Raw genomic sequence first — 70,698 nt, 5'->3', positions numbered from 1 at the left:
ATAAACATGTCTTTTTAGGTAAGAATTTTATGAACATGTAAATGGATGATGTATGCCTTTGACAATAAAATCTTACTATTATAGGGATTTTCTTATTGACACTCCTTGACGTGTTAAATAAATTTTAGGGAAAAATATTGGTATACTATTCTTGTACAGATTCCTTTATATCTTTTTCACATAATAAATAGTGGGATCCACACTGATATTTCTATCTCTTATTTTGACCATGTGAGCCCCATAGGGATGATACAATTTTCTAACCCCTCATTGCTTGTAGTGTGCAAATTCATTCTTATACTGTCGGTGTAGAAAACCGGCCCTCCGCCAATAATTTATAACTTGCTTGCCAGAAAATAAAATCTATATCTTTTTTGAATGGAATTATAACCATACCTTTTTACTCAGTTAATGTAACATAACTTTTTCTTTCACCAAGGGTAAAATCTTGTTATTTCATGTGTACTTAAAAATGCACAAGACAATGACATAATGGCAAATACACTTTCAATTTATTTTGAAAACCTTTTTTTACTCTTGACTCAAAGCACTTTTGGGAATAATCAACGGTAACCAAAAGAAGTTACATGTGTTAAATATACCTGTAATGGATGTCATCGTGTAAACAATGGATCATGCAAAGTTTAGAACTCCAAAGGTTACTCGCTTTCATTTGTCATCCAAAATTGTTGAGTAGGCTCTCAACTTATAACTGATTGCAGACTTTGATTCTTTAAGGCACATGGCTCCATTTGGTTGCAAGTAAAAAGATGTAAAACTCCTACAGATCCTACTCCTCTTGGTGATGGTATTTATTCTCCTTTGTCAAAATCGGACTCTTTAACTACTACGTTTATTGTTCAACACTTTACAGGTTCTACCAATTCTTTCCTCTTTACACACAAAGGGTGCAAGTATACCGCTAGCATATCCATTCCTCTCCCAAATTTTATGATCATGATTATGTAACTTACCTAAAACAATGACTTTGATCTTCATGTCTTCAAGCTCTACTAGTCATTGTTGTTACAGCTTTCAAGATTCCAACTTTCTAAAATTAGTTCACCGATGTTATAATGTTTAGATTCAAGTCTGAAATTTGACACATGATCAATCCAAAGCATTTTCTTTAAACTTTTGCACAACAAATTTCTTTTAAACATAGGAAAGAATGAAATTCCACCATACCAACAATCATATTATTGAGCCAATCCTTCTCCTCCACCTAAATCTAAATCGAACCGAGGGGAAGAACAGTATGTGCACCTGTTCTTCGTTTAGGAACTTGTAGCTTTGGTCTACGTAGAGGATTAACCAAGTATCAACCGATCGGCCCAATTGGTTTCAATCGGGCCAAATCGGTCCCACCAATTTAAGGCTCTGCATCATTAATGTATCATTTAGTTTATTGGGTTTCATGGCTAGGCATGGACACGATTATATTTGGTTGAACGGTTATCAAACCATAACAAGCTCATGTTGATCGAGTTAATCGGGCTATAAATTAACTAATTGGGTTAGTTGGACTATAAACTGGCTAATCGGACCATACACGGGCTGAACAAGCTATAAACGGGTTATAAACCGTCGATTACCGGTAGGGCTGTAAACGGATCGGATTCGGCTCGAATAGTGCTATATCCGCATCCGCATCCAATTAGCTATCGGACGGATTCGGATAGTGCTAAATAGATAAGGACACGGATACGGATCGGATATTTTATCCATTTACATGTAAATATAGCTTTTCGGATAGCTATAGCCTATCCGTATCCGCATCCGTTTAACTTTCAGACTGATTCGGATAGTGCTAAACGGATACGGAAACGGATTTCGGCTATTCATTTACAACCCTAAATTTTCCGGTCCCTACTATCGGGCATCAGCTAGGATACTAGCAAATGATAATTTTGACCAAATATTAATCAATCTAGGCCCAACACCGGGTCATTTATCAACCAATTGGTCCGATTCCAGCCTTTAACCGGTCAGTTCTGATCAACCTCTATTTTTTCTTTGGAAAGCAGTGTTCTGTACAGGAGTGTGGCCTACGCCAGCACTCCCACGTGTCTATCTCTCTCCTCCTTAAAACAAGGGGGCAGAGATGTCTTTTGACATGGGGAGAAGAGAGCTAGACTCATGGGAGTGCTGGCATAGGCCACACTCCCGGACAGAGAACTTTTACCCTTTTTCTTTTTATCTTTTCTTTTTTTGGTAAAAAAATGATCAGCACGATCAGAATCTAGATATCTGATCTGGATTCTGGATCATCTAGGGCTTTAAACTTGGACCGTTACAAGTAACAACTTCCAACTCAGGGTCTGGGACGGGCTATTTTGTCGGACTGTACGGCCCATCAAAGCGACTTGCCTGTATGCGCCAAATCAACAGCACAGGGACGTGTGCTGTACCGTGAAGGAATGCTCCTGGATGCATAGGATATCTTTCCCCACAATCGGAACGTTGGAGCATTACTGCAGAAGGTATCCCCTTGTAACGGATAGTTTCTCTTTGAAAACTCTAACAGGAGTAATCTTTCGTCTCTTTACAAATCTTTCCATCTATTCTCGTAACGCCCAGAAGTCATTCATTCCAGTTTCCGAATTCATATAGAACGACGACGTTTACGCACAATTGTTTAGCAGCATAGTCGATCGTCACTGTCACAGAGCTGTTTGCCTTTGGATCTCAGTTTTTCTGAGTCTTTAATCTTCTTTTTGTACCAGAATCTGACAAGTTCCGCCATGGATTTAGGTTGTATTTCTCTGTTGGGAAAGCAAAGCAACGGGGTCTTTGTTGATCCAGAGAGGACGGTCGAAAATGTGGAAGAGTCTGCACCGATAACCACGAAGCTTGGAAAGGTACGAGTTGCATTCCGAACCAGATTAGGGTTTCTGTCAATGCATATTTCTATTACCTTGTTAAAGAGAAAACGTATTCTGATGATGATTAAATGTATGTGTTGAGAACAAATTCCAAGTGTTTCTATCAGTTCCTATCAATTCAACCGTTTACCTTACCTTGGTTAATGAAATGAGTTTCAGTGGTGTTATCAAAGACTTAGAAGTTAGAATTAACAAATTTGTTTCGTTTTCAGTCTTTCTTTCTGTTTGTGTCTCCAAATACCGCTGCTTATTGTTTGATTATTATCTCATAAATGTCTACTCTATCACAAGAATTTTCCCCAACTAAGATCAAATCTTCTTTAACCATTTAATTTGGGGTATCGACGTTACTACATTATGTGCTTTTCAAATCAAATATCTTTCCTAAGTTCTTGAAGATTGAGTCAAAAAAATTGCAGGTCCAGCCATATTCTGGATATTGTTTCAACAGCTAAGAAAATTTTATTTTCTTAGGATATTGCAAAATATTTTTCATTACAGGCCAAAGGGGAGAACTGAATTTTGTAGATTGTAGTATCAGTCAACTAGCCCATTTGGAGTTATTGAAAAGCTTAAACATTTAAGATATGAGTTTCAACTTTTTTTATTCTAAATTAAAGAAATAACATGGAAATGTGATACTTGAACGAAACGAGATATTGCAGTTGAGAACTCCCAGAGTCCAAACTTACAAGTGAAATCAGCAGGAGCTCCATCCCCATAGACGTTTGCTGTCCTCAAATTTTGTTCATTTTCTCTCCCAAAATTTTTTTTTTTTTTCCATTTGGCTTTGTTTCAACCACTTTAAAATGTATATGTGTGTATGTGCATGCTTGTGTGCTAAGTACTTTATAGGTCTGTGTTCATCCCTGGGGCAGATTTTTCAAATTTTGAGTCAGGACTCTGACTGCACCTGTTATTTGGCCAAATTAGAACAATCTGATAAGACTGAGACAGAAAGCAAGACTACATTAGATTGGGGTGAGGTTATCTGACCAGATGGGCTAGTAATAGTTTAGGCAACTTTTGATCCCCCGCTGGAACATTGAACTCTTGAGAGAACTGCCTCTTATAGTTTGTGAAACATGTACAAGAACAACTTTTTCTTGGGACAGGGTTTGAAAGGTTTAGTAGGTTGTCAAGATCTATTCACTATACTGTCCCATTTTTTTAGGATATGGATGGATGATGTTGCTGATCTAGACCTCACCAAATTGATGATCACTGGAGTAGCCACATGTTTAGTGCCTCAGTCAATGCTAGGTTTATAAGTTATGTAAAAGAAATACCATGGGATGGAGCGCAAGCCAATCCCAAGGGTCAACATATGCCAGTTCAAGTCAGGTTGGCTCAGTTGGATTTATGTTATCCCTGGTCCAGTTGCATCATCATATTCAAAACCATGCTAAACAGTTTTAGTTCTCGTTTGCTTATCAAGTGAGAATTCATACAGTGATGTATTGCAACTTCAAATTCTTGAAGTTGATGTCCATGGAAAATGTGCTTGTACTCAACATAAATAACTAATGGGAGAGGGTTTCCTACAAGGGCAGCGTAAGAAGGAATTTGCACACTACAACCAATGAGTGGTTGGAAAATGGTATCATCCATATGGGGCCCACATGGTCAGAATAGGAGAGAGAAATGTCAGTGTGGGTCCCACTGGTTAGATGAGGGTATGAAGGAATCTGCACAAGGTCAATGTAGCAATCTTTTTCCCATGGCTATATTAGGAGTATATGGATAGACTATTTGTACCGGTGATAATCTCTTTCAAGTAGATGTTAACTTCTGATTATAGTTCTATGCAATGCATTTGTTCAAGAGAAGTTCAAAGGTGATGATATCTATGTTCAACAACTAAGTAGGTTGTAGGTGCTCATGCATTGAGATGGTTTCATTTATAGGTGTAGGAATTTTCAGGTTTGAGCTCGTATTTAGAAATGTTAGACATGCTTTGTGGAATTCCATGTAGAATGACATGTGATTTGCAGAATTGCATCTAAGTGGACTTCGAAATGTCTAAGGTGCAGACTTTGGAAAGGACAGCAAGATACAAATGCAACCTGCTGCAGTGTACCACTTCTACTCAATACTGCTGAAAGTTCCAAGAATTTTCAAATTAAGAATCATGGATGTGATTATATTGTCCATTAGTGAGTGGGAGTGATATTCCATGTTACATTAGCTGGAGTTCATCATTATTCCTCCCTGGCAATGTTTTCAAGTCAGATTACAGACTTATCTCCTTCTGGTGGGTCACGATATCGCCTGATTTTAGTAGTAGAACTATATTTAGGATCATTCTGCCATGTCTAATCCATCAAATAACTGGAAAAGGTAGAAACTCATACTCAAGTAGAAACCCATACTCTTTCTAGGCTGAAGATCTTATTGGTGGCAACTGATCAAAGCTAATCTTTTTGTACCACAAAATCGTGAATTGAATGAAGTAAGAAAAAGTTGCATAATACAAGTTCTGCAGATCTAATATTTCTTCAATACCATAGCTTCCAATATGCTGCATTTGATTATACAAGTTGTTGTCTCTGGAGGTAACTGATCGAAGCTAATTTCTTTGTACCATAAAATCGTAAATTGAATGTATGAACCATTACTTTATCTTCAGATCACCTGGAAGGGACAAAAGAAACATCTTGTTCTTTCTTCAACAATTTTTGATAGCTAGTGGACCTCTCAATAGGATTCGAACCGAGATGAAGTTATGAGTTATGACCATCTGTCACGCTACAAGTGCTAAAAATTGTGGCTTTGGATGGGCAAAATGTAATACGTGTTTACGCAGCTATTGGTCAAACCGTCAAAGAGCATCTTCTGTGGCTTCCACTGGTGGAGGAAACAGACCCAACAGCCTGGCATTGCAGTGATAATATTTGCATTTGTTATGCAATAGAAACTGGAACCAAGCTCTTGATTGAATGTTCTGGATTCCAATTTATGTTCTGAGCTTCTCTCTTGGATGCATAATTTACTTTGTGCACTTTGAAATGTCTAATGATGTGCAGAAATGAAATACAAACTGCTACTGTAAATGGAACTTCTGTTTGGGTAAAACAAACTTTTATCTTCTGTTTCTTATTGAGGTCCTGCCTTAAACTTTATTTCTCATGCAGAGTAGAGTGTCAAAAGAGATCGGTCATTCAACTCTAAATTTTGTCAACAAATCTACAACGCAGATTAAGAAGCCTTCACACCGTAAAAGTTCTCCTCTCAACTGGTTCCCTCGGAAAAAAACAGACTCTTACTTGGAGAGGAAAATAAAGCTTCTGCAGGTATTTGATTGTCCCTTCTCCAAAAATAATATCCTCACCAGAAGTAACTGTCTGTCTGTATTCCTTTTTTTAGCACCAGGTATCAATGATTGTCAACAAATATTAACTAGATGTTCTTTTTGCAGGAAGTAGATGGCATGAATTCTTCCACTCTTGATGAAACTCTGGGTGATTCAAATCCTCACTATTCAAGAGTTCTGAGAGAAAAAATAGCAGCCAGAGAAGCTGCACAGAAGGCTGTGGAAGCTCGTAAAGCTGCATTGGTGGAAGCTTCTTGGTGTAGAATACTTCGAGCTGCCAGGTTCCTCCATCACTCAATCAGATCAGAATTTTGGTTATTCCCTCTCTTTTAACCCCCCCCCCCCCAACCAAAATCCACTTCATCTTTTGTAAGTATCTTGTTGTCCTTCCTCAGGATCGAAAGCAAAGAAGCAGAAGTCCTCTTGCTGAAAGCAGAGAAGAATGTAGCTGAAGCTTTTGAGGTAGCAACAGCAATGGGAGTGATCATGTATGACAGACAAGATTGCCCTCAAAAGCCATGTGAAATGGATACATCCTCGGTTAACAGAGGAGGATCTACTACCCATACAGTTACAGCATCTCTTGAAACTGCATTTGAGGTAGATAAAGAAGTTGCAGCTGCAGTCAAGACTGCATTCATCCGGCTAGCCCATTTCCGTTCTTCCTTGAATAAGGATGAATTCAAGGATCTTCTCCGAAAGATCAGTCAGAATCCAGATACAAATGAAATCAATCAAGAGTTACCAGACTTATCCTTAGAATGTGAATCAGATACTGGATCTGAACCAGAATCTGAATCTAATAAAGATGCTCTTAGTTCTCAAGGCTTAAATGGTAAGATACCAAATGCTTTGAGAGAAAGAAAGTGCAAGAACCAGCAGCTACCTCAAAATATCAATATGGTGAAACTTGTTGATATGATGTTTGACAGGCTCAAGTGCTTACAGGAAGATGAGCTTGCTTCTCTTGCAACTATAGTTGCGACTTGTGGATTGAATGCTGTTCTGATGGAAGTGGAAAATAGCAAACAGCATGAATATGGTGCTGATTACACCTCGGGGCCTATTACTTCCACCAGAAATTTGCTTTCCTATGGAGCAGGGAAACAAAATATGGAATACTTCGTGGATGGGCAGATGAGAAGGAAACAACTTGGGACAGAACTTCCAAGTCTAGACAAGTTTTTGGTGAAACACATGTCAAGACTTGAAAAAGAGGTACAAGAAGCTAAAAACACAAAATCTGCTGAGCCCAAGGAAGCATTAGAAAATAACCCAGTGGGATCAGAGGACAGACTGGATAATCTGATCAGTAATGTAACTTCATCTGAAGCTGTCCCAGACTTGGGAAGTATTCTAGTTAAGCATTCTTCAAAGCTAAAGAAGGAGATTGAAGAGGCAAAAAATAAATCAAGAAAAGCATCTGAAGAGGAGTACAACGGATTAGTAAGTATGCAAGATGGGCTGACCCATCAAAGGAAAAAAGATGTGCCAGATGTCCCGAGCTTAGATAAGTTTCTAGTGAAGCATGTCTCAAGACTCGAAAGAGAGGTTCAAGAAGCCAGGAAGACAAGAACTAACCACCTGATGATGGAAGGAAGAAAACTGGGTAAAGAAAATATGGATTCCAACAATGAAGTTGATGGGAAGTTGGCCATAGCCAATTCCACAGCTGAAGCATCTTTGCTAGAAGATGAGAATGGGTCAAAAGAGACAAGAGGTGGTCTTGACAGCATTTTGGTGAAGCGAGTCCACAGGTTGGAAAGGGAAAAGATGCAATCAGGAATCGATTATGGGACCCAAAAGAAACAAGGAAGAACCAATGTTGCAGATTGTGAGAGCTTGGATAAGATCCTTGTAAAACATGTCCCTAGACTTGAGAGAGAAAAAATAGGACTAGGTAAAAAGGAAGAAGTTGTGAAAGGAGGCAGGTGGAGACATCCAAATATTGAGAAAAGTGAGGGTGGACTGGAACAAATCTTAGTGAAACACCAGTCAAGACTTGAAAAGGAGAAGTTGGCTGCTGCCCACCAATCAGGAGAAGATCAGGGACGACGTTTTGAATCTCTTCGAGAAGCAAGGGAGAGGGATTTGCGAGAAGCATGGGGAGGCTTGAGCTTAGGAAATTCCATGCGTCCTCACTTATCGAGACTTGAACGTGACAAGGCAAGTTAATAATCTCTATGCTTACTTTGTTTGTTATATGCTTCACCAACTTAGTTGTTTACTTTCTGTGCTTGTTAAGCTTTCACTAAATTCATTCCATGCCATTAAGCTATAGCTATAGTGTCCGTTATTTACCATGTGGCTTCTGACTTTTTTCCTCATGCTCAGGCTGCTTGGAGAGCTGAAGAGGAGGAGCAGACACAAGCTTGTGGGGAAAAATGAAAATATTTCTATTTGTTCTGATTCTGCCATAACCAAACATCCAACCTGTAAAGCATTTTTTGCTGAAATCGTTGTTCAAAATACCATATGTAAGCTGAATGAATACATGAGCTTGAACATTGTTGAATTTCTTGTAATCCAACCTGTAAAGCTTTTTTTTTCTGAAATCGTTGATCAAAATACCACATGTAAGCTTGAACATTATTGAAATTTTCTTGTAAGAGGGACAAATCTTGAGTAGCATTGTAACAGTGGTATCTAGTTATTTTTTCACTCCCCTGGCAACATGGTTCCAGAATTGGGATCGAAATTCATGGAATTGGACCAACCCTCTTTTAAATCGGTTATGAGTGCACTTGGATCTTCATTTTTGACAAGAAAGTATTTACTTGTCACAGATCCCAACCCTGCCAAAACAGGGATTTTTTCTCACAGCACTCTCACATCCTGACCATTTAGGATCCACATTGATACTCTCTCTCTACTGACCATGTGGGTCCTTTTGTTGTCGAAACCATTTTTCACCTTGTGATTGATGTGGCATCAGAGATTCCTCTAACATTGGCAGCATGGGAAACCCTCTCCCTAAAATGTAATTCCAATTTTATTTTCATTTAATGTCATCTGAAAAACCTTTGAGCCAATCAAAATCGCCAGCTGTTTTTCTTTTATATTAAAATTTAGGGAAAAAGAACATTGCCCAGCAGTGTACTGCCGTGCTCTCTCACATGAGGAGCTTAAATGATCACCCCGCCCCTTCGTTGGAATCCCGTGCGTGCGATTCCATTGGCTAACGTAGGGGTCATACAACCTGACAGCAAACCCATTCCCTAAAATTAAAATTGAGACACGAGGTTTTCTACCTACATGCCAAGTTTCGATCTAACCAAAATTTGTCAACTAACGAAATAAAGCATTGAAAATGTAGAGACTACTAGTAAATGGTCGTATGTATATATAGAAAGTTGAAAAAAAAATACAAAGATGCATGAGCGTACATAGATGGGTATTTGATTGGATTGTAGTATGAAATTTGACATCTTACTAATCTAGCTAAAACCAATTATCCATGTGACGGCAGAAAATTGATTATCTTATTTTGGATAATGGTGATAAACTTTCTAGCCCTAAGGATATTGCTTTAGCGTTTGCTGATCACTTTCAATCTGTGTTCACTGCCTCTTCTCCGTTGGATACTTTTATTGAGTGTCTTTTTCCCCCCTGTGTTGGGAGTCCTGCTGATGGCTCTTTATGTGCCCCCCCCCCTTCTGTGGATGAACTTAAGAATGTGGTTTTCTCTCTTGGTCCCCTCAAGGCCCCTGAGGTGGATGGTTTTCAGGCATGCTTCTTTCAAAAGTTTTGGGATTTTGTTCATGAGCCTCTTTTCTCTTTTATTTGTAACTGCTTTTCATCTCTTTCTATCCCTGTCTCCATTAATCATACCCTGTTATGTCTTATACCCAAGTCCTCATCTGCCTCTTCTGTTAAGGATTTCAGACCAATTAGTCTGTGCACTGTTCTGTATAAATTTATTGCTAAAATAATTGCCAATCGACTGAAACCTTACCTCCCTTCCATCATTTCACCTTTCCAAGGTGCTTTTGTTGTTGGCCGCCAAATCTTGGATAACATCATTATCTCTCATGAAATTTTTCATTACTTAAATCATAAGAAAGGTAAATTGGGATGGGTGGCTATTAAGATTGACATGTCTAAGGCTTACGACTGCATGGAGTGGTCTTTTATCACTTCTCTGTTTAACTTTTTGGGTTTTGATCAGTAGTGGTGTACTTTTATTGGCCACCTTCTTTCTTCCACAACCTTCTCCATCAAACTTGATGGCACACTTTTTGGTTTTTTTAAGGGTTCTAGGGGGATGAGGCAAGGCTGCCAGTTAAGTCCTTACTTGTTTATTCTTGGTATGGAGGTCTTGTCCCGCCTCATTGCTGCATATAGGGAGCTTAACCTTTTTAAGGGCATCAAGGTTGCTAGAGGAGCCCCTGAAATTGCTCATTTGCTGTTTGCTGACGACATCTTTCTATTTTGCAGAGCTACCTCTGAAGATTTGCTTACTATTAAGGCTATTCTTGACCTTTTTTCCGATCTGTCAGGGCAAGAAATTAATCTGGTTAAGAGTGGAATGCATTTTAGTGCTAATGTTTCCATGCCTGACAGAACTCGCTTAAGCAGGATTCTTGGAATCTCTGAAATGAAGCATGATTCTTCTTACTTGGGGACCAAACTCTTCTCTCAGAGGTCTAAGGTTAAACACCTTGGTCCTCTGGTGCAACGAATTAAATCTAGATTGAGTTCTTGGAAGTCTAACCATTTGTCTTTTGCAAGTCGTTCTGTATTAATTAAATCTATTTTAGGCTCTCTTCCTGCTTATTTTATGAGCTGCTTTTATTTTCCTACTTCTATTTGTAAACAAATTGACTTTGTTAGTTATAATTTTTGGTGTGGTGGTAATGGGTCTTGTAGAAAGAATAGTTTGATTTCCTGGAAATCTATGTGTTCTCCCTATCATCTGGGGGGTTTGGGTTTCAGGTCGGCTAGAATCCAAAACCAATCCTTGTTGCTTAAACTGGGTTGGAGACTTCTCTGTGACCCTCAGTCGATCTGGGGTAAACTTTTAAAGGCTAAGTATTACCCCCAAACTTCTCTCTTTGATCCTTCTACTTTGCGAAGGAGGGGATCTTGGTGTTGGAACAGTATTACTAAGATCACCAAGCCCATTCAATCCTTTAGTTTTAGAAGGATCGGTAATGGTAAGGATACCTATTTTTGGACTGACCCTTGGATTCCTTCAATCCCTTCCTTTACCATTAAGCCTAAATACTCTTAGAGAATGTACCCTGAGAAGTGTGACCTGTTTCTCTCTGACCTCAGATGGAAGGAGCACCTCCTGTTTAATACTGTTCCCTCCCTCTTGCATCACATCTTATTTGTCAACTGTTCCGACACAGTGGACTCTTGGTGGTGTACTTTAACTAAGGATGGCCGCTTTAAGACTAAAGTTGCTGCTTCTTCTCTTTTGTGGAATTCTGTAACTGATTTTGCTTCTATAGCATGGTGGAAATTTTTTTGGAAACTCAAACTTCATCCTAAGTTTAAAATTTTCTTCTGGCATGTATTACATGCAGGGATTCCGGTTAGGGATTATATTTCGAATTGGATTCAGATCGATCCCACTTGTGCTCTATGTGGCACTTGTCATGAGACCCTCTGGCATATTTTCCTCTCTTGTGACTGGGTTAAGCACATCTGGGTAGCTGGTCCTTTGGGTTTGAGGACTGAACTCATTTCGGCCCCCTCTATTAAACATTTCTGTATTTCTATGTTGCTTGGCCGGCAGCTTAATAAGGCCTCCCTGATTTGGTTCTTTTCTGTTTTTATTGTTACTTGTTATTTTCTTTGGCAGGCTCAGAACATTTTTGTATTTCATGCTGGTGGTCCCAATCCTGGTTTGATTCTGTGGAAGATCAACCAATGGCTCTGGGACATGAACATTTACCCTCCCTCTCTATATAAAATGGATGTTGTTTCTCCTGAATCGGATGATACTAACTGCTTTTCTTCTATTCCTAGTTTTGATTTACCTACTTTAGATTTCCTTGTTTTGTTATGCGCAGGGTTCGATTCCAAAGATCTAGGTAAACCTGGATGGGCTTTTGGTTTTTTGATACATGGGAGAATTTGTTTTCTGACTGCTGGGCGATGTAAAAACAATCATTTTTTGGAACCTGAGTTGACTGCCATTCTTAATGGTCTAGAGTCTGCTGCCGTGAGAGGTTTGAAGTTGAAAGAAGTTTGGTGCTGTAATAGGGTGCTACCTAGACTTCTTCCAACTCCATCCCTTTCCCCTTGGCCTTATGAAGTCCTGCCCTATTTTTTGAAGATTTTGGATCGAACAAGTGGCGTCTTTTTTAAAGAACTGGCTAACCCCTCTATTGTCTCTTGGTTTAAATCTTGTGTTAAATATGCCTCCCCTAACCCCTTGTGCATGGATTGTACAAATTTTACTCTTTAAGTTTAATGAAATTTTCTATTTCATCAAAAAAAATAAAAAAAATTATCCATGTGACTCAAAAAAGGTAGACCATCCTAACAAGAATTGTTAATAGTTGAGAATAAAGTTTTTCTAAGTGGTAATTCCTTCATCTTTAGAGAAGGAAGGTGATATTAGATCAACCAAAATGTGATGTGATTATGTGATTGGACTATTGTGTCATCAAGAACTCTCACTCATATTGAGGGTCTAGTAGGAGGTTTGGTTTCAATTGGATTGAATCACTTCTCGATTCTGATATTAGATCAACCAAAATCAAAACATTAAGACGAAGTTAGGTTTTGATTGATTTCGATTTGGTTCGATTTAATCTTTTTTATCATGTTGACTTAATGGGCTATTTAATGGTAAATTACTGGTTTATTATCGATTTAATTTTGGGTTTATATTTTATGGGAGTAAAGGTCGCGCCAGACATGCCGTTCCTGTGCCTTAACACATGGCATGTGAAATGACCATCGCACCCCCTGGAATGTCAGAAATGACCAGGGATGTGGAGGTCATTTTGCACCCACTATGTCAAGGTGTAGAGTGGCGTTCTTTATCCCATATTTTATGTACATAAGAAATGCTTTCTTTATAAAAAATTTCCCGATTTGTAATCATTTTTTTTTTTTAACACTCGATTTTCTACAATTTCACAGAAGGACAAACCAAAACCATTCATAGAGCACGTCTCCAGGGAGTGCCCACGGGGCATCCAACGGCTGGGATGTGTCGCACACATTCGATGGCTGACTAGCGCATGCCGGAATGTGTACGACACAACCCAGCTGTTGGATGCCCCCTGGGCACTCCCTCGCTCTAAGCTCTCTGGAGAGGAGTAAGATCCCAAAACAATACCGTTAACTTCTTCCTCTTTCTTTCTTTTTTTTTGGGGGGGGGGGTGGTAAACCATACATTTAACTATCCAATGGGACTTAGCTACAACTACAACAAGGTGAGACCGGATCATGTCTTTGTACAAGTATTGTACAAGGCCTTCCAGGCCATTCACATGGAATCCATGTGAGTGGCCCTGGAGAGTCTTGGATGGTACTTGTACAAGGACATGATCTGCATTCTAAGAAGATTCCTCTGTCACGGTCACAGGCACTTCGTCCAAGCAAGACCATACCTTTCTACCAAAAAAAAAGGGGCAAGGGGAGAATGAGATGTAAAAGTATAAAAGCATGGGAGTATAAAAAAAGAAGTTTAAGGTGGGGAAATAAATATAGGATTTTTGGGGTCCTCTATAACGTGACACAGCGTATAGCGTATCATCCGACGATCTGCAGCGCACGGGTATGCATCCCAACACATAAGTGGGTTGTTGGGCTGCGTGCTCATGCATTGTAGACCGTTGAATATGTGAATATGTACTACACGCTGTGTCGTGCTACAAAAGAACGCCACGCGTAAATACAGTTATGCTTAGGAGAGTGATAATAATTACCCAAAAAAAAACATACCTTTTTTAGACATCACTTAACCAAAGTAATGAGTAATGACCGACCTGGCCGAATGTAGAAAGCAGAGATGGGCCCCACCATTTGCCTTTAGTGCAACACCCAACGACCGCCACATGTTTCACAACTATATTATCAAAAAATATAAAAATAAAACTACCACCACAACCAGAGCCCCAGGTAGTGAGGCCCAGCACCGCTGGTGCATTAATTTTTTGTTTACTTACAAAAGCTTTCCCGCAAAGAAAACACAAACCACATTCACATATTGGAAATGAATGTCGTTTACCCAAAAAATAAATTAAAAAAAAAGAAAAATTGGAGATGAATGTTAATAGCAAATGGTTAAAAGGTTTCATACATAGCCATGTATACTAACGGTCATCATTTTAGCCGTCTCATATGAATACTAGATTCTTGTATAAATCAGATATTCTTCTCAAAGGACTGAAGTGATGATCATTTATGATACACAACCATGTATAAAAATTGGATTGGTTGTATTAATCGATCATGATCAATATCAATATCCACCTGATACAGCTTGATCGATACCAATTTCAGATCTGACGAAAAGGGTATGTTAGGTCCACATCTTCAATAAAGGATGTACATAATCCATTGTAGGTTTTCAGGTAAATTTAACCTGCATTATGCTGGTTTGACGATGTTGTCTTAAGGAAAAATACTCAAAAGATTTGGAACCTTAGTTAGAGTGGAAGGAGGAAGACAGACGGGGAAGGAGAAGGGGAAAAAGAGTTGAAACAGAGAGGGAGAACGAGAAAGAAAAAATGATGGGAATAATGAAATTATCAAAATGACCTTACCAACAAAAAAGTTTAAATGACGTGGCCAAGGATATAAAAAGAGTAGAGGTTACAAAAATGTATTGTAATTGGGTTGGTTATAAACAAATTAATCCTTATATAAAAGGATTTTCTTATTAATATCTTCGAGGGTCAAATATATTGCAACCATATTGTTTTTTATTCTCTTTTATTTTTTTTCGTTGATGTAATAATTTTAAATTATTTTATTATAAAAAAATTTTAAATTATTTTTAAAATTTCTTTTATATCCTTATCTTAAAGAACTGTTGAGAATAAAACAATAGACCATTAAAAAAATAGTGTAAAATTCTATAGGGTAAATTACAGATCACCTCCTGATTTTCAATCGAAACTCAGATCACCCCCTGATTTTTGAAAAAACTCAAATAATCCCTGGTTTAGACCCCAAAATGTCAAATTCGTCCCTGACATTAGTTTTATACTATTAAGTGATGATGTCACCCAATTAAATAAATTTAAATCTCTAAACTACCCTTGACTAGTGTTGATTTATGATTTTACCCTTATAACTGAAAACCACAAATTCATCCTCTTTCTCACACCTGCAACTCAATCTCAAGTAGAAGTTCAATCTCAAGTAACAGTTCACCGAAGAGAAGAAAAAGGAGAAGAGCTTTAACTTCTAAGATCTGGAAAGGGTTTATGTTTGAGTTGTTTTGTTCATTCAAGTCTGCTCTTTAGCTTGATTTCATTAGTTTTCCTTTCCTGGTGTTGTCAATCTGATATATCCATCTTCTCTGTTCTACATCTCCGCGGCTCTTCTTTGTTCTTCCAGAGCTTTTGATTTTTCAAGTTTTTCTTTCTCTTCTGGTTGATTTTTTTTAGTTCTCTCGTTTTTGAGATCTTTGATCATTTGTTTTTCTTCCTTCTGATTAACTCCTCAGTATCTGTGTTTTTCCTCTCTGTATTTGTGTTCAAATTTGTATTTTTTAGTATATCTGTGCGGTGATGAAGCTATTGTGGACTAGAGTTTCTGATCTGGGCATTGCCCTGAATCTGAAGACAAACCCTTGGCTGTCTGACCAATCTCTTTTCCATCTCCTTCCACCAAAAAAAATCTGATTTAGCCTATTTGAGATCTAGGGTTTGGGTAGGCGATAATGGCGGACCAGAAGATTGCTTAATTGGGGTGGATTACCTCTGCGGATCTGAAATGGAGGCATTTCAGGTAATTATTGGAAAGTAGGGCAATAAAATAAGAGAAAGCAGATTCATGGGATGAAGGTGAAGGTTGTCTTCAACCTTTGGCAAAACAAAACATGGCAGAAAAACCTGAACTTCTTCAAATTGAAAGATTTTCTTCAATATTGATCCAAACCACACGAGACTTCAGGTGAAGGATTCTACTCCCAAACTTTACTGAATGCAAGCATTAATAGTATTAAAGATGCGCAACTGAGAGAGAAACAAATCTCTGAAAGTAGCTATGGCAGTACTTGTAGTTTCAGGTCTGAAAGTTGATTACAAACTCAAGATAGCAGCTGGCTTTCGGATCTAGGCTAGGAAGATTGAATCGCCCTAAGGTGGGGGAGTCTTAACCCTAAAGCCTGAAGAACAAGGGCTTTTGAGAGAAGAGATCGAACCAGAAGTTGGGGCTGCTACTACCGCCCAGAACAGGGCAACAGAAAAATCGCTGGGAAGAAGAAGATGCAAAAACAAGAGAGCAGCTTTGGGTTGCGAGGAAGAAGACGATGGAGAGAGATCTAGAGAGCATGGGCATGATACGAATGGACCATATGGCTATGGCGAAGCAGAGGCGACAGCGGCGATGGCGATGGCGATGGCGATGCTGCCACCGGAGTTGCAGGGAAGAGGTGGGGTAATTTAGGTTGAAGATGAAGGAAGGGTAGTACTGTAAATTTAATTTTAATGTTTTAGTAAATGGTAAAATAGTCCTTTCACACCAATAACTACCAACAGACGTTTCTGTAGAGGTGGTAATTTGAGTTTTTTAAAAAATCAGGAGATCTAAGTTTCGATTGAAAATCAGGGTTGATCTGTAATTTACCCAATTCTATATACACGTAAAGAGATGTAATTTAAATACTCCCCTACCGTGAGAGAATAGAATTCTAAGATCATTATTACACTTTAGGACAAATTCCAATAATGCCTTTAACTTTTTACTCTATTCCCATAGCCATCGTGATCCACGGTGAAGGGAACCAATGTTTGCAACCTCATTCTAAACCGTCTGATCAAGTTTAGGGAAAAGATTTCATGTTTGGTGATGGTGATCGTGAGTGACCGTGGCACTAAAGTGTTTCACTATGATACGAAGTTACAAGAAGGGGAGATTCATGGAATAATGGAATATAATCTTTGATGCGCCATCTGAACCACTGAGCTTCGTGGATCAGGAAATGATGTGGCAGAAGACTATAACTTCAGTTGACTAGACCTTCTTCATCGTCTGATCAGAATCAGTTAGCGATTTTATACTTCTAGGTGAAACCATTATATGTGGGGTTGAACCACCGTATCGTGATTACGAAGGTGCACCGAATTTGGTACTCCCAAGAAGGACATGGGAAAAAGAACCTTCCGCGCAGCTCTTATGTGGTGTGATGAGTCTCCCCGTTTCTCTTCCCAACTATAAACTGGTCTCATGCGTTCGCATTCTTCCCCCCGTCCAGTCGGGTTCGAAGCTCTCCTCCCTTCCACAACCTCTCTTACGCTCTATCCATCCTCCTTCTCCTCCTCCTCCTCCTCCTCCTCCATAGTCCTCCCTCGAAAGGAGAAACTAGGGTTTTTGTTCCTTATCTCTTTTGGTCAGTATGGGGGGAGGCAACGGTCAGAAAGCCAAGATGGCTAGAGAGAAGAACATGGAGAAGATGAAAGCCTCCAAGGGTTACTTCCTTTTCTGTTTTTTGGGCTCATCCCCTGTTTTCTTTTCTCAATTATGCTTTTCTTGCTCGTAGATCTCTCATTATTCTGTTGATTTTGCCCTCCTCTTGGTATGCAGGTAGCCAACTGGAATCCAACAAAAAAGCGATGTCGATCCAGGTGATTTTCCCAAACTTGTTGCTGTTGATCTTTTTTTTCTTCTTTGGGTTCGGATTTCTGGCTGTTTCTCTTTAAGCCCCTTTGTCTAAAAATTTATAACCAAAAAAAAAAAAAAAAAAAACAAAAGAAAAAAAAAGAAAGAAAAAGAAGAAGAAGAAGATAAAGTTAGGGATTGCAAGGATAATTATGCGTTTGATTTCTGTAATAAATTTCAGTGTTTTTACAGAATAATTTTCTTCTACACGTTTAGGTGCTCAGCTGACTTAAATAATATCTGTTCTTAAGACTGTTTGGACAGAATGCGTTACTGTTATGCTCATTCAATCTGAAGTTTTAGTGGTCTGTGTTTTCTGTTCAATACATCAAATGTTATTTCATTCAGTCTGCAGTTTGACCTCTTATTATTCTTTCTCTTTCGTGACTATTGTGTTCTGGAATTTTCCCAACTTCTAGGCCTTTAGATTTTCATTCCTTTTTTTCATTATTCATCTTCCTTACAGTTTTGGATAATCTGTTGTTATTGTATTTCAAGAAAGGATATGGTAAAATTAACTAGGATGTCGGGTTAATTTTGCAAGGTTTGAAGTAGGGGTTATCAGCAATGATAATTGGGTTTGAATATTAAGCATAAGGGGATGGTAACCTAAACTCACACAAGTTCTCAGTTCATAGTTTCTGGGCATGTTTAGAAGGTAGAATTAATTTGAGATCCAACTCTTGCTTGCTTCCCCTCCCCTAAAAAAAAGTTCTCCAGAAATTTCTGGTGAACTGTTTGTTTCACATTATTGTAAAGCGAGCCAGTTTGAATTCAACTAAACAATAAATTTGTTTGATCTAAAAATGAGGTTAAACTTAATTTGTTTATGCAATTTGTTCTTTTCTCAGTCTCTGTAGAAACTTAGGCAGTTGCTCCTTTATGATTGGGTGTATAAAGAAATCTAGTACATATTTATGCGCTAATATGATTGGATGTATGATGAAGCTTTGGTTTGTTTGTTTGGAAAATGGATGTGTTTCCAAATAACAATAGGGTTACACTAAGGATTTGCATCAAGAATAACAAAATGGAGGAAAATGTATGATGAAGCTTTGGTTTGTTTGTTTGGAAAATGGGATTTGTGTGTGTTATGGATGAGTTGACTTGACATATACATGATTATAAGAGGGTATATACTATATACCAAGGGTATTGTCTTGAGTGACAAAGTGTTGAGGGAAGATAAATGCTAGGATGATAGAATTATGGAAGGATGCGAGTTAGAAGTTCTAAAATTAGCTGGACGAAGACAGAATATATGGGATGGATTAGTAAAAATTGTAGTAGAAATGAACTGTTAGCATTAATGATCAAGTGATCCTCAGAGCAAAGAGTTGCTTTTGGGGTGCTGTGTGATTGGATATGTTTTATTAAAGCTTGGAGGTGAATTTAGAAGATGATATGAAGAATAGCCAAACTTTATAGATCTGAATGTTGGGTTATGATGACACACCATTTAAAAGTAGTGTTCTGAGATGATATGTTAGTGATGGATGCAAGGGGAGACTTGAGAGATATAATCAGAAATTAATATATTTTGGTTGGGGGTATGAATTGGATTAATGTCTCTATTACATCTAGAAGAGTAAACAGAGATGTTCCCTGTTACAGTCTACTCAAGGTAAATCCAATCAGTAGTTTGATCAAGTTCGAATGACTACTGATCCAACATGGGAAAGTTCCAAATTCGATTGAGTTTTTTGTATTTTTTGTTTATGTAGTTTGTTTTACAAAGTTCTGGGGGTTTATATTTGTTTAGGGTTCAAATCTTCATTTCCATTTTTTAAAAGATTTTTAACTGACATTTTACGTTGGCTAATCGGGTACTGGCAAGTGATCTGAAAATCTGAAATCCAAGCATTTTCCATTCAAATCTATGAATTTTAATCGTGTATATTAATTGGATTGAGATACCAGATAAGTTAATGCGATCAAACTCGGACATGGTCAGATCAAATCTCTATACAGCACATTTACAGCCTAGCCTTGGAGGAACTTAGGTATAGTGCAAATGATGGCAAGATGAGGAAGATTTGACAGAGATAGTTTAACCATCTCCTGTGGCCGCACTTTGAATCTTGCTTCTCAGAGCAATTAGACCTTCTCTTAACTTAGTTTCTTTGGGTTCAAAATTTTCATGTGTCTCTAAAGAATATGTACTAGATGGTCTTCTATTCAAGTAGTGCTATCCAGCAACTTGTCTTTAGAATCCCTATTGGAAATTCTTTCCTAGTTTCCTCATTAAAACATCCTGTAGTTGGTCGTAAGTAAGCATTTAGATTATTGCATTTTGGAACTATTGACTTTGTGAATCTTTACCTAACTATTACAAAATCTTCTTTGGAAATAAGCATCTTGCACTGAATTTGTGGGTGACGGATGGTGCGTGCTTGTGTGTTGAAACAGGGATTAGTGAACTCACATTCTTTGTATTGTAATTCTGTTATTTTCTGACTGCAGAATTAAATCATATAGATTTCGCTATTTGCATAAGGCTTAGTCCAGTGTGTTTCTTCACTCGCCATTTGCCTGGCACAAGACAAAATTCAAACTATTGATGTGTAACCTAAAACATGTTGCCACTTTAGAGTTATATTTTTCTTGGAGGTGGGCTATGAAAATCAATGACACTGAAAATCTGGTAATTGCCTCCAAGCAGAAGACTTGCATGCTTCCATTATATGATGGAGGTCTGTATTTCTATTCAATTTTCTGCCACGGTTGTAAACTTTCACAAGTGGATTTTGATATTCTGGGGTACAGTTGCAGGTGGGAGCTGAAACTTTTAACCCCCTGTAAAGCTTTTTTATAGACAGTGTGAATGCATAATACTCACTTTATGTGTTTTTTGTTGACCTCTGGATGTATTATAATGTCATATTTGCATAATCAAATTTCTCTAGTTGTAAGACTGAAAATCTATCATTACTACCATTACACAGTCACTGCTCCAATCTCTGTGTGGTTCCTGCTTACCTTCTGTTACAGGTCTGTAATATATGATTTTTGACACTTGTTCTGGAATAATTTCTCATGTGAAGAGAAATTCATCATAATGTGGATTATGAAAAAGATTGAGTTAATAACTGAGAAATTATACTAAAATTAGGAGCATTTTTGTTTGCTGGGGTTTTTATTTCTTGGAAATTTCTGTGCTATGGGGAAATGCCCCTTCCAAAATCCTCATGTTCCTGGCTGTGGGATCCTCCATTACATGGAGCATGGGGATAGCTGTAAACTTTTCCAAGGAATATTTAAATTTCCTACTGGAATCCCTTCTTCAGTGTGACTGTTACATTTTTATAGATAATAGGGACCATTTTGCTTACTAAGAACCAGAGGAAGCATTGCCAGAGGTTGTTACTGGCCTCAAGTTTTTTAAGCTTGTCACATTTAGAAATGTACACTGGTTTATACCTGGTTCATTCATAGAGAAGAAATCTTTCCTAGTGTGCTAAAAAATGCAAAAGTTTAAGTTAACAGAAAGAAAATTTTAAGAGGTAGTTATGCATTTATAGACAGTCTAATGATGCCAAACACCTTCGGTTTTTATTGTTTACATTTTTTATTTTTTGTCTTAAAAACATTTGATTGGTAATTTACTGTCTGGATTAAACATTCTGTTAGCTTAGTAGCTATTCTTACAACAAGAAACTAATGTTTTTTTAACCCTTATTGGTGGTAATTTTTAAAATTGCTAATGGTGTTGGTGATGAATGCAGTGCAAGGTATGCATGCAGACTTTCATCTGCACCACGTCCGAGGTGAAGTGCAGGGAACATGCAGAAGCGAAGCATCCCAAGTCTGATGTATACGCATGCTTCGCACATCTCAAGAAATGAGACAGTTTGTGGAGGTTGGGAAGAGAAAATGTAGAGTTATGTTAGATTGTCCTAGTTTGATTCCTTAGGGATCCTCCCTTAAAACTTGTGTGTTGCCTACTGAAGACATGATTGTGAAATATGTTATTCACCATGGATTGCCACTCTTATCTTTATGATCTCTCTGAAAACAGTATAGTGCTCTCTCTATAAATTTAATGAAATGAAAGTTGCTTTAGTGTTTAGATGGAATATTGTTCTCTCATATGACTGAAACCCTGATTTTGTTGTGCACCCTTCTCCCGCTATATCGAACCCAGAATGGAGCCCCAAAATTGCATTGCATGATGTCGGGAAAATCCTCTGTATACTCTTGAATGATGTTGATTGCTTTTCTATTGTTCATGGTTTGCTGGATGAGTTAAGTGGCGTGTTCCAATATCTGTGCTCCAATTTTTCATTTCAGGTGAATGCTAGCTTTTCTATTTCCACCTTTTCTGCAAAGATATGTATATTGTGGCAGTTATAGATCAAATTAGATGGAGATTCTTGCTTCATAATCATATAGTCATGGATTCATTCAAGCCCAATCTAACTTTTGCCGTGTCTTTGTAGTGATTTTTCTTTTGTGGTGTTTTTACTGTGATTACAACATTCGTAACAGTCTAAGATTCCAAAGATTTGCCCGGGTCTGACATTAACAAAATCAATCAAATCAATCTCTTTATACAAGAATAGATCCGCCTTTGAAATCTTCAATTCTGTTGCAGAAAAAGACAACAGTGATTGAAGAATAATATTTCACTTTGAAGATCTTGCACAGGAGGAGCACCCGAAAAGAATGACAGATCTTAATTATTGATAGAATCATTTAATAGATCCAGCTCATTTGATTGTATGATTGTATGATTGTATCCATCAAATAGAGAGAGAGAGAGACGCTTCTCTCCATTTTTTGTTTTGGTAACGACTCTTCTCTCCATTTGCCACCAAATCAAAGAGGATACGGGTCTGAGCTACGAACGGCCTTCCATTCTGTTTAGAATTTATCGGATGCTCCCAGCCGTTGGATGTGTGCTGTAGAGGTTGGCCTGTTGAAGAGGATACAGGTTTGAGCTACGACGCTCCACTAGGGTTTGATTTTCTCCCGAAAATGGGATATGACGTTGGTATGGGGTTTGGTCAGACATTTTAAATTTTTAATCCAATAAGGCAAGTTGCAGAAGAAAACGAATTAGGTTCCTCTCCGTTGCAGGTCACCACCCCCAAAGGTGGTCCCCACACTCATGGACGGACGGTGTGAGAGATGGGACGAGGTGGTTATCAGGGGATACGGACTTGAAGAAAACATCTGACACCGGAGTTCTTCACTCCTCTGGCAGTGCTGTGCAGGGCTGCCTTCACAGCGCTACATGTGGCATAAATTATTATTTTTTATAATAAAAATTTATTAAGAGAAGAACAAAGTTTCAATAGAGTCAGCATACAACGGGAGTGAAATAAAATCGGGTGGAAGGCCATACCAAACACGGATCTTTATCACCTCCAGTTGACTACCCAAACCATTCTATCCATGCCCAAACACTCTATCCGGGAGGAGTCCACCATCCTCCTATTAGAGAAACTGAGGATCTGAGCCGATCAGCAAACTGGAGGTGATAATTTTCCTACCAAACACTGAAGTTCTAAGAATCAGTACTCAAGGAAGCTAAACAATCCGCTACAACATTGCCCTCTCTAAATTGCCCTCTCTAAGTGAATGCTGAAAGATGACAGCTATTAAATCGGCAAGATAAATCACAACAATCCAAAATGATAGAAGAGATTTTCCAAGGGATGGACTTTGTCGTATTGTTTAGGATATTGATAGCACAAACTAATCATGTGGATGAAAATACTTTGCACCATTTCATGAACTCCCATCCCGTTTTACTTACCAAATCCTCTAAACCCGCTTAGAATGTGAATCCAAATCAGAGAAAAAAACGTAGAGATTAGGAGAGGCTTTCAAACATAAGAAAGAAAGAACAAAATAATTTATTATGTACACTAAAGTGAACTATTTTAATAGTCTATATTGTACTATAAATAATATGAAAGAAATAGATAAATATATGTCAAGAAACAAAAGAAATAAAGGAAAATATACCAAATATGAATTATATGATGTCCCACGACTTAGGAGGAGACAGATGATCGACTTGCCCCTCTCTTGTCGGATAGAGTAATGACTATGTAAAAAGAGCTTTCGTCACTCAGACTTCAGGCAAAGCAATGGTTGTATATGGGATTTCGCTACTTGTATTTGGACAAAGCAACGACTGTATATGGGCTAACTGTAAGTCAATGATTGAGGGAAAGCAAGACTTCGAACAAGAACAACCTTTAGGTAGGGTAATTGAAGGGTCTACCCATGGGGAAGGATGATCAAAGCTAGCAAAAGGGAGGACTAAATGGGATGTGGGAAGGTTTAGAAGGAGCAAAAAATGGGGTTTTCTAGCTTGAAAAATGAGGGTGGGTCACCCCTATTTATAAGAGTAACCTGGTCATTCGCGGCGCCATAGATGACATCATCTGGCCATCTTTGGCGCTACGGTTCTGGCATCCCCTCAGCCCTTGGATTTTATGTTTTTTTGGGTTTTCAGGGGTTTTTAATGGTTTTTCTGGGTTTTTTCCTCCATTTTGACTTTTCATAATATTTCTGTAGCGAGAACGCCATGGTCGGGGAAGGTGAGCAGTACTTACTTCAATAAAAGGGTCTTTTAAATCATTTTTAGGAATGTGAGGATGATATGGCTTGGGTACAGGGGCAAGAGTCCTTCTTAGGAGAGATATCAATGTCTATTCGTAACTTATTGTTATCATCGTGGGGGGGGGGTGACAATTCAGTGTCTACAGTGCACAAACTAACTATCCTACCCCCATGAAAGACTTAAAACCTAAACCTATTGATGTTTCTGTGCACGCTGTCATTGGCCCTACATTGGCGTAGGGGCCAGATTGCATTCCTAGGAATCCTCTTTCCCTTACATTAAGTAACTCTCAACTTTTTGAAAACCCCTTTTTATCGCTGCATTAGCTAACTTTTAGGAACAAGAAAAAGGGCAATTAAAAGAAAGTTAACTTTAACCACTTTGGTGACAATAAGTTGCACCTAAACCAATTGCATTCTTTATTTTTTTTCTTATATGAAAACCATTAATATGTAAACCAAAGGGCCGGCCAAGGTTGAGTGTTCATATTATTGTGAAGAGAAAAAAAATTGCTACGCTACACTTGTATAGATTCTTTTGGAAGAAAATAGGTTGCCATGACCCCTAAACCTGTGCAAGCATTCAACATGGGTGGGCTCATGGCGTAGGGTGGTCATTTCACCGAACTTGATGCATTTATATTGGTCTCAATATAAACAGTGGAGCCCACACTCTCTCATTCTGAATCTTTGACCATGTGAGACCCATGTAGACCTTATATAAAATATGAGCGCATGCCTGGGAGCACAGGCTGCGCCAAGACACATGGGCATTCATTTAGGCCATTTGGAGGGGGGCATGGTGGTCATTTCGATCACCCCTATGTGTCTGGGTGCATCCTGCACCCCCAGTACAAAGAACATTTGGCCATAAAAGATATAATTTTCCAACTTAGTGTAGTGTAGATTCCTTCCTACACTTCCCTCTTAAGAAACCCACTATTGTGAAAAACCTAGAGAACGTAACTTTCTAATTTCTCTCAGGGAAAAGGAATGCAATTCAGTCGTGCAACGCGGCCTGTACTTGTGTCTAGGTACAGCCACTCACAAAATGGTTGACACACCCCCTTAAAAGGCAAAAGGGACCATAGCTGCACCGGATTTGGCTCCTCTCTAGGGAGCCCAACCTAGGGGGCATCTAAGGGTTAGGTTGCACCACACACATCTTGAATATCTAGTCAACCATCGGGATGTGTGTGACACACTGGCCACTCCCTGGGCGTTGGGATTCCCGGAGAGGAGTTCAATTCAATTGCACTGTATCTGGCGCAGGTACACGCGGCGCTGTGCCACCGGTGGCGTTCTTTATTTTTTTGTTTTGCCTTACTTTGCGTACAAGTAGACAAAATTAATGAGCATCACACGTCAAACGCTCTTCGAGTCTACCAGGGGCCAGGGCTTCTCCATTCAACGCCCCAAAACTCACGACCTCAACTGTCAGAAGTCAGCAGTCAGCAGTCAGCAGTCAGCAGAGCGATCGATTCCAAGAGTCTTCTTCTCCTCTTTCTTTCTTTCTTTCTTCAAACTTAGAAACTCTAAGCCATACAGATCTTCCTTCTCTACTCTGCATTCCCTTCTTTTTCTTACCCTTCGTCTTCCTCTCTCAACTCAAATGGCTCTTCGTTTCCTTCTCTGCTTACTTTCCTTCCTCCTCGCAGTAGTAGTTTCTCCAACTCTCTCCACTAACTCTGAAGGTTTGTTTCGTTTCCTCTCTTTCTTTTTTTTTTTCTAGGGTTTCTCTGCTTTTTTATGGTACCTGTGCTTATTTTCTGATCTCTCTTTCTTTTTGATTACTTCTTGTGGGAATTAATTTTCTTTCTGTATATCTTATTTTTAATTTCAGGAAATGCTCTCCATGCCTTGAGAGCCAGACTTTCCGATCCCACTAATGTTCTGCAGAGCTGGGACCCTACTCTCGTCAATCCATGTACCTGGTTTCATGTCACCTGTGACTCTAACAACCATGTCATCCGACTGTAAGTTTACTTTCCATCTGCCTGACACGTAATCCTCTTCCCTGATGGAGAAGGGGGGAAAAAAATCTCTCTTTTGGCCATTTTTGCCGATATGATTGTACTCTTACCCTTTTTGATGTCCAGGGATCTTGGCAATTCTAATATTTCTGGTACTTTGGGGCCGGAGCTCGGCGATCTCCAGCATCTGCAATACTTGTAATTCCCTTTTTTCTTTTTTCTTTTTTCTGGATTCGGGAATAGTTTTATTTTTTTTCCCTTTTAAAATTTTTGTTTGCCTCATGGTGATTAGAATTTCTCGCCTTCTGCAGGGAGCTCTATATGAATAATATCGAAGGGAAAATTCCTAAGGAGTTGGGTAATTTGAAGAATCTAATTAGCATGGATTTGTACAACAACAAGTTCGAAGGAGAGATTCCGAAGTCTTTTGCTAAGTTGAAGTCTCTCAGATTCCTGTAAGTTTCCTTTGTGTAATTGTCCGAAGGTGGTGAATTGCCCCCTTTTTTTTTCTTCTTAAAATAAGGTCATTGTTTTAATGTTTCCCCTCTTTTGAACTTGATGTTACAGTCGATTTAACAACAACAGGCTGACAGGATCAATTCCAAGAGAGCTTACTACCCTTTCCAACCTAAAAGTCTTGTAAGCGAAGGCAGGGGAAAAATGAACTTAAATTACTTTACTTTCAATTCCAACCAAATCTTATTTGCTTGCAATTGTTGTAACCCTCTTGCAGTGACGTTTCTAACAATGATCTCTGCGGAACTATTCCAATTGATGGCCCTTTTGGGAGTTTCCCTATAGAAAGGTACTTGTATTTTCTTTATCTATTCTCTCTTCTGAAATGTTGTGGAGTATTTGTCATATTATCTAGGCAGTTCTTTCATGATGATGGCCCTTTGGGTTGGGCGTGGCAGATATGCTCTTAAAGTATATCTGGAGTATAAGATCCATCGAATTAGTATTGGGATGTTGTAGTGCTCTTGTCCATAGGTCAGATTCTTATCCAATTTCACCAACCCATGTTTAGTCTAATGCTAGAAAGCAAGTAAAATGAAGGTAATATGTCTGCGGCCCCAACAAACAACAGGCTTCAGTCATGGACAGGTTGCATGACTTACTAGTATGCCATGCAAGTACCTATGTGGATGCTAGGTATGGATATGGAATTCTATTGGATTCTTGAGACTGTTCCCATTCTTTAGATTTTGGAAATTTGGTTATGTGCATTTATTCTGAATTAACTCAACATTAATTATAATTGATGTTCCAAAATGCTACTACTTGGAGTTAGATGTATAACAATGCTCTGGCATTATTTTCCTCTTCATCCATTGCAAGTATTTAGTATAGCAAGTACAGAGTTTGTAATTGTCAGGTTGGTTTGTTCATAACTGAACTATTTTGCTATATGTTTATTGTTTTGCATATTAATTAGGAAATACACCTAGATCAAATATAGCTTTGTATTCTGTCTGTAAGATTTAATGTCTTAACTTTTTATGTGTCTATGTTCCTGTACCTAGTTTGTGGGCCATATTTCAGAGAACTAACTATAAGATTTTAAGGTCATACAGATCTGATCCCTAGATACATATTGGCACCGACACCTGCGCCCATATCTGTTGGTAGCAATCATCTTCTATTTGTATACTGTATGATCCTGGAAAAATTTTGCCCTCTATTGAGATGAAACCAAAATTATGGTTTATCGAAGTGATTCTTTTCATTAGGCTGAAAATTTGCCTTTATACAACTGTTGCCCTGATCTATTTTGAATGATGTTCTAGACTTTGCTTTTCCAGTTCTGCACATTCTCTGAAGAGGCAATATTCCTAATTTGATAAAAGTATCTAGTGTTCAAACTTCAAACCAGAGACCTCAGTTCAAAGCCTGCCAAGGCATATTCCTCATTTGATTGAAGTATCTAGTGTTCAAACTTCAAACCAGAGACCTCAGTTCAAAGCCTGCCAATCCATCTTTAGTTGGTAACAAAATTACTAGCTTCATATGGTTAATCACTCCTCTCTCACATTTTTTTAGGCCTGGGAATTGTTGTCTTTTCCTCCCTTCTCTTCCTTTAATAGTTCTACACCTAGGCTAGAGGTGTACCATTGGCTTCACCAATTGCGTTTATTACTGTCTCCTGGTTCTAATATAGGTGATGAATGCACATTTATGTCCATTTGGGTGGAAGAGCATATGTCCTTAGGTGCTGTACTCATAAAATGAAATGGCTTAGCTACTGGAGGGTAACTGTGCACTCTTGAATAAAAAATAAACCTTATGACCATTCCTCTCTAGCTGTTCCTACAACAGACATAATTGATTGTAAAGGTTATGTGCTCCAGTTCCTCTCAAATGCAAGGAGTTGAAAATTTGATTGACCCTTTATATTTTTCAAAATCTGTCTTTGTTCTGTGGGAACTCGATATGCAACTCACCATGTGTAGTTTCACCACAATTTTGCAGAAACCTTTGTTCGTCAACCTAAACATAGTTTGACAAATGGTGCTTTTTGGGTAATAATTCATGCTAATTTGCAAACATTCACATCCATGTATTTGTAGGAATCCCTACATGGAACAGGGTGCAAGAAACAAAGGGGAAGAGGAACTACTATTGTTTTCTGTTGACTTGCACTTTTACTCGTGGAAATTAGTTCTTAAGAATTTTTCGGGGGATAAAAAAAAAATGACAAACTGATGAGATTCTTCAATAATCAATATGCCTGTTTGAGGACACTAACCAATCTGTGTGTTTTTCTTTCTCTCCAGTTTTGAAAACAACCACAGGCTCAATGGACCGGAGCTGCAGGGACTGGTTTCTTACGATTTTGGGTGCTGATGATTTCTGTTATTCCACGATCCTTTATGACAGGGTTATAATAGACACAGCTCTAAGGTTTGATTAGATTATATCTCAAGCAAATATAAGATGATTTGAGCTCAAGGAAAGAAAAATAAGAATAGGTCTGCTGTGTTCAGTAACGTTCTGGCAGCGAAATGTTGTACCAACAATTAAATTTACAGGTTTATCACTATTTTTCAGGTTCATCTGGTGACTAGATTCTTCAGATTCCACAATTGGCATTTTGTTCTTTTTATTTGGGCAAAGCCAGGGGGGGGGGGGGGGTTGGGATTTCGTATACAAACATAATGTTAAGCCAGAAGGATTTTTTGCCGTATGAAAGTGTTTTGTGATATCCCAAAATGTTGATTTTTGGACCGGATAAATATTATAGTTGGCTTACCACCAAATTGAACATGTTAGACTATCGAAGGAGTTCTTCTCATCTGTCCGAACCATTCTGCAAAATATATAACAGTAAAATTTTCCCGCCGGACTTTTGTTTCCATTTAGACTCTGTTTCGTTGTGAAGAAAGTGCGCATATTTTCCTGAGATTGACTTATATTTTACAGGGAAAGTCAATTTTGGTGTTTGGTAACAAGGGAAATGCATTTTTAAGAAGTGAAATATACTTCACGGGAGATGAAAATGTTTTTCTTGTTTCTTTTCCCCATTTCCCTTGCAATCAAGCGGAGCCTAAGCAATTATCACCCGTCCATATTTTGGCATTGCATGACTAATTTTGGGAAAATTACCTGATTAGCTACTAGTAGGTTTGTCTTTACAAAACTATGTATTTCTTTTTTGAGTTTACAAACTTGACCAAAACAGTGTTACACCTTCAATCATGCAGGTTATTGACCGTTTTACCCCTCCACCTCGCCTTCTCGATCACCATGTCCATTGTAATTCTCTTGCCCCACCATCCCAGATAGTCTCTGCCGCCCATCGCCGACCTGAACCTCCGCAACAACCTCTCCATTGCATTGTTCCTCCATCGACAAACCCATTGGCCTCTAGCACTCCTGTAGGAATAGAGGATGGTGGCGCTCGGGGCAGTGAGGTTGCAGAGGGGTTAGGTATGTGGGACGAGAGGGGTTGTAGGGGGTGGTGCGGAAGGATTGTGGGGCATGGACGGGAGGATTGCAGGGGTGGGGTGTGAGGAAGAACAGGGTGGGAGGGATTGCAGCAGAGGGACATCATGATCTGAGAGGAATTTACTCTCCTCGGCGACTCTTACTTCAGGGACGGTGTTGTGAGCCTTACCAGGAAGACGAAGGATGTCTGACCAGTACCTAACATAGCTCGCAGAAATACTGGTTGAAAATTCGCTATCTTTCCGGTATCTCCGCATCGTGTTCGCTTTCTTTGCTTTGATGTTGCCCACATCGAATAAATCCATCGGCAGTGAAAACGAAAGATCAGAATGGTTTCTGGTTTTGTAATTTAAAGAGAATTAACGTGAGAAGCTGAAAAAACTGGGATTTTGTAATTTAACTGATGTTGCCCACATCGAATCCATCTCTTAGATTTGATGGTTATTTTTCTCCACCAGATGTCTTCAACCTTCAAAAGCGTTTCTTGCAACTGATATTCGATTTAGCTATGTGAGCTTCTACACGACAAACACAGATGTTTTGAGCTTCTTTTAGTTTGTTTCCGCATTGATTACAGGGAACTCTTTAGTTAAACTTGCATGAACAATAGGTGTTTCTATTTTCCATCTCACCAATTATTTGTTGTCTTATAGCACTTCAATGTGGCAGCACATGCATTAAAAAATAAGAGAGAGAGAGAGTTCCAACGGGTTGGGCGGGCTTGCAAAAGAAGATGAGGAGTGGGTTGAGTTGCAGCAGGGGGTGGGTAGGGATGGACTGGGTGGTAGGCAGGAGGGAGGTAGGGACAAGTTGGGGCGTGTGGGCTCATGGGCATGGTGGGAGAAGGGGTAATAGGAAGAAGGCGGTTCAAAGCGGGTGGTCCGTGGTTACTAAATAGTTGATCCATGTCATGTACTATGATATTAAGAAATTGGAAGAAGATTCTTTGACCAAGGGTGTTGGGGATTGCACCTATGAGGAATGACAAAACAGTTTTGTACACGGATGCAGAGTGGTCATATGGAGAGAGAGAGAGAGAGAGCCACGGTCGGCTTGAAAAATTAACAAAACTCTTGCTAACATCATGAACTGAGGATAATATTCAAGCCATTATGAGAAGAGAGATTACCGAGTAAGGACATCCTACGATTTTATTCCACCAGGCACTGATCAAGAGATGATATCCGGTCAAAAAGAGGAAGAACAAATTTGTCAAAAAAGGTACTATTTTTATGGATTAAAATCCTATGCAGTGCACCAATCTTGCGGTACATTGCAGTTCAGGCTAGAGAGTTTGACACGTGGAAGATGCTTCATCCAACAGTGCAAGCTCGATTGATCCAGTTTTTTTTTTTTCCCGAGCTTGGCACCATTGGATGTTGCATCTTCCAATGTCAAGCTTTCAAGCCCGAACTGCAGTGCACCGCCACCGCAGATGATTTTTTTTCTTCATTTTTTATGATTCTTTCATTGAAAGACTATGTGGACATCATAAAAACAAACCACCCATTCCTTGTAGAAACTCACGGCCACGACATGAGAATCCTAGGGCAAGATATTATCTTTGCCAGGCAAGCTTGAGACCTCAGCAGCAATTGGGGAACTGTGAGCATCATTGATGAGTTGGAATTCTTCCACATGCAATACAGGCAGAATAATTAATCAACAGTATAACCGTAAAAAAGACTAACGCCTACTCTACATGTTTTCATTGAAAATTTCTCATTAGTTTAAAGAAACACTTGAATTGTAGTTATGATGGCAAAAAGAAATAGAAAGAATATAAAATATGTGAAAATCATAAGCACAAATACAAGATGTAACCTCTCTATCAACAAGGGGAAGGTTTGAGATCATACAACAAATTCATGAGCAACTGCTCTCGAGCTGAACAAAGGCAGCTAGTCATTAAGTTTGAGCATGTACATAAGAGCATGCTACATCTCAACAGAACACACCATTGAATTTTAGATTCTTACTCAGGTACCCACAAGTGGTAGGGGGGTTACTGTGTCCTCATCCTGCTACTTTCTGCAGCTCTCACTTGAAAGAAATATGAATGGGCCTGGAACAAACAGACAAGCATTTCAAAATGGCTTCAAACATAAACCATACCAAAGGGGTTTTGCATACCCAATACTCTGTCATGATACTGAAGATAACAATCAATATTTTGGTTGTGAACAAAGTAATCATATAAAGAATGGCACAATAAATCCTATAAAATGCCTTCAAGTCAATTTGCCCTATAACTTACGGGAATCAAGCAACAAAACTTTTTTTAAGGAGAGAGAAAGAAGTTTTTTATAGTTCAAGCACAGAGGAAAAGTATCAAATGATTGTATGAAACCAACGCAAGTTCAATGGTAGACTAGGACACCTCAACCACACTACCGCTCAAAACAACTACACCCCAATCTTTCGGTCCATAAGCTAAAATATTCAAGTGGCTCAGAGCTCAACATAGCAACCATCAAAGAAACAAACAAAAGCGTGAATGCATTGCTTTATATCAATCCCTTTCTTGAGTGGTTAAAAATTCTTGGGCAGGGAAAATATCTACCTAAATTTTCAATTTTTTTTTTGTGATGAGGCAAAACATTCTCTCTCCCCTCCCAGCCCACACCTAATTACTTTCAATCCCAAATTAGAATCCAACTCATTTTGCCAGGCCACTTGGTAGTATCCTCGCAATTGGAAAAGACATTAGAGCATAGAAAGCAACCAGAGTGAAAGCAGCACTAGGAGTACCAGAAGGAAAAGAAAGGAAGATCATTTGCATGTGAGAATATTCCTCATGAATGCATTTAAAACCAATGTCACATAGCAATGTAGCACAGTAACCCTGGGATTACCATTGCTTCCCTTGCAGTAAGCCTATCCTGATGATCATAGCGGAGGAGCTTATCAAGAAAATCAATAGCCTGCATGTCATACACTTATGAGGTAACTACAAATATTGCCAAAATCAAATAAACAAAATATTTTCAAGAAATACAAAATACCTACCTCAGGTGAAACTAGGTGCTGATTATCCGCACTAATAAATTTGGACCAGGGCTTCCTGCTGTGCCTGACAGAAGATAAAGAAAGAGGATGATGCACAGATGAGCATTGTTCTTCAAACATTTAGCAGAACAACCTCAATCCCATATAAAAGCTACACCTAGGGAAGAAAATGGATAGTCAAAACTCCAGATTCAATCTATTTCATACCCATCTGTTCAGATATTCATCCAGTTCATCAGATATCAAAAATGAATCTTGATATTGATACATCAACTCTGATTGTAATTTCAGATTGCAGATAGTTATTAAATAAATTGCACCAACATATCCTACACTCATATAGATTTTTCATCTGGAATTATGTAATAATCTGTATTTTATTATTATTACTAATATTTATATCGGAGCAGGGGTCGAGTACGCTGTACACCATACCCAGAATCCATTCCATCAAACCCTTAATAACTGCCATGTGGCAGACAGCAGTGGGGGCCTGGGGCCGAAATCTGGTGGGCACATCCACATCATCATCCATCCATGGATAAAATTTCAGGCCAATCTACTTCCCATGCTACATGACAAAGGTTTTAAAGTTTGAAAAGTCAATAGGATGTGAAATATTAACTCAAACAAGCCCCATTGAAAAATAAAGGGGGAAAGCCCATACCTGGTGGCCACAAAATTGAAATAGCCAACCAAATTTGACAGGTTATAAGAGATGGGGTCTTGAATCTATCCAACAGTTAGTCTGCCAAATTATCTGTTCATGTGGCCAATGTTAGTTTGATGAAAAGGCTTCCAGGCCCAAGGGTAATGGAACCTTTTGACCTATTTATATATTATGAAAATATGGGGTATTATCAGATTAAATTTCAGATAACCAAATCCTTGGCAGTTTGGAGTCAGATACGTGAAACATCCATCAAATATTAAATATAATTGGACAATGGATACATTTTATCAGAACTGAATTTAGATGCTGGTGTATTTGATCCAAATTTGCTCCCATTGCAGTCCTGGTTACACCACTTCTAGTCTAGTATAGTCTAGGGAGATAATCACAAACCTACATGCTCCAATAAAACCGCATCATTTTATTAAACCAGAAGTTATTTTTAAACAACACAATTTGCATGAAATAGATCCATACCTCCCAACAAGAGCATCAAGCTGAGGATCAAGCTCTAATCGGTATTTGTTCAGATATGCATTAAGTTCATCGGTCCCAAGTACCTGAAAAGAGATTTTGTCAGAAACCAAATGGAAGTCCGGTAAAAGAATTTCTAATGAATCACCAACTAATTTAATCCATCCAACCCCTATATGCATAGGCTAAGACCCCAGCACGGAAATACTAAAACACTAAACTTACCTGAAGACTTTTTTTTTTTTGGATGAATATAGGCAAGATAAGTTATTCTGATGGTGATAGGTTATTATGATGGTAGATTCGTGGGTAGACAATGAAGAAAAACTTTTCCCTAAAGACTTAACAACCAATAATAAAAAGATAGCCAACTCAGACTGGAATAAAATATTCCTAATCCAAGATAAACTTTGCATTAAAATAAAAAATAGACTTCTAGAAGACCCCACAACTAATCCCGCTCACCTCCTATCCATATTTTAGGCCCATTTAAGTAGCCTGCTACAATGAAAACCTCTTGGATCAAAGGCCCAACACATATGTAACTCAACCCAAGGCTTAATTCCACTAAATAAACCCACTTCTCCGATTTATTTGCATCAATACTTAACAGGCCCATGTCGACAAGAGGGTGGCACCAGATTTAGGATGAACAACTTGGGAGTAAATTCCTCATTTGGAAACATATTGAGTGTTACCCTGATCATTGTTTATAGTTTCACTTGTGTTTGGCAAGATACAAGCATTATGAAAGAGACCTTGATTAAAATTTAGAAGTAAATGCATGACATCAGCATACTAGATAGAATACTCAAAACCATGTCTGTCTTGTCCTTCCAGAACTGAAGGTAGGTATGTCATCCCCCGTAACAGTGTACAGATCAGGCATCTTGGAGTTAAACCTTTTAAAATATATCTATAAAGCTTTCCAAACTACATCTAATTCAACAAGAATCCTATAACAAGTAATAAAGGCTCCAACATACACAACTATTAGATAGTAAAACGAGGTCCCCAAATGAAACTTTAGAAGATCTAAAACAGAGAATGAGACTCACAGTTCTATTTCATACAGAATGAGAAAGTCTATAAACCAATTTAGCTCATTTAGATCCTCAGTATTTACACCAAGAAAATAAATTAAAATAAGTTGATGTACATGATGGAATTTGCATCTCTGAAAAGTTGTAAGAAAACCACAAGAAGATGAGATATTCTAGTTGAGTATGTAAGCAATTGGGGGGGGGGGGGGGAGAGAGAGAGAGAGAGAGAGAGAAGGTAAATTTTAGTCTAAATATAACCATCAGCAAGTGTCTGACACATGAACAAATGGCTTCGTAATGCACAACCCATAAACAAAGGATTCTCTATACAGCAGAGTCAATATTACCTTGGCAATTTTAACAAGCTGGTCATGGTTGTCATGGCCATAAAAGAATGGCTCCTTGCGAAATATCTGCAAAATGCATACACAAAATGTTGACGAAAGTGGCTAGTTAAGACTAGACAGCTTCATAGCATTGACACAAAAATCTCTCACCATTCCTGCAAACATGCAACCAAGACTCCACATGTCCAAGGAATAGTCATAGTCCTGCAAATCAACAAGGAGCTCAGGCCCCTTAAAGTATCTGCAGAACAGGGGGTGCACATGGTTAACTTTCTCCAGGAATGAATATGAGATGTGCATGCTTGAGATCTAGTAAAAGCCATTCTCCAACAGTTCCACTAAGGAAAAACATAACGACCCAGATAACACAATTAGACATCTCATTTGAGCTTGTAAAAATAGGATACATGATGCAGATAAATCAGTAAAAGTGGGCTTATTTTGGTGGAAATAAGCCTTGGGAGGTTCTATGCATGTTGGGCCTTTGGTCCAATAGGTTTTCATTGTAATTGGTCGCATTACAGGGCCTAAAATTTGGGTAGTAGGTAGGAATACGGGATTTACTATCTTACTTTAGTTAAAAGTAATTTATTTCATTTAGTAAATGTTATTTCCTGGGTTGTCAAGGATAGGACAGAGTCTTGTATAAATACTGAATAAAACTTATATTCCTACATTGGATAGAGTTCTAGTTGTTGAAGTATATCGAGCTATGAGTATCTCGATTAGAATATTCTTGTTGAAGATGTGTCTATCGGCTCCTAGGTTTAGTGTATCTCGATTAGGGTACTCCTAGTCCTAATCAAGATACCTAGCTCCTAGGTGTCTCACAATATGGTTGTAATTGTCAGTCCTAGCTGTTAATCCTAGTCCTAGTAGGAATTACAAGAAATAGGAAATATCAGAAATCATAATAGAACTACAAACCTACTAGGACTAGGATTAACAACTAGGACTAACAATTACAACCATATTGTGAGACACCTAGGAGCTAGGTATCTCGATTAGGACTAGGAGTACCCTAACCGAGATACACTAACCCTAGGAGCCGATAGACACATCTTCAACAGGGTTCTTTCCGTTATTTATTTAAATGCTCCAAATCCTTCTAAGAGAATGGCCAATACAAAATATTATTGGAAATATTAGACTGAACAAAATCAACATATTAATGTGATGCCACAGAAAGCATGTCCAGAAAGTTTGAGTGCCAACTAATATTGCCACATGGCAGATAAGCTAACAGTGCCAGGATGACTTCTAAGACAGTCGATGCCAGCCTCCCATCCCTCCATCTTTCAAATGAATGCATGTTCCTTGAAACTTCCAGCTCTTCAAGACTGTTTTAACTGTTCGCACAATTGAATAGTTAACCAAATAGTTCAAACTATGATATCATCATTAGATTAAACAGCTGAGTTAGGATGGACATATAACTTGACAGTATTAACAGTTCAACTGTTCCATTTGTACTTTCCTTTTTTTTTAAATATCAATATGAAATACGAAGGCTTTACCTTGAGGCTACACGAACATTGTATTCCTTGCCAGGATGGTAGAATTCAGCAAGACCCCAATCTATCAGGCGAAGTTTTCTCAGCTCATGATCTATCATAACATTGTGGGGCTTGACATCTCTATGCATGATACCTTGTGAATGACAGTAATCTAACGCCTGCATCGGAAGAGGGGGAAGGAGGATGAGTCAAGCACGCAATGCTACATCCAGTACCTGATGCATCAACTTTCTGTGCTATATGACACAGAAAACAGCATTAGTTTTGCAAAACTACATATGATACAAATGCAAATAATTAGTACCCACCGGAAACCATTTTGGTTGCCAAAGTTGGAATATCACACTTCAAAATATCTCCAAGAGACAAAAGACCATAGAAGGGCATCATACTGTGAATGAGATGATACCATTGTGGCCTCCTCATCTCAAAATCACATCGAGGACCAGGTCAGTAGTACCAGACAGCAATATCTATAGGGCCATAGGGGTAAATGCCACAGTGCTGTCCCGTTAAGAGAGCCACAGTCTACCTAGTTGTGCCACACGATAGGATAATGTGGCAATTCCAACCTTGATATATAGGGCATGGACTGGATCAGTATTGTGTCGAATTTCGGAGCCAATTTTAATTATATATCAACATGTAAGATGCAACCTCTTCGTAGTCCCTCTCTTGGTGTGGACCCTCTTGGTTGTTCTGGACTTTTGGAGATTTGTTTTGCCCAAAATAATTACATATTTCGGGCCCCATGCAAAATGCCACATTGGACAAATAGAAACTCTCAAAATCACACTGGGGTCATTATTACTTCCCCCCCCCCCAATTTGTTGAAGGTTCAAAATGCCCTCCTCTGTTCCCTGGCACCCATCAAAGGCCAATGATGGCCATCGGTGAAGGAATTCCTCCTTCACCGCGGCTTGAGGAAAACCTTCTCCAAAGGGATATTATGTTCAGACCTGTCCTCAAGAAGAATAAATTCTTAAAGTCTTCCCTTCAGCTGCAGTTACATGATTCTCATAATTCTGCCAATTCCAAACCCCTACACCCCACCCCCCACCCCCAACAAAAAAAAAAATCTTTGTAACTTTAGAGCTGATTCCAGTCTACTCAGTTTACTCTAAACAAGCAATGATTAACAGCATGACATTGAGTGAGCATAATTCCACAAGTAAACATCATAAATAGTAAATTAATAAGATGTAATCTGCAATAAGTTGGGGGAAGAGAAAAAAACCTTGAGAAGCTCATATATGTAGTAGCGTATGTCATAATCCGTCAGTGTGGGGTACAAAATTTTGAAATCTGTGCTGTTCACATATTCAAATATTAAGCTAGGAGTTTTGGAATGCTGGTCTCTGACAATATCAAGCAGCTTCACAATATTTGGGCCTCCACAAAGGTTTTGTAGTATTTTTATCTCCCTTTTTATCTGCAAAATGAACCAATATAAATTTTGAAGTTACACATGATAAATCCTTATAAAACAAAAGGAAAAAAAAAAAGTCAAGGAAAGATGTTATATATACAAAAGAAAGGCAGCATTGCTTCTTATTAAAAATGATTTCCTGAGTGTCACATTTCTTCTATCCATATTTATCTCAACAATATACACATTGGAGATTAACATAAAGTAGGAAAGTGTTGTTGCTTCCAGTATAGTTGTCAAGGCGTCTCCTAGGCGTCCAGGTCCCTTGGTTGACTTGGGCCCCTAGGCGGGCGTCTTGGTCGCCTAGTTGGTGTCGCCTTGATTTTGGACCCTCTCCAACGCCTTGTGTTGCCTAGACGCCGTGACAACTCTGGCTTCCAAGTCTTTGTTTGGAGGGGGTGGGGGGCCAGACTTTGTTCCTAGCACTGGAAATATAGTCTACCAAGTGTCGAACGCCACATAAGTCTATGGAACATTGTGAACATTTTAGAAACCCTTGGAATATTGTAGAAACTCTATGCATTAAGAAACGAAGGTCATTACAGATATTGAGCACATTCAATAAACTTTTCTGCAGGAGCCTGGGACTCCAAAGAACAATCATTAGATCAATTGAGACTTCGTATGAAAATTAAAAGAAAATAGTGGTATTGACTCAGGTTTACTATTCTACCTTAGTAAAATCTAAGCAGGGCTACAAGTCTACAACACCTCCTAGTAAATCTCAATGGACCTTATTTTTGCAATGACAATGCTAACCCTGCAATTGGGGCCTTTTGACAGCTTAAAGTTTTCTATTTCCTAACCAATATAAAAACATGGTAGATGAATTCATAGGCAGGACGATAACTGAGGGTTTGCAAAGCCATAAAGAGGTGTTTCAATTTCATCATCATTCTCAAATGCCAGAATGGAGCTCATAAAATAGAAAGAAACGATAAGAGTTTCATCAATACTGCTGTTCCAGTTAATGTGGTGGCAAAAACAATCAAATACCCTCTTTTATGGAAGGCTATTCTACCTCCGAATTTTGAGATGTCAACATTTCAGACCTTAAAAATCAGTGAGCCACTTTTATTCTATTGGGGAGATATACACTTGTGAATCCATGTGTCTTGTATAGCTGTTTGAGCTCATCTTTTATGCCCTGCACAGCTTTGATCCTTTTTCTATATTAATAAAATTTCTTGACTTATAAAACAATTTATATACAGCATAATTATAAAGGTAATAATATCATGACTACCCATGGAGCATAAATATTCCTCCTCTCCAGGCTTAAAAGCAAGACATGCAACACAATAAGTAGGTTAATTTCTTCGCAGTAATGTTACGATCCTATGTTCCCCTCCCCCCTTTTTGCCTTTATAATTTTCCATTTTTTTTACTTAAACTGGAAACCTAAATTTCCTTGTTCGCTTAATACATAAGACTTTTGTAAGTCATAACAGAGATTTTCCTCATAGAAATCTAATGATCATATAGAGCAACAATGATTAGCTGCAAATATTTTGGAATATTTGCCTGAGAAAGATCAAAAAGGATTCAAGAGAATGCCTAACAAGTAAGGACCCTCAAACTAAATGAAAGAGTGCCTAAAGATAAAAGCAATGAGGTAATCCTTATCTTTCAACATGATGATTCTGTACTCATTAAGGCTTGCTCTAATTGCAAGTAAAGGAAATACAGGAAAGTGGAGTTATTTTAAAAAGCAAAAGCTCTTGTAATCATGATTTTGTAACTAAGTTAAACTCTTACCTAAAATGGTAACTGAACTTTTCAAATGAATCTTTATTTTCCTATCCAAATCATAGTTGTCACGGTGTCACGGCGATCCAAGTCGGTGGAGGGGTGTCTGATCGATATATCGACACGTCGCCCGCCATGGCGATCATGTAGACCATGGCCGAATTGTAATTACATCCAAAGTTGAATGGTAAAGTTGAATGGCGAACTAGTAGATAAATCAAGATTTATAAGCAGTGGCAGAATTGTAATTAATCTGAAGTTGTAAAGAAGGAGTGGCAGTACTGTAATTAATGGAAATCAATTTAATAAAGAAAATAAACCAGGGAGTGGGATAGCACGTTTGATGGGTAAAGGGTATGCTTGGAACAAAATGGAAAATAATAGATGGTGGGAATAAAAGTAAAAGAAAAGGGTAATGTTGGGAACTAAGGAAAATGGGTTTAATAGATAAGAAATCGAGAAACAAAAAACAAAGGAATTCAGTCTTCTTCAACCTCATGACTCCTCAGCCAAAGAAGGAACCATAACCTAGTGGCAGAATGGAAGTTATTTCGAAGGTGGGCCTTCCTCGTAAGAACCCAATCGATACGAAGCTTCAGGCAAGAATCGCCACAACCTGTTCTCTCAAGGGCACCAAGAATCTAATTGAAAGAACCTGCAACCAACAGATCAATGGAACTGAACCAAATCTGACGGTAGTAATGGAGGTGCAGGTCTGATGTGTGATGGAGCCTCAATTTTGAAAGGGGCTGAGCCAAAGGTTTGGAAGGATGAATCATACAGATCTACGAGAAATAGCCCCAAAATTCTGCTGGCAACCGAATGGTGAGAGGAAGGCTAAAATAGGAGATTTAGGGAAACAGGGACACCATGGCGTTGGTCGATATGGCCATTTCTCCAGCACCAGGATGCCATGACAACTATGATCCAAATCCACGGAATGAGGTTCCAAAGAGAAGTAAAAGTTAATTACTAGATTTTTTTGTTTTGTTTTGTTTTTTTTTTTTTTTTTGGGGGGGTGGGGATTAGTTACACAGTCATTGTTGGTAATGATTACGAAAGTTTCCATTTTAGTTTTGTTTAATTTCATTTCCCTTCACTTCAAACTAGACGGAGCCTAATTGGAAAAAGAAAAATAGCAGGGTTCCTGAAAAGCAAGCAGTGGAGACAATTATATGAGTAAAAATCACCTTCTTTTTCTTGACAGGCTTGAGGATCTTGATGATGCACCGCTCATTACTGGTGGTGTTTATACCTTCAAAAACCTCACTGTATTTTCCTCTTCCAACTTTCCGAACAACCTCATAATCATCCTGGTCACTATTTTTTTTTTTTTTTTGGGGGGGGGGGGGGGTGGGGATGGGAAGAACCCATTGTTACATTAGGTATATCTTACACACATCCATGAAGCTGATTTTACAACCACTACTACAACAAGAACATGAAGAGGGTCGAATTAAATATTAAAAGCTAAGGAGACGATAAAAAAACAAAGAAGAAAGCCAGACAGAAATCCAAATAAGTAAATATATGAATGTCCATCTGTTGGGGCTAGGAACAGTAAAAGGTTCTGAAGCCATATCTGGGACATGTTTCTCATTGTAGAGGATTATGACCCACCATTGAATGGGTCCAGTCTAGGAAATTGCCCAGACCAAAATCAAAGTGCTTCTTAAGCTTTCATAAATATTTTCCTCACTATCCAAGTTAGTGAAGTCACAGTTCAAGGCAGTTATCATCTTACCAAGAAAATATCTTCAGTGGGATTGCAAACCTGGTGCAATGGAAGCAGAGTATTGAAGACTTGTGATGCATCAATCAAGTTCTCACAAAAAAAATTTAAATTCTTAACCCTATTTAAGAAGTGATGAAGATTCCACAAATGGAGGAGAGGAGAACAAAGTTTGTTGGTCCAAGCTACCTCCAACAGAAAAGAGCCAAGATTTGAACACTTGAACCCTAATGTAAGATACAAGACCACACAATATGCATAGAATGGAAAGTCACTTAACTCTGTACTTTATTCACCCCAGAATACCAATAAAGCCAAGCCCACATGAGAATGAGTATTTAGTGTTAGTGCTTTTCAGATCCATGATATTGAGATTATGTCAGAGGGGCTCAGGCATGGGCAAGTACATGGCCTTTCCAGAGCACACATATTCCCAATGGCAACATCACCTCCTCACCTCAACTGTTCTATTAGGAAGAACTCATTTATCTTTATTAAGGTTAATGGCTCTTCTGTAAGTGTTTAGAAAGGACAGGCACTGCTAGTTTCTAGATGGTTTTAAGATGTCCTCATCTCCTCATTATAATTGAAGTAGTTATGGAGGTGTTAGAGGAAAAATCATTCAATGCTTTGAATATACAGCGGCAGCTAAATGGATGAGATTTCTCTCAGAGTTTGTTCCCTGATGGGAGGAATATGATATATATTCCCACTTAGAACAGCATTAAGGTAAATTAAAACAGTATTTGGAATGACATGAATGTAAATTATCACGCTCTTCGAGTATCAGTCCTGAACGGTTGAGAAACTAATCATGGTCTAGGATAACAATGAGGAACATTTAATCAAGTAGACGTATCATGGTTACAATCATTGCAAGCTTCAATGAAGCTATACGAATAATAGCTCTAAGAGGTTCACAGGTAAGTGTCAATCGAGAACAAATCTCTAGATGGCATTATATTGCTTAAATAGGCTAATACTTCCCCAGGTGATTCTCCTGCACATGGAGATATAACCTCTGAGTTAGTCTATATTGGGGTGGAAGCCTACTGCAGCATTCATGAAACAGTGAACTTTGTGGGACATGAACTGACACATCTACAGATAAAAGAACTGCAATTATAATAAAATTTTGAGCTAACAGAAACCTCTGACCACTTCAGACTGATGCTTCAAAGATGGAATCAATATCTGAGTTCGAAACATATATTCAACTAGCAAAAATTAGTGTAAACAAAACTACAAAAGTGACAACGCCAATTTCCTCATACTTCCATCAACGATGTCCATCGAGTCTAATCCAAAACTTTGTGACATTCTAACCGAAAAATATTTTCAACCTATAATAAGCAAATATGAGAAACGGAACAATATTTCAAGAGAACACCTTGACCTCCGTTAAGAGCACAAACTCATCAATGAAAGAGGTTGAGAAATCAGAAGAGGAGTTAGGGCTTCTTACCCCCACTGAACGGTGAGAGACTCGTAATCCCAATACTCCTTAGGGCGGAGAACATTAACGTCGGTGTAAACACGAGCCTTAGACATGACGCGATGAGATTCTCTGTTCAAGACGGAGGTATTGATCTTACCAGCGGTGCTGCGATAACTGTAAGTAGTTTTGGTTGCCGTCGTGCTTAGGGTATTGTTATTGTGACAGCGAAGTAGAGAAGATGAGGAGGTGAAGAGATGAAGATTAGGAGGCTGAGCTCCCGGCGCCTGCAATGCCAGCAGTAGCCCGACTAGCAACAACCGGAAGCGTAGAAGAGGATCGCGACTATCTTTCATGCATCAGCGACCCCACATCTTATCCCGATATAAATGCCCAAACTCCAATGAAAAAAGCTGCTTTTAAATTCCCAAATCCAAATCGATCTGGATTCTCTCTCTCTCAATCTCTCCCTCTCGAGTCTCTCCCGACCCCTGGAAGGCTTGGACACTGGACCTGATGAGGAGAGAGAAAGGTTGATAGGGATTTTTCTTTGTTGGCCGAGAGGGGAATTGGAATTGCCCAAAGTACCCATTCCTTGTCTATAATTACACGAAATGGACCGCTCATTCTATTCTCTCCCATTGGCCACGAGTGGATTATAGATGAGGACCACATGGCGGTGCTTTATGAGTGGAAGTTTGGCCCGGTTAGCCCGAGCCGCTCAAACCAGTCTTGAATCCTATAGGGTTTAGGTTGGACCAGGGTTAAGAGTTTTAGACCTGGTTTTTTTTTTATATAGGTATTCTAGACTCGAGGTTGGGTTGGGTTGGGTTGGCCGAGCCTAAGTTGAAGCCTTGGTTTGAACCTGACCTGGCCAGCCTTGTATATAAATAAATATATAAAATATATGTGGGAAAAAGAAGGCTACATAGTCGTGTGGCCTAGTGTCTTAACATAGGAGTACGTGAAATTATTGTTCTACCCCCTAAAATCAAAAACCCCATATATGTTGATGACCATGTGCATGTTCTCATTGGCTCCCATACTAGTGCAATCACTATATGATCAGTGCCATGTTGTGTGGCCCTTGCATCAACAAAGATGAATTTTTTCATTTCATGGAGAGCGGGGCAATCATTTTGCCCTTCCCATGTCTAGACAAAGGCACCACATAACCTGGCAGTTTTCTTTTTCCCATATATTATATCATAAATACAATATAAATAAAAACAAACATGATCAGTCTGGTATTGCAACCTTGAAAATGGCAAAAATAAGAGTTGCCAAAGTCAAATAAGACCAACCCAATCCAGCTTGGTCCAATCAAAGCCAGGCAGATCTGGGCCTCGTCTAAGATACCCCAGCCCAACCTCAAGCTAGACTAGGCTTAGGCTGAGTTAAGGGAACCTAAGTTTGGGCTAGGGTTTAAAAAACCTGGCCCAACTTGGCCTGGTCGCAGCCTCTGGTGATGATTTTGATGGTTATGCTCCAATGTTTAACAACCGGTCCAGCGCAAAGGACACTGACGATCAAAACAACCGGTCAAACCAGATAAAACCAATATCATCCGTCACATCGGTTAACGAGCTAATCAATGGTCAGATATTAGTGTGGTTTTTTTTTTAACGTCAGAACGTGCCCTCAAATTGATAGTGACTACCCATCATTTTTACTATATGTTATGCAGAGAAATATAATTGAAAAGAGAGAGAGAGAGAGAGAGAGAGAGAGAGAGAGATTTTACTATTTCCCACCCCCTCTATTTATCTCTAATCTATATTGTTAAGTCCGAAGGTTTTGTGCACACTTGTGTATCATGCACGATCGCATGTAGATAGAGCATAAGATGAAAACAATATGGGAGTCGAAACGACCAAACCCCCTCCCTTATTCGATGAATAGTTTTGATACGGTCATGCGTGAACCCCTTCCTAAATATATTAATGAATATCTTATCAATGGTAGTTTTACTATAGCTATCTTGTTTAAGTTTAATACTTGACCAAAAGAGAAATAATATTTTTAACTGAAGCAATGTCGTGTACATTAATTATCCATCAATTAATATGTATTATATTTATCATGACATTTTTTTTTGGCACTAACTCTAAAGGATTTTAAGGTGGCACACCTAATGGTTCCATGTGCAAAGGTGATGTGGAAATTGTGACGTTCGAATTGATATGGCACAACCTAGTTGGCTATTTATCAAATTTCAGACGTAGATTCATTCAAATTACCCCCTATTGGCAACTTTTCCAATTTCCCTTGTGTTTTTCAACTATCTATTTGTTTTGTTTTAAAAGTTTCATTTTCCTCCATCTAGTTGTAATGTGAGGAAGATGAATGTAAATTAATTAAAAGGGATAAAGTTCTCTACACTGGGGGCGCAAGGTGTGCCCAGACACATGGGAGTGGGCGAAATGATAGGCCCGCCCCCCTAAATGACCCAAACCCCACCCCATGTGTTTGAGCGCAGCCTGTGCCCAGTTGCGCTCCCAGGTAGAAAACGTTGCCCCTAATTGAAAATAATTTTTTGAAACCATAATAGTGTGATTAGCTTAAATATTACTAACATAGTAATTAAACTTTCCATTGGATTTATTATAAATAATTTTTTTGAAACAAAAAATAGAGAGCTTGCTTAAAAACCTCCCCCAAGTGGACTAGCCTAGAAATACTTTTTCCAAATCTGAAATAGTGAAAGAATAACTAGACCTTAATACGAATTTGTTAACCTAGAAAAATACTTACTTATCCTCAAAGCATGGAACAAAATCTTGGTCGAAATTGATCCAAATCCTTGAGTTGTCTCAATTTTAAGGTTGGCCAAATTGAAACCCAATGTTGAAACCTCTAAACAAGATTTGTCACATCTTAGTATTGAACTTGACCAAAATCAGGCTCAAAATCGAGATTTAGAACCTTGCCTAAAAGTATACAACACTTATTCAATCAGAATATCCAATACTATAAGGTAATTCACTTGAAAATATGTTATAAGTTTGATCTCCTGTTATCCTCAATCTAATCAAGCACAATGGCAAGTCAAAAGTATGCAAAGCTAATTAGTATTGCCATGAGTTGCTTTTAAGCAATGAAAAACATGAAATGAGACACAATACTTGCACAAACATTGACTCACAGATTAACAATGTCTTATGCTAACATTGATTATTTTTTTAAAGTTGATACATCGGTCAATTATACAATTGCCACCCATAGAGGACTAGCTCAAATCAATTTTTATCTGCTGCTGTAATTGGAGCGTTGCTGTGCGCATCGTGTGGCGCAGCAGCGGCCATGTGTGCACAATGGGCCCCACTATGCACACATGGCCGCTGCTGCGCCGCACGATGCGCACAGTAGCACTCCAGTTACAGCAGCGGATAAAGGTCCAACTCAAATGGGTATGACAATCTTGTTTTGAGGACTATAGACTGATTCATTAATCAGTTAGTGTTGGTCCAACCTGATTAAATTGATGGGACCTACCTGATGTAGATGCCTTAGACATTAATCTTGTATAGAGGTCTTTGCGCAAGTTTGGGAGGTCCATAAGTTGCTGGTGGTAGTCGAATGGTATAGAATTAACCTTTGGATACTTATATCATAGGTTAGGCCTTTTATTTTGTTTATTTGTAATTAGCTTGGTTTATAAGTTCATAAAGTGGAGATAAAATTAATACATACGATTAGTAGTTAAATTAAGTGTTTTGAGTTAGATTAAGATACTTAATAGTAGAACTCTATTTTTAATATATCCCCTTAGAAGACACAACCCCATAAGTTCTTTTCGAATCAAGCACGCACAAACATTCTTCCTTGTTATGTAGAACTTTGGCAAAGAACAAGAAAAAAAAAAAATCTCATATGCTAGGTGCAACTTGATTTCATGATTCATTCTCTAAAATCGAAAGACGATGATTAGTAAATGACGCATCATTGCATGTCATAGGCTACAAAGGTTAACAAAATTGAATTTGGATTCAAGCCTTTATCGATTTCGATTCAAATCCCACAAAATCTATGGGGAGATGACTGAAGTCAATCAAAATCCTAAAAAATGAAACCAAGGATTGGGCGCATGCGTCTGCCTCTCTCCCCCTTGTGAAAAGATCCCTTGACGTCCTTTGTCCCCCCCATGTGGCTGCCACCCGCAAGCTTACTTGGAGCTGGCAGTGTGCCTATCCCTTCCACTTACAAGAAAGAAATGGTAAAAATTTAAAACAAAAGTTTAAGTGCATTCATTATTGATTCTAAAAATAAGTTTTGAGAATCGACATTAATTAGAACAAGGGTTGGCCTATTCCAATTTGATTTTTCTTTCCCACATGTTATTATGATGTTGAAGAAAAAAAAAGGAGGGGGGGAGGAGGATATTGCGACAACTTATGATCAAGATTTTAAAATGTAGAATCGAAGACAAAATTAGACAGCGATGAGGATAAAATCGGAATCAGCCTTCTAAAACCCTAGAATTGATCTATAGATCTTAAAACAGGAAAATTTCTAGGGTTTTGAATGTGAATCGACTATGTCAGATCGGTCAAAATTAGGTTCCGATTTTTGAAACAATGCTTATGACCCTTTCCAAGGATTGGTTCCCAAAAGGCAAATAGATGTTTTCTAGATTTTTGTGTGGAAACTTAACCTAAATCCCTTCTATTTACTTTTCTTCTGTGTCAGTCTTTCCTGGACTTTATTACATTTCCTACTCTTAAACCTCTTAATTGTGTGCCAAAAATTGAGAACCCAATCCCAATTATGAAGCTAATGGTGCACTCATATACTTGTTGGGTACGCAATGGGGTCTCATATACAAGAAGATTCGCCTTTTTGCGTGGCCTGAGTTTAAAACTTTCTTGGCTTTTGATGTGTGACCCTCTCTTGATGAGTAACGAACGTAACTATACACTCAAAAAACAAAAAATAGAAAAGGACAAAAGCTTCCGATAGATACAAAACTTTTTCTATTGCTCATGGACAAGTAGTTTAACCATTGATAATACCTTATGAGAAATCATAAATCAATTTCGTGTGCTATCTCAATCATATGACTCACCATGTATATGTCTTTCCACCCCTCTCCCCCACCCTCTTTTATGTTCATCAAATAGTCCCTAATAAAATACAATATTGATATGTGTAAGGCGGCAATGTAGCAAACCCATGAAACCGTTAAGGAAATCCCAATTCTGAAGTTGAATTAGCACAACCATATTAATGTAAAAGAAATAATGGAACTCGCATTCATGCACTCAACATATCTTTCCTCCACAGAAATGAACTTTCACCACTCTCTCATCTAATTAAAAACAGCCTGTTGAAAACTCAATGTTGCAAAGAAATAATCATATAAACATTCTTTTACAATCCTTATAAAACACCCAATTTAAAAAAAGAGAGAGGAAGGAGATTCTACACATTATGAGAAGACTACTTGCCTGCCTTTGTAATCAGAGTGAGTACACTAGGGTTTTATGTTGCCATGATTCCAAATAGAGACGGGTGAAGAGTGAATACAGAGACTGTCTCCTTAGAATTGCTACATATAGCACATAATGGCCCGCACAAACAAGTGTCGATGAAAGAACAAAGAATAGCCTAAAGTTGTACCTTAGACTCCCCCAGATTCATGATGTTTGTCCTGACAAAATGCTAACATGAGATCCTTATTGCCCCATTTCACCTTCGATCATTTGCCGCAGCATCAGCACGAATTTTCTCATACAAACGATACATTAAAGTTGACTTTGACATCTGGGGCTCCCTCTCCAGGACTGCAATTACATCCTTGACAGAAATGGTCCGTGCAACCTTTGACTGCGGCACGGCAACAGAGTTCCTGCCAAATTTTCTCGCAGGCCCTGCCAAAAATCAATAAATAAATCACAACTTTACAATGAGGTATCAATTGCAGATATAGAGTTCTATCTAGGACATTTCCTCGACAGATACTAGGTCAGATATTATTTTGTTTATATTGCTTGTTTGTCAGACCAATTAGATGATTCAACTAATCTATAACTCCTTAGCAACACAAAAGAATTTTAGACAAATACTTTACTAATTGATTGAATTATGGCACATGAGGTCCATGCAGAACATGCAAAGCACTCCCTGCCTTTGTAAGGTGTATGAATCATATGGCTTTCTTGAAGCTCCTCTTTAAGAGTATCTATTTCCATCATCTTTGAAATCTATTACTGAAGACCCAGTAACCTACCTAATATTAGCTGAATTAGTTTGTAATACTCTGATTTTCTAAATTTGGGCATTGACCCCATACTGCAAATGGATAGCACTCTGTATAACAGCTGTGAGCATCACTTTCAGTCTCACATTTAAAACTATAACAAATCCCTAAAACCTTCTCCCCATCTAATGACGTGTCTCTCAAATTAAAATTTTGACCAATGATGTTTAATCATACTTACCAGATGCCACAGCAGCAGAAAGGCTTCTGTTTTCTACTTGTTGATTGTCTGTAGTGGTTCTTCCCATGGTTGACAGGGCCTTGTGGCTCAGCTCTCTACCAGGCTGAACACTATTTGCTCCATCTCCTCCTCCTTCACGCTTCTGTCGGGCTTGCTCTGCCATGAGTTGCCATTTTGATTGCATATCATCTCCTCCAACTGCTGCTCGGGCAGCAACATTTGCTGCAGTTGTTCGCATTTTATCATCTTCCTCTTTGTTTGCCTGCACAGGTAGGTGAAATGGTGTGCAGTAGCATTTATCATGGGAGGTTGTATGTGATGAGCAGAGGGGTCCTTGAGAACATTTCTATGATGGAATCAGATGCATGACACACCAGTGCATCTGTGCCTAACCACCGAATTGCAGAATCAACTTTAGAGTGGACTAAATGCTTACAACCCCATACGTATAAACTAGTTTCAATAGTATTTCTATTCAGCCACACACATTAGAGATCAGTTTTGAGTGTTTCAGATCTACTGTCCACTCACTTCCAGGTAGACAGGCGAGGATTGATGAGTTGGTAAGCCATGTGTACGGGATGCCTAGGAGGATGATGGGCCATAAGATATTAATGTATCTTCTCTCATTTTAAGAAAAGACAATGGATTATTGGATTCTATTGAATACCTTGAGCGTCTTTGTACGAGCTTCATCCTTGTCCTTGTCACCATCAACACCAGTGTTTCCCTCTGCCTACGTCCAAAACCAGAGTGAGAATATATGCCACCTTCACCAACATTTCTAACAAGTTCACAAGTCAGAAACCATTAGGCAGAAGTGAATAACAATATCATTTATTAATTAAAAAAAACCTGATGAAAAGTTGCAGCAAATAGCACTAAATGCAAAACAAATACTTGTAACTGTTACTTAAGTTTTTTTTTTTTGGGGGTTAGGGGAGAGAGTAAGAAACTACCATTATCCAAAATTCACTTTAACTTAGTTCCACATTTCTTCCCACATACAAAGAACCTAATTATTCTCTCACTGTACCATTAAAATTGCTAGTTATGCTTCAATTGGGCTTCTATGCTCTTCCCTTCTTTCATGCTTTTTGTTTGACCCTGCTCTATGTCTAGGGTTTTCTCTGTACATCACGTTGAAGGTCCACAAACTTTCTTAGAACAAGGGGAAATACGACCTAGAACTTGACAATGGTCCTGGGTTGCATCAATGCAGTTAAAGTATTGATCAAAGTGGATCGATCAATATCACCAACAAGGTTAATTTCCTCCCTTCCTGATCTATCTATGGGATGCCAACTCATGGTCATCCCTAATTTGTGGTTAGACGACTAATTTATTACACGTAATCTGAATTATCACTAACCACTATTCGTGAAAAAATCTAGTAAGCATTTAATAAATACTCTCATATTGGTTCCTTACTAAAGCTGTTTTCAGTTTTAAAAATTTTGACCTACCAAATAGCTACCCATTTAATTAGGCCTAGTTGTTAAGACTAGAAAATATAATTGTCTATTGACCAACTTTTATGCCTGCTGACAAAGGAGTAACCAATAATTAGATATTATCTGTCCTTTTAACAATAATAAATCTGAAACACGGTTGCAGAACCAAGCAATTCAACCATTCAGATCAAACATGTCATGCTAAACTGGGCTGTAAAATTTCTGCCTGGTTTTTGAATAATTTTGGTTCAATAACGAGTCGAAACTCAGAGATGTGTGGTTGCTGACCATCTGGTCCATGTGGGCTTCAACCACTGGTTCAACCAAGAAGCTAAGGCATGGGTCTTTCAGAAATAAACTGCAAGAACCTCCAAATGCTTCCACTCAAATTGCAAACCAGCTGATAACAATCGTAAAATCATCCACCAACTTAACCTCTCGAGGCCACAAATGAGAAGAATTTGAGGCGTCAAAGGGGAAGAATCTTAGCTGCCGCAAGTAAAAAGTGTTTGAGGCCTCAAAGGGGAAGAATCTTAGTTATATATTGGAGACTGTAACTCCACAGGTCCAAAGTACCCAAAGCTAATCAAACCTGAGCTGTCCATTGAGGCTGCTCCAATGCTTTAGGGCCCAGGCAAACCATCAAAACTGAGGTTGCAAACATTAAGCTCAGGGGAAGGCCAAGGGGCATCTTCATGGGAAGATGATTGCAATTTGCAAATCATTCATAATACTAAGTTACTAACCACATGGATACTCTAAAAGAACTAATATTTTGAGAGAATCAGCAACCTTCATGACAATCTTGTCCACAATATTTTGAGGGATCCAGTCACCAGCCCCTCTAATATATCACTAGAGAGTAGAGTGTTGAGGATTGATAGTCTTGTATTCTGAGGAAATGGATCAGCCATTTATGGATGTTAGCAGCTTTAGAACTGAATGCTTGAGTAATCAATAGGATCACCAAGCTCCTTTATTTATAATAAAAGAGAGAGAAAAAAATTACAATAATACCCCCCATAGCCGACTCTAATTAGGAATCGACTATAGGGGGAAAACCCCATAATGCCCTCATCAGGCTACATAACTCAACACTCCCCCTCAAGTTGGTGCATAGACATCACACATGCCCAACTTGCACAAAATAGGATGAAATAATTTCCCAAACAAGCCTTTAGTGAAAACATTAGCCAGTTGATCATCGGTTTTCACAAAAGGCTTACAAATCTGTCCACTCTCCAACTTCTCTTTTGATGAAGTGTTTGTCGATCTCCACATGATTTGTACGGTCATGCTGCACTGGATTATGGGCAATGTTAATTGCGGTTTTATTATCTAAATACAATATCATTGGGAGCCAAACAGGAACACCAAGATCTTAAAGTAAACCCTGAATCCATAACAACTCACAGATTCCTTGGGCCATAGCCCGGAACTCTGCTTCAGCACTGGACCTTGCAACAACATTTTGTTTCTTGCTGCGCCAAGTGACAAGGTTCCCTCCTACAAATGAGCAATACCCGGAAGTAGACTTGCGATCAGAAGAACCACCCCAATCTGCATCGGCATATGCCTCAATACGGAGATGATGTGGGTGAGAGACCCAGGGCTGAGAAAGCCCATCCCTACCCCCTTCTTCTTGTATCTTCTCTTCTCCTCCCTTCCCTACTAGATCTACACTGCTGTGCTGCTGTTTCTCTGTGAACAATACTAGTGTTGAGAGGACCATTCGAAGGCTGCAAACATCCCCAACTCTCCAAGACTGCTGCTGCTGCTGTTACTTCCATTCGATTGAGGCTGTTGCTGCTCCTGCGAGTAGTTTTGCTGCTGCAACATCTGAGTTAATATCTTCACAACTCTTAATCAAAAGCTGGTGGGTTTTGGAGCATAGGACCACACCACTAACCACTACACTCGATCCCAAGTTTGGTGTTCTAAATTCCACTGGTTTGGGAGATCCGTCCTAACCTTCTATTTTGGGATCTTCTTTCATATCCCCCTTGTCAGCCATCAGAATTGGCTAAAATTTGGAGTGCAGCTTCTCTTCAACATCATCTCCATTCGATCTGAATTTGGAGACATTCTACAGGCTGGTTTGGTTTGAAAATCCTAACCTTCTAATTCTGTCCTAGTTGCTATTTTGATTTTTGTGGGTTATTTGGGACTAGGTAATCTAGTCTTACATTAGGACTGGTTAGCACTTGTGACTAGTCTACATTAGAGATAGGGTGCAGGCAAGTTGATGTACATAAGGACATAGTATCGAGTGTGGTGAAGATTTGAAAGTAACTTCTTTTTTATTCATTATGTTTTTGGTAAAAATGATCCATTACACACTTTTCTTGGTTATCGAGTATTAACCAAATAAAATCTTATATATTATCTATTAAAAAAAATTAAAACAAAGGGTTCGGTCTTTTAGCAATCTATAGTTCACCCCTTCCCCTCCCTGCCTTTATCACCATAATAGCTGCCTTTAAGTGACTAGCTACTACTAACAATTGCACCTCCATAGAAGATAGCAAAAATGGAAAAAGTAATAGTGATTGGTTTCTGAAACATTACCAAGGCAAATCTATATATGTTGTCTTATGTTTAAAGAACCATAAGTTTATGAATAAACAAAATGTAATGTGTTTCTTTAGAATGATAGGGTCATTACTCACTTCATTAAGTTTCCGTTGCTTTTCAGCTTCTTCAGCCTGTTTTTTTTCCCACTCCTCTCTGGCTTTTCGGTTCATCATTAAAATTTGCCGCCGAACATCAGAGGTAATAATAGTATGATGTCTTGGCTTTTCGATATCAACCCTCTACAAAATTTTCATTCAAAATCAGGAAGAGAGGTGAGAGATAGAAATGAAAACAATCAATTCAACTTAGAGGGAAGATGAATACAAAAATACTAGCCTGTTTTGATATTCTAATCAGATTACTTATCAAACCGCACATTCTCTCCTCTACACACTGCAGATTCAGCTACATAAGAATACGGCTAACTATATGACCAAAATGGACCATCTGTATGTTAGCATCTCACCAATGACAGGCAACGCTCCACATCATTACTTACACTCTTTATGCCACTTTTGGACACTGTCACCAACACCAAATTCAATCACAAAAGAGTTCTAATCTGTGGAAAATAAGTATGAAAATATCACAAAGTAGTAGTAAGGACAAGAGAATTTTTAACTGATTTGTGCTAATTTTTTTTGAAGGGGTATTTTCTGCAGTATCAGTTTTTCTTCTTCTTCTTGCACAACCCTCCGAGTAGCTTCTGAAGCCCGACTTTCCTCTTTAGGTGCAGATAATAGCTGCTCTTCCTCTTCCTGCTCCAAAAGAACAACCACAGCATTGTGATCACAAATTTAAACTTTCAAAGAAGCCCCTTTAGCTAACTAATAATTTCTCAACTAACACGGAGTTGATGAAGAAAAAGCAAATAAAATATCATACCCTCAAATTAACTCCACTAACAGCAGTAACATCATTTAGTTGTTCAATGCTTTGATCCAAAAAAGCCCCAGACACCTTTTGTTTTTTACTGTTTGGTATCACATGAAATATTTTCACAAAATGGCGTAAATAAAAACTTAAGGTCTTTAAATGAGAATTAAGATCAAGCTTTTCTGGACTGTTAGCATCATTAAGTTGAAATAAGAATTAAAATACAATTCACCTTGACAAAGGGGATGGAGTGCCAGCTGCTTCAACTGGTCTCTTTTGGCTTATAGAAGGTTTCTTTGGAGGTGTCTTCAAATTAGTTCCAGCCCCAAGTGAGATGGTTGTAGATGGGATTTGAGGGCGCATCTGGCATTACATAGGAATGAAAAAGGAAGAAGAAATCATATTACCAAATCAGGGTCAACACTTGCATGGAAGATGAAAAATTATAAGCACAGTCGCATTGCATATGAAATTTGCAGCATCTACAAAACAACAAAGAAAGTTAATCCAATATGTGAAGAAAGTGAAATGGACAGAGCATGTTTTAAGAACCGTTGTAACAAGTGTTAAAGTATGTACCGTGGGGACATAGAGTTGTAACTCGATAGGGGAGGAATCTTCTCTCTATCGAGATTTTGTGTTAGGTGTCCTATTGTATTTAGGATTAGTCATTAGCTGATATTTGAGTAATTACATACTTCTAATTTTGATTCCAATTACAAATAGGAGTCTATCCTTGTAATCTCTATTAATATAAATAAAGGCTTCTTCTTTTTTTTTGGTGGGCGGGGGGGGAAGGGGGGGACTGCCCACCATCGATTCTTCTTCTCTAGGCAGTCCACCTTTCCACCATTCTCTTCTCTTCACTTCTCATCTAATCACTGATTCTCAAGTTCTTAAATTGTCACATGGTATCAGAGTGATGAAGAAGAAAGAGAGGACAATGAAAGATGATGTGCTGAACCACGATAGATTCAGTCTGTAATTATCTATCGTGGGTTGTGCCTTTATTTATAAACTTGTAAATACAATTGTAAACTGAATAGGAAACTAAACCTAGTCTAAACAGGAAACTGACTCCTAACTCTACTAACAATTAAAGACACAAAGCAATAAGGGAACTCACGATAGGGACACACCCCCTATCGTGGTACATATCTTAACAACAAGGGAACTGGAGCAACTTCATTTACCCAAGTGTTTTCCTCCTATGATCTATACTACCTATAAAACTACAATAGTCCTACAGTCCAATTTTGAGTAGAATCAAGTATTGATCTACAAAATTGGGTATGAACTAAGAAAATTTTCATAATGCTAGATATATGTATCATTTTTTCTACCCATCATGATTAGTTCTAACATCCAAGACATAAATGCAATTGCACGGCAAATTCTACACATGCTAAGGTGAAAATAATCTCATTTTGCTTCTATCAATGAACGAACATATATACATACATGCAATAAGAACCGATAAGCTTTACATGAAAAGTTTGGAAAAGAAAATCATGAGCTTAAATAAACCATTTCATACTTGAATTGTTTTTAGTTCTCCTAAGTTTAAATACTCTTTGGCTTCTCAGATGAAACCCATAACGACATCTTTGCTTTCAGATGGCATATTCCAAGCATTTCTAGTTTTAATGGTTAAAAGCATGTAAAAAAAGATAAAATCCAAGCTATTAACAAGCAAGTTGCTTAGCCTTTATCTCCCTCTTTTCTGTTAAAAAAAGTGGTCCAAGTAAAGTAAGATCTTTATTTGGATTTCAGGATGAAGGCTTGAGATTTCAGACATCTCTAATCAATAGATTCTAAGACGTTGTCATAAGAAAATAAAGGGGGAAAATCATTGTCAAGATCCACACATCAGATATGAGCAGAAAATTTGTCGTCACAAAAGCATGGCATACCGGCAATGTAGCATCCATTGGTGTTGCTACGGAACCAGAAGCTAAATTTGAAGGCACTGCATTTGTAGATGTTGAGATAGGAATTCTAGCCCCCTGCTTTTCTGTGGTTTCCTCTTGGTCAACCTGTACAGGACCTAAAGAAGATGAACCTTGGGAAGCTGACAATTGGGGCATGTGCTGCTGCTCAGCAATCTGATCAACTAATTCCTGCTTCACATAAGCCATTGATAACAAAGCACCACCTTTTTGCTCTTCACTCACTGATGATTGCCACTGAGCTGGATTTTGTTGCATTGTTGAATGGCTTGTCGAGTGAGTTCCACCTAGCAATCTCTTGGGCTCAGTAAGAGAGTTTGGCATCTCATATTTAGGCATGTTAATCATGTTCATGGGCTGACTTGCCCCTCCTAACTGATTTGAAACCATGCCTTGATGAAGCGGAACTTGCCTCATTTGTGAATCTTGAGTTTGTGATTTAAGAGAAGTTGTTGCACCACTGATAGCTGACCCAGAATATGCATGAGGAGAATGATAATTGCCCACCATGGTCCCATACATCGGGAAAGATGTGTGTGGAAGGGGCAATTGCTGCTGCTGCTTGTTAATCCCTTGGATTTGAATGGAGGAGAGCCCCTTTTCCTGATTGACCAAGCTCATGCTGGAAGAAGATGTTTGGCTCGAATGCATTCCTGGTGAATCTGACTGATGTTCCGTCTCTCTGGACTTCTGAAAGCTGTTTTCTGAGGTAGGAAAGCTTGAATCATTTTTCCCTTGAGTTGTTGAAGTTGGAATTTGAGATAGGTCAGTGGAAGACTTCTGTCCCTTCTGATGGAGTTGAGTAAATGATTGTGGATCACTGAACTGTTGTGCATTTGTCATTTTGGGTTGTTGCAGTTGCTGTGGAGGCTGATGCTGGTGCTGCGAAGAAGCTTGAGACTGTAACTGAAATTGATGGGGTCCTGTCTGTGAGTTACGAGCCGACTGAACTTTAGTTAGTTCCTGAAATTCTGTATATGGTAGTTATAGAAAATGTTAAGCTTAGAAACTTAAATTAGAGCCATTAACCACTTGCCTGCATCTGGACTTTCGCTACTGCCTGTTTGACGATATGATCCCCTACAATATTCCTCAGAGACCGGACAAAGCCCTCTTTGTTGATTTCATTTTTCTAGGAATAAAGTGATGGAAGTGAACATTCAGGATGAGAAATAATAGAACCAAATTACTCCAAACAAGCAATGACGAATAGTTGATCAAATGTACGTCAAATACGCACCCTCAATTTAGCATAAAGGGTCTGAAGCTGCATAGCTTGGTCTTTATCAAGGTGCGGCATTATGTTTGGGATCAACAAAGCAAATGGTACTTGTTTACCACGAGAATTTGGGTTACTTGCAATGTCTGCTGAAAGTGTAAGTTGATTGTTCATCTTTTGTAATTTTGGGTATTGATTTTGGCTGTCTACCAGAGGCATTCTCTCCTTTTCTGGCAAGTGACCAGGACTTTGTTCAGAAATTTGGGCTCCATTTTTCTGAGACATCTGGAGGGAGTTATGCTCCACCTGCTGCTGTTGCTGATCATCGTTTGATTGTTTCTGTTGCATAGGGAGTTCACTGTGTTCCTGTGAGCTAACAATTTGCTTCTGCTGGTTCTCAGCACCAGATCCAGACTGCATCAGCACTGTTTCAGTTGAATGCTGGACTTGTGACTGCATATTGTTTGGTTCTTCTTGATGAGTTTGGGAGGTGACATTTTCTTCTTGATTGGAATTATGCCATTGGGGAACTAGCTGATTGGATGCAGGATTGCCAGCATGGGACAAGGTCGCTGCATTTTCAGGTTATGCATATTATGAAAAATGCACCAGCACCAAGTTATTTTTGTGAAAAATCTATATCACAATCATATTGGAACAACATAATAAGAATCATAAATTAAAAGATGTTTAGTCACAAAGTTCTATATTCGCATAGGATTTTTGCTTTATTTTATTGGATAGATGGCAGAATATTAGAGCATTTCGATTGCAAACCTTAGTTGACATTACTGTTAAAAAAAAATCCAATCTTGGTAAGATGATAAATGTAATCTGGAATAACACCTTCCAACAAAGGATAATGAATAACAAAAAGTTGACTCGTGATTAACCTACCCTCATATCTCAGGACTCCAACTCAAGAGTCAAGATGATGTAGAGACGCTGTTTTCTTAATGCATAGATGTTGACCGTGCCACTTTCAATAGATCTCCAATCAACCAAACTGTCTCCCAAAGATGGTTTTGTATCTTTCTCAACAACCTACCTCTCATGATGTGAAGATATATGTTTCACATGCCCAACTCTCTGACGAAACATTCGAATGAAATAGGTAGTGGATGATAAGTTCCACATAATGCAGGAGGCATTGGAAGTCTGAGAAACTTACATCGTGCCAGCTGAAACTTAAGTTTTCATTCTTTTTTTTTTTGGGAGGGGTTTTGGAATGAATAAAACTACTTTAAGAATTTTAAACTACAAGAAATATGATCCTTTCTACAAAGGATGTTATCTAACAAGTTGCATTAACCAGGCCCGTAACTTTCTACTCTACTTTGAACTAACATCACCAAGTGATGTGGATTCATCACCGAACTGGGCTTGTTTGCCTAGGAATAAGTCTAGGGTTGGGTTGTATACATGTTGGGCCTTTGGTCCAGGGGGTTTTCAATGTAATAGGCCACTTTTATGGGCCTAAAGTATGGGTAATAAGGTTGCATACGGGGTTAACTAGTTTGTTTCTTTACTTAGTTTATTTTCAAGTTGTTTAGGGTTAGTTCAATTGAACTAGTTCTATGTGGTTCAATTTAAGTTGCTAATTTAATTGACACAGGTGCACTACCTTAGACCGACCCAAACCTGTTTGAGAATCCAGATGGAGATGAACCGGATCCAATTTCGGTCTTTGGCTAGTATGATATTTTAGGATTTTTATTTATTTCTATTTCGGTATTAACATGCAATCTTTTATTTTGATAGCTTAAGTAGGAGATAGCTACTAGGATTTATTTTCTTAATTAAATTGAGTTTCCAAATTAGTGTAGGTTTCCTTTTCATGTTGGATTTCTTTTTCTTTAAGTACATGTAACCGTGCAATTAGAACTCAGATTGAATAGAATTGAATATTGAAAGTTGCAATTGATAGTTTGCTCAAGGAAGTGATTGTGCGTGTGCACTCCTCTTCTCCCCCCCCCCCCCCTTTCTTCTTATGGGATTTCCCTTCTCCCCTGCAACTCTGATATTCCCTTTTTTCCTACTGCACCCCCCCAACCACCAATTTGGTATCAGAGCTAAAGGATCCATCTCCTTCCCTAACAATCTCTCTTATCCCATTCTCCTTCTTCCTTAAATTCTTTTTCTCGATTGCTGTCTACCGTCACACCAGAACCCCATCTCCTTCCCATCTTCCGCAGCACCCCTAGCCCACTTCCTCTCCTTCGATTCATTGAAACCCCATCTATGTTTTCCTACCCCCACTGTAACCGCGAGCACCAAAAAAAAAGAAATCAACTCTGCTCACCAACCCACTGAAACCTAAACCCACCCCCCTCCCTTCGACATCCACTGAAACCCAATCATTCCCGCAGCAAAAAACCCCTCCCAACACCCTCTTTTTTCCCCCCTTCTTTCCAGCAGTACCATAATCCCCCCCTAGGGTTCTGCCAGTAGCAGAAAAGAAAAGGAGCGAGACAAAGAATCCAGAGAAAAGAAAACAAAAATTATTACATACTTGGTTCCTCTTCCTCGCGGCAGTCATCTCCTCCACCGACGTTCATCTTCGAAATCACAACCTCTCCTTGATGAAGTCGAACTCTCCACTGCTTCCTCCGCAGGTTTTCAGCTGGTTGTCCACTGGCAGAAGACAACCTCAACCCGACTTCTCCTTCCCAGGAAACTTCAATGATAAGTTTTCTTAACTCTAATTCCAAATCTTACCCCTCACCCTCTTCACATCTCCCTTTCCTTAGCTTTCTATTTGCTTTTAACTTCTTTATTTTAGTTATTTCCTATAGTACCCCTGCCCCACCTTTATTCCTTTTAAACTCCTATATTATTTTCTTCCAAGTTTACCCCTTTCCACCACTACGTTTCACTAGCCCTCTTTTTTTTCTCAGTTTGCAGTCCAATAAATTATAATTATGCCATTGTTATCATAAACCCACTACATCATGGAGGTTGATCGAGATACGATTTACTCCTTTCGATTAGAGATGGGTTCCATATATTGCAAACAAAACCTTTTAATTTGAAGACAAGTTTTCAGGAGCTTGCCAATAGTAATAACTGCTTCTATGATATGGTGTCAAGTATGACAGAATCTTCCAAAAACGGATCAGAGATGGAAAACGAATGTGACAATCAAGCTAAAGTGAACGATCCGGTCAAGGTTGCGGTCGAAGAATTGATCGACGGTCCCATTTCAGTTGTGAAATCCTACAAGCTGGTGTTCTCAATTCTGCAAACATGGTATCTAGAGCCAAAACCGAGAGCACAGTGTAAACACCATCACCATCCTTCCATCGATCTCTCCTTCTCTCTCTTCTTCCTTTGATCCACCCTCCACCTCCTTTTTTTGTTTTTTTTTTTTTTTTGGTTTGCTAGGGCAGCACTAATGAGATGATCTTTTTTGACCTAGTTGCTGCCCTTGTTACCTCATCAACTCAATGATTTTTTTTCAAGAATCGATAGAAGCTGAAGACCCCTCCTGCGATTTGTGAAGATTTCTCGTTGAAGATTGCTTGCTGCCCAGCATATTCCCCTTTGAAGATTCAAGATCTGCAGGCCCTTTCTATTCAGCTTCAAAGTTCTATCGATTCCCCATTCCCAAAGATCGATTTCCCAAGTTTTTGGGGTTTTCTTCCCATATCGATCTTGGGTTTCTTGGTTCTTCTTGATTCTTGCTGGATTCCTTTGGAAGATTATTACACTAAGGCAGGTATTTGAAAGCCCCTTCCAGACATCAATTGGAGGTAACTTGGTCATTCACTTGAAGTGATTATCGATTTACTATGGTGCCCATTCTTTGCTTCTTTTAAGGGAGATTTTTTTTGGGATCTCCTCAGATTCCCATTCTCCAGTTACTTGTTGTTTTGAGGGAGATTTTTTCCAAGGATTTTTCTTCTCTTCCCATTCACTATGCCAGGGACAGAAAAATCAACTGCCATCTCCAATGGAGATGGGCAAGGTAAACAAGAGTACCATAATTTTTCTGCTAACCCCATTAAACTCGATGGGTCAACCTATTTGATATGGTATCGATCTTGTTACCTTGCTATTGCTGGCCATGGACTTACTGGACATAATTTGGGTACCTCTACACAACCCACTACACCTGGCACCTCCCAAGATCAATGGATATCGAATGACTCTATAGTTATGTCGTATTTACTTGCTTCTATGTAACCCGACTTGGCCAATGGGTATTTATTATTGGATTCTGCTGCTCAAATCTGGACTGCTGCCAAGGAAACCTATGGGCAGGTGGGGAATGATGCTCAAGTGTATGAATTACGCAAAAAAAAAAATCAAAATACTGCCCAAAAAGAGCTCTCCATCTGCCAATACTATGATGCCCTTTGCAGTTTATGGCAACAACTTGACCATTACTCTGGCTACCAATCTGCCAGTGCTACAGAATTCGCGGCCTATCGCAAGCATGTGGATAAAATTAGGGTATATGATTTCTTGGCTGAATTGAATGATGATTATAATCAGATACGTGTTCAAGTCTTGAGCAGATCTCCCTTTCCCCACTCTAGAACAATCTCATGCTTTGGTTCACTCAGAAGAAACACGAAGGGCTGCTATGTTTAAAAACTCCACTTCTGATCGATCTGCCCTACAAATAGGTACCAGATCAACTCCTGTGACTGATGCACTTTCTACTTCTGGTGATTCTTCAAAAATTCCAGTCAAGTGTGAATATCATAACAAACCATATCATACCAAAGCCACCTGCTGGAAACTCCATGGTAAGCCAGTTGATTTTGAAGCAAAGCGAGCTCATGGGAAATCTAGAAACAAGGCTAATCACACTGAAAGTGTAGCTACAACAACCACTACTGAATCTGGTCTCCCCCGAGAAGAACTGCAGGCTTTCAGGCGAATGTTACAGGGTTCCACTACTTCTACTACATCAACCCCTGCCACTTCTTCCACTCCATCAGGTTCTAATTTTGTTTGATGGTCATTGTGCCTCCATTGTTCCTTGTCCCTGGATTATAGACTCCGGGGCCACAGATCATATGACATGCTCTTTTGACCTCTTTCATCGTTATTCTCCCGCTTCAGGGAAAGATAAGTTCGGGTAGCTGATGGTTCCCTATCATCCATCTCAAAGAAAGGATCCATTAATTGCTCTCCACTCTCACTTTATCTTCCGTTTTACATATTCCTAACTTTACTACTAATTCTTTTCATTATTAGTCTTACTCGTGATTTAAATTGTAAAGTCACTCTTTTTCCTTCCTATTGTATTTTTCAGGAACTGGAAACGAGAAAGACGATTGGATGTGGTAGAGTACATGGTGGATTGTATCTGCTCGATAATGGATGTCCTTCGGCTGCATTATCTTCTCAATTACATCATGAATCTACCAACTCCTCTGCACTTCAGCAATGGCATGACCGATTAGGCCACCCACCTCTAGGAACTTTATCTACTATATTTCCTAATTTAGTTAAACAACTTGATAAATCTGAGTTTTTTTGTGAAGCATGTATTCTCGCAAAACAAACTCGAACTTCTTATTCTATTTTTAATAACCAGAGTTGCTCTCTTTTTTATTTAGTTCATACTGATGTTTGGGGCGCTAGCCGAAAACCCTCCATTTCTGGTCATCATTGATTTGTTTCTTTTATAGACTGCCACTCTGGAACTACTTGCATATACCTTATCCATACTAAAAGTGAAGTTTTTTCGTGTTTTCAACACTTTCACCACATGATCCAAACCCAGTACAGTGCCACTCTCAAAATATTTAGAAGTGACAATGGCAAGGAATATATGGAAGGTCAGTTCCAAGCACACCTTGCTGCCCATGGGATAATTCACCAAACAAGTTGTGCTGACACACCTGCTCAGAATGGCATTGCTGAAAGAAAGAACCGTCATCGCTTAGAGGTTGCCAGAGCAATTATGTTTGCTTGTCATGTTCCCTCCCAATATTGGGGGGATGCTGTTCTTACTGCTGCATACCTTATCAATAGGATGCCCACCAAGATCCTTGATAACCGCTGCCCAGCAGAACTTTTACTTGGCCATAATTCTTTAGTGGTTCCACCTAAAGTTTTTGGGTGCACATGTTATGTGCGAGATACTCGCCTTCCCGGAAAACTTGAACCCCGTAGCTTAAAGTGCATTTTTTTAGGTTACTCCGCAACCCATAATGGGTACAAGTGTTATCATCCACCTACTCGACGTACCACTATCAGTATGGATGTTGTGTTTCATGAGACTAGTTCTTATTATTCTTCCCCACCTCTTCAGGGGGACAATGTTTGTGAAGAGGCGTTTCATATTGACACCCTTTTACAGTTTAGCCAACCTGAGACCAGGGTTCCTCCACCCATTACCAATACCGAACTTTCACCTCAGGGGGAGAATAGGGAAACCGAAATTTCTCCTCAGAAAGAAAACATGGAGAAAAGAAATGAAGATATAGTTCCTATTCAGGGGGAGTCTACTCTAGTCCCAAAAAACCATTGGCGAATTTCAGAAGAGAATTAATGATTCAAAATTAAGACCATATCAGAGGGGCGACACCAGAGTATGGCAATCTCCATCCAGTCGAGTACCAGTACCCATCCAATTGCCATTACCGGATCCAGAACCTACTGACAGTATTCCTTCACCTGAATTACCCATTGTTGTTCGAAAAGGTATTAGAACCTATACTCAGCACCCCATATCTCATGTTGTCTTATAACTCTCTTTCTCCATCTTTTCGTGCATTTGTCGCTTCCTTTTCTTCTGCTCGTATTCCTCAGAATTGGCAAGAGACATTGAAAGATGGAAAGTGGAAAGCAGTAATGACGGAAGAAATGAATGCTCTGGAAAAAAAAAATGATACATGGGATCTTGTAGGTCTTCCACCTGGGAGAAGACCAGTAGGATGTAAATGGGCGTTTGTAGTGAAACAGAAGGTGGATGGCACCGTGGATAGATATAAAGCACGACTCGTGGCGAAAGGGTTTACTCAGACTAATGGGATTGACTACCAAGAGACTTTTGCTCCAGTAGCAAAATTAAATACTGTCAGAGTTCTATTGTCCCGTGTTGTGAACATGGGATGGGATTTACAGCAGCTTGATGTGAAGAATGTATTTCTCAATGGAGAACTGGATGAGGAAGTTTATATGGATGTTCCACCAGGGTTCTCTTTTGATAATACATAGGGTAAAGTGTATAGATTGAAGCGCGCACTTTATGAACTGAAACAGTTACCACAGGCATGGTTCGGCAGGTATCACAAGACTACGATTTATGTAGGTTATAGACAGAGTAATGTTGACCATACTCTATTTATAAAGAGGACTGGAGAAAAAATTACTATACTCATAGTCTATATGGATGATATTGTGGTTACAGGAAATGATAGTGATGAGATCAATCGGCTGAAGAAATTCCGTGGGCAGGAATTCGAAATTAAGGATCTAGGACAGTTACGGTACTTTCTTGGAATTGAAGTTGCCAGATCTTCAAAGGGCATCTTTCTTTCTCAAAGGAAGTACATGCTAGACCTATTATCTGAAACCGGAATGTTAGAGTGTCATCCTTCAGATACACCTATGGACCCCAACGGTTGGCTCAATGAGAAAGAGGACGGTCCGGTTGATAAAGGCCAATATCAGCGACTTGTGGGCAAGTTGATTTATTTATCACATACACGCCCTGACATTGCTGTTGTTGTAAGCTTAGTGAGTCAATTTATGCATGATCCTTATTCCTCTCATATGGAAGCAGTTCATCGCATTCTTCGTTACTTGAAGTCAGCTTCAGGGAAAGGAATTTTGTTATCTCCTCAAGATCATTCACGGATAGAGGCCTATATTGATGCAGATTGGGCTGGCTCTCCTGACAGAAAGTCTATTTCTGGGTATTGTACCTTTGTAGGAGGTAAACTGGTTACTTGGCGTAGTAAGAAGCAAAATGTAGTGGCATGTTCCAGTGCTGAAGCAAAGTTCCGTGCTATAGCACAAGTTATTTTTGAGTTGTTATGGCTCAAGGGTTTACTAGAAGACCTCGGTGTTCCTGTTCGACTACCTATGATGTTGTATTGCGATAACAAAGAAGCCATCAGTATAGCACATAATCCGGTACAGTATGACCAGACCAAACATGTTGAAATTGACAGACATTTCATCAAAGAGAAGTTGGAAGGACTGAATTGTGTTCCGTTTGTAAATTCTTCAGATCAGCTGGCCGATATCTTCACAAAGGGACTACCCACCAAAGCGTTTCATCCTGTCTCAGTCAAATTGGGCATGTTCGACATCCACACGCCAACTTGAGGGGGAGTGTTGAAATATATACCAAGGGTATTCTAGTCCTTTTACACTTTTTTATTTCATTTCTTTTTATTATATGTAAACCAGAATACCCCCCGCGGGGGTATTCTGGTATGGGTAGGACTGTGTTAAGTAGACTCCTACTAGGAATCCGAGTCTACTATGATTAGGAATTCTTGTTTCCCAAGTTTTCTTGTTTGTTAAGTTTACTTGTCTTTCAAGCTTTTGAATATTATAAATAGAAGGCTTGGGATGGAGTTCGAACCATCCAAGTTGGTGTTCTCTCAATTCTGCTAACAGTTAACAACCATCAAAACATCATGACGGTCGATCATGAAATGAGTTGGATCATCACCCCCATCAAAGCCGATGTTTGTGGATGCCAATCGAGTGGTGCTGATTCTCTTGTTTTACAAAACTTGTGGGCGAGTTTTTCTCAATATTGGGGGAATTGATGCAGGTGCACTACCTTGGACCAATCCAAACCCGTTTGAGAATCCAGGCTGAGATGAACCAGATCCAATTTAGGTTTTTGGCTAGTAGGATATTTTACGATTTTTATTTATTTCTATACTAGAATTAACATGCAACCTTTTATTTTGATAGCTTAAGTAGGAGATAGCTACTAGGATGTTTTTCTAATTAAATTGAGTTTCCAAATTAGAGTTGGTTTCTTTTTCATGTTGGATTTCTTTTTTATTTAAGTACATGTAACCATGCAATTAGAAATCAGATTGAATAGAATGGAATAGTTGAATTGTGGTTTGACAAGCTTGCATGGCTGTGCGTGTGCACTCTTCTTCCCTCCCCCCCCCCCTCTTCTTCTTATGTGATTTCCCTTCTCCCCTGCAACTCTAATATTCCCTTTTTTCCTATTGGCCCCCCCACCATTAATTCTTTAGTTAGCTATTAACTTAGTGGGGTCCACATCAAACTTAAGTCATAGGCATGTTAGGACTTAAAGTTTGACTATGTCATGAGTTAGTTTCCTAGTCAGTTTAGGTTACCTTATTAGCTAAAAGTTAGTTTCCTAGTCAGTTTAGGTTACCTTATTAGCTAAGGATTGGGTTAGGCTTTTCCTTCTCAGGGTTTGAATCTTTTATACAAGTTTGTAAGGGGGGCAAGAATTGTACACGAATTTGATAAATAAAGTTGTTGTTTTTTCTGCTCTCTTGTCCATTGAAGATCCCTTGTGTTTGATCAAGAAACCACTTGTGTGCGATCAAGGTAGGTTGGTGTTTGATCCAATCAAACCACCTTGCGGTATGAAGCCCGGGTGTCATTTTCTGTTGCTCTTATTATTCCATCATCTTCTTCATCTATTAACAAGAATTCTCCTATTTTCCTGCAACTAGAACCCTACTTTATAGAAGATCATCCGCAGCACTTTTTTTGAGATTAAGCAAACCAGCCGTTGGATTTGGCTGAAATTTGGATTGAATCTTAAGAACCCTAACTTGAGAACTTGATACAAATCTCACTCAATTCTGACCAGCCGATTGGCTGCTGAATTGAAATCTTTATTTTGCCCTTTACCTTGTTAAACCCTGTTTTACATCTGACCTCTGATTCTGATTTCATGAACCTATTTAGCTACTGATTATAGGTTAATTTCATATCTGAAATCAGCAACCTATCTTCACCTTCAAACCCTAATTCCATTAGCTATTTTACTGTTTCCACCCTAGTACTATTCCTACTAGGACTTAGCATATTTGCTGATCTGGCTATCTGATTAGGTTCAGAATTTCAGCAAGTCTTCCCTATGCTATTTGTTAAACTCGATCTCAGTTGCAGCCTTGTTTGACCATCTGATTTTGTTTAATTTGATTTCTCTTAAATCTGTAGTTTATTCTGTGAAAAGATCTTGTTTGGCTACTGTTTTGCTCATTCAAATTCAATACTACATTACAAAGTGTTGTAAAATGGGTTTAAGGATATTTTTGTCCTAGGGGTACCTATGCTAGAATGTTCTCTTGTCTATCATAAATAAAGGGGGGAATTAGTCACAAGCCATTATTCTCAATTCTTCACATGGTATCAGAGATGGGATCCACATCAGGATCCAAACCCTAATGGTTCTCTTTGTGAAGCCCTAATCCCTTCTCACCGTCTCTCGTTCTCTTCTTCTTTCTCATTTCTTGCGCCGCAGCCACCACCAGGCACCACCACCCTCCGCCTTCTCCTTCTCTCTTCCTCTCGGTTTCAGCCACCACCACCGCCTCCTTCACCAGCCACCGCCGCCACCTCCTACCACCTACCACTTCTGCCCTCTTCTAAAGACCCTTTCCGCCCTCATCTCTCTCATGGTTCACCCTTGGTGGTGAGTTTTTCTCCCACCAAGGGAGTTTCTGACCATTCTATGGTCTGATTTTATTTCGCCCTTCAGTAGTTGATGTATTCTGACCATTCCATGGTCTGGTTTTATTTTGGATCTAAGTTGTGTTAGTGTATTGGCGATCTTTCTCTGACCAGCAACCATGAGTGATTCCGAGATCTCCCCATCTACTGGACAAGAAGGAGTCAATCAACGAGATCCTCTTCCATTCCCTACTAGCTCCATTAAATTAAATGGAGCAATTATTTGATGTGGGTGTGATCTTGCTACCTTGCCGTTGGCGCTCATGGTCTTTCCAGATTTCTTACCGGAGCTGCTGTTATGCCTACCGCTGCTGGTCCTACTCAAGACAAATGGATGACTTCAAATTTTCTGGTGATGCCCTATCTCATCAACTCCATGAATCCTATCATAGTCGAGAGCTATCTACTTCTTGACACTGCTGCAAAAATTTGGAAGATAACCAAAGACATGTATTCCCAGGTCGGTAATGTTGCCCAGTGTTATGAACTTCGCTAGAAGATCCATGCTACTAAACAAGGGGAGTTATCTCTTTCTCAATATTATTCCACTTTGCATAGCATGTGGCAAAAATCAGATTTTTATGGGTCTTTTACCGCTACCTGTGAGACTGATGCTACTACTTTTAAGAAATGGGAAGATGGTCTTCGTGTCTTCGATTTTCTCGCAAGCCATAACATTGAGTTTGTTCAGATTCGGGCTCATGTCCTGAATCAGGATCCCTTTCCAATACTTGAGCAGAAGATGTCATGGTGCAATTTAGAGGATAGTCGACGTAATGCCATGGTTCACCCAGTTTCACAAGAACGATCAACCCTTTCCACCAGTTCTCAAAATTCATCATGTGGTGGACTCTCTCGTGGTACTGGTGATCTACTTACTTCTGATCGGGCTCCTGTGAAGTGTGATTATTGTGGCAAGGAACGACATGCCCGTGAAAAGTGTTGGAAATTGCAAGGGCGACCTGCAGATACTCGAGGTCATGGACAGAGTCGTCCTTCTGCCAGAGCTCATCATACTTCATTTGAAGACATTGTTGTTACTGATCAAGTGACTTGGTTGGACTCATCTTCTTCATCGGCTCCATCTGCAGCTTCGGCCACCTCCCTGCCAGGGAATTCTGAACCGTCACCCTCTTCTGACCACCCAGATATTTTTTGGTGTGGCCATAGCTCCTCTGTCATATCCGATTCTTGGATAATTGACTCAGGGGCTACTGATCACATGACTGGTTCTCCCCTTCCATTTTCCAAATATACTCCTTTGTCAGGTAATACCAAAGTCTGTGTGGCTGATGGTTCTCATTCCTCTGTTTCTGGGAAGGGTACCATTAAATGTACTCCATCACTATCCCTATCTTCGGTTTTGCATGCTCCTAAGTTTACTACTAACTTACTTTCTATTAGTAACCATTAAAGGGAAGGGTTCTCCCCTTCAATTTTCCCAATATACTCCTTTGTCAGGTAATACCAAAGTCCGTGTGGCTGATGGTTCTCATTCCTCTGTTTCTGGGAAGGGTACCATTAAATGTACTCCATCACTATCCCTATCTTCCGTTTTGCAAGCTCCTAAGTTCACTACTAACTTACTTTCTATTAGTAGTTTTACACGGGAGCTCAATTGCAAAGTAACTTTTTTT

At 39.0% G+C, this 70,698-nt stretch overlaps 5 protein-coding genes and 1 non-coding gene across 7 annotated transcripts; 4 read left to right on the top strand and 2 right to left on the bottom strand.

The window, feature by feature from the left end:
- The first annotated feature begins 2,533 nt into the window (after positions 1–2,533).
- LOC122660846 lies at positions 2,534–8,715 on the top strand. Its single transcript, XM_043856097.1, has 7 exons — positions 2,534–2,861; positions 6,020–6,178; positions 6,304–6,479; positions 6,594–7,230; positions 7,309–7,836; positions 7,897–8,364; positions 8,533–8,715. Exons 1-7 carry the CDS (start codon positions 2,745–2,747, stop codon positions 8,584–8,586), a joined length of 2,139 nt encoding a protein of 712 aa, XP_043712032.1. The 5' UTR covers positions 2,534–2,744; the 3' UTR covers positions 8,587–8,715.
- Positions 8,716–15,890: 7,175 nt separating this feature from the next.
- Positions 15,891–15,981, top strand: LOC122663462. Its single transcript, XR_006333134.1, has one exon. It is a non-coding gene; the product is annotated as a small nucleolar RNA Z157/R69/R10 (small nucleolar RNA).
- A 1,571-nt stretch (positions 15,982–17,552) lies between these two features.
- Positions 17,553–22,070, top strand: LOC122662652 (uncharacterized protein At2g23090-like). Its single transcript, XM_043858355.1, has 3 exons — positions 17,553–17,804; positions 17,920–17,960; positions 21,720–22,070. The coding sequence occupies exons 1-3, from the start codon at positions 17,732–17,734 to the stop codon at positions 21,837–21,839; spliced, it is 234 nt and encodes a 77-aa protein (XP_043714290.1). The 5' UTR covers positions 17,553–17,731; the 3' UTR covers positions 21,840–22,070.
- A 4,056-nt stretch (positions 22,071–26,126) lies between these two features.
- LOC122661676 (leucine-rich repeat protein 2-like) lies at positions 26,127–29,623 on the top strand. The gene is made up of 7 exons (XM_043857155.1): positions 26,127–26,264; positions 26,414–26,546; positions 26,670–26,741; positions 26,855–26,998; positions 27,111–27,182; positions 27,277–27,348; positions 29,318–29,623. Exons 1-7 carry the CDS (start codon positions 26,183–26,185, stop codon positions 29,385–29,387), a joined length of 645 nt encoding a protein of 214 aa, XP_043713090.1. The 5' UTR covers positions 26,127–26,182; the 3' UTR covers positions 29,388–29,623.
- Positions 29,624–32,220: 2,597 nt separating this feature from the next.
- LOC122661675 (casein kinase II subunit alpha-2-like) lies at positions 32,221–44,323 on the bottom strand. 2 transcript variants are annotated; one of them, XM_043857152.1, is made up of 10 exons: positions 43,927–44,321; positions 41,920–42,049; positions 38,789–38,983; positions 37,552–37,709; positions 36,185–36,275; positions 36,035–36,100; positions 34,648–34,730; positions 33,498–33,561; positions 33,344–33,412; positions 32,221–32,553 (listed from the first exon to the last, which is right to left on the bottom strand). In XM_043857152.1, exons 1-10 carry the CDS (start codon positions 44,250–44,252, stop codon positions 32,494–32,496), a joined length of 1,242 nt encoding a protein of 413 aa, XP_043713087.1. In that variant the 5' UTR covers positions 44,253–44,321; the 3' UTR covers positions 32,221–32,493. The 2 variants fall into 2 exon arrangements, with proteins under 2 accessions (XP_043713087.1, XP_043713088.1); XM_043857153.1 differs by lacking the exon at positions 33,344–33,412 and having other exon boundaries at positions 43,927–44,323.
- Positions 44,324–49,484: 5,161 nt separating this feature from the next.
- LOC122661723 (transcription initiation factor TFIID subunit 4b-like) lies at positions 49,485–59,142 on the bottom strand. Its single transcript, XM_043857218.1, has 12 exons — positions 58,430–59,142; positions 58,226–58,321; positions 57,154–58,152; positions 55,473–55,603; positions 55,250–55,337; positions 54,987–55,122; positions 54,831–54,886; positions 54,701–54,757; positions 54,460–54,603; positions 51,007–51,072; positions 50,337–50,598; positions 49,485–49,766 (listed from the first exon to the last, which is right to left on the bottom strand). Exons 1-12 carry the CDS (start codon positions 58,865–58,867, stop codon positions 49,585–49,587), a joined length of 2,655 nt encoding a protein of 884 aa, XP_043713153.1. The 5' UTR covers positions 58,868–59,142; the 3' UTR covers positions 49,485–49,584.
- Between the last annotated feature and the right edge of the window lie 11,556 nt (positions 59,143–70,698).

The sequence above is a fragment of the Telopea speciosissima genome, chromosome 5, assembly GCF_018873765.1.
Source record: "Telopea speciosissima isolate NSW1024214 ecotype Mountain lineage chromosome 5, Tspe_v1, whole genome shotgun sequence".
NCBI lineage: Eukaryota > Viridiplantae > Streptophyta > Magnoliopsida > Proteales > Proteaceae > Telopea > Telopea speciosissima.
Note: the sequence above shows the minus strand (reverse complement) of the source record. Positions and strands in the feature narration are given on the sequence as shown.

What these genes read in the sequence shown, in the direction of transcription:
- LOC122660846 (XM_043856097.1), top strand. Translation starts at nt 2,745, where the DNA reads ATGGATTTAGGTTGTATTTCTCTGTTGGGAAAGCAAAGCAACGGGGTC. An exon ending in ATATGGATTCCAACAATGAA is followed by an intron (nt 7,837 to 7,896) that starts GTTGATGGGAAG and finishes CTAGAAGATGAG; the next exon opens with AATGGGTCAAAAGAGACAAG. An exon ending in CGAGACTTGAACGTGACAAG is followed by an intron (nt 8,365 to 8,532) that starts GCAAGTTAATAA and finishes CCTCATGCTCAG; the next exon opens with GCTGCTTGGAGAGCTGAAGA.
- LOC122662652 (XM_043858355.1), top strand. Translation starts at nt 17,732, where the DNA reads ATGGGGGGAGGCAACGGTCAGAAAGCCAAGATGGCTAGAGAGAAGAAC. An exon ending in GAAGATGAAAGCCTCCAAGG is followed by an intron (nt 17,805 to 17,919) that starts GTTACTTCCTTT and finishes CTTGGTATGCAG; the next exon opens with GTAGCCAACTGGAATCCAAC. An exon ending in AAAAAGCGATGTCGATCCAG is followed by an intron (nt 17,961 to 21,719) that starts GTGATTTTCCCA and finishes TGATGAATGCAG; the next exon opens with TGCAAGGTATGCATGCAGAC.
- LOC122661676 (XM_043857155.1), top strand. Translation starts at nt 26,183, where the DNA reads ATGGCTCTTCGTTTCCTTCTCTGCTTACTTTCCTTCCTCCTCGCAGTA. An exon ending in TCTCTCCACTAACTCTGAAG is followed by an intron (nt 26,265 to 26,413) that starts GTTTGTTTCGTT and finishes TTTTAATTTCAG; the next exon opens with GAAATGCTCTCCATGCCTTG. An exon ending in CTTTCCAACCTAAAAGTCTT is followed by an intron (nt 27,183 to 27,276) that starts GTAAGCGAAGGC and finishes ACCCTCTTGCAG; the next exon opens with TGACGTTTCTAACAATGATC.
- LOC122661675 (XM_043857152.1), bottom strand. Translation starts at nt 44,252, where the DNA reads ATGAAAGATAGTCGCGATCCTCTTCTACGCTTCCGGTTGTTGCTAGTC. An exon ending in AGCCTGTCAAGAAAAAGAAG is followed by an intron (nt 38,984 to 41,919) that starts GTGATTTTTACT and finishes TTCATTTTGCAG; the next exon opens with ATAAAAAGGGAGATAAAAAT. An exon ending in CTTGATGCTCTTGTTGGGAG is followed by an intron (nt 33,562 to 34,647) that starts GTATGGATCTAT and finishes ATCTTCTGTCAG; the next exon opens with GCACAGCAGGAAGCCCTGGT.
- LOC122661723 (XM_043857218.1), bottom strand. Translation starts at nt 58,867, where the DNA reads ATGCAGTCACAAGTCCAGCATTCAACTGAAACAGTGCTGATGCAGTCT. An exon ending in TAGCGAAAGTCCAGATGCAG is followed by an intron (nt 58,153 to 58,225) that starts GCAAGTGGTTAA and finishes ACAGAATTTCAG; the next exon opens with GAACTAACTAAAGTTCAGTC. An exon ending in TTCTGCTGCTGTGGCATCTG is followed by an intron (nt 49,767 to 50,336) that starts GTAAGTATGATT and finishes GATTTTTGGCAG; the next exon opens with GGCCTGCGAGAAAATTTGGC.